The 72,089-nt window shown below is 43.2% G+C and overlaps 1 protein-coding gene across 1 annotated transcript; it reads right to left on the bottom strand.

Annotated features, from left to right (window-relative positions):
• Positions 1 to 19,956: 19,956 nt before the first annotated feature.
• Positions 19,957 to 37,324, bottom strand: CXCL12 (C-X-C motif chemokine ligand 12). Its single transcript, XM_010714485.4, has 5 exons — positions 37,005 to 37,324; positions 33,188 to 33,305; positions 29,438 to 29,524; positions 25,814 to 25,911; positions 19,957 to 23,899 (listed from the first exon to the last, which is right to left on the bottom strand). The coding sequence occupies exons 1-5, from the start codon at positions 37,063 to 37,065 to the stop codon at positions 23,868 to 23,870; spliced, it is 396 nt and encodes a 131-aa protein (XP_010712787.1). The 5' UTR covers positions 37,066 to 37,324; the 3' UTR covers positions 19,957 to 23,867.
• Between the last annotated feature and the right edge of the window lie 34,765 nt (positions 37,325 to 72,089).

Below are 72,089 nucleotides of genomic sequence, written 5' to 3' on the forward strand. Positions count from 1 at the left end.
CTGCTGCTCAGCTATTAATGTCACTGGTAACATGAGAAAATAAATGAATAGAAGTATCCTCAAAAAGGCTAAGAGAACTATAGACACAGATACAAGTCAAGACACGGGTAGATATGACAATATAATTTCGTCTCCTGCTGCTCGGGATTTACGCCCTGGTGTTCATGCACAGAGGCCTGGCTCTGTGGATGGTGTGCACAGAGATGAGGGGGCAGGAGGCTGGAGCAGCCCTTGCTCTCCCAGCATAGCAGCACAGCTCTGGAGGTGGGAGGTTTAGCAGCAGCCAGTGTATGAGAGCTACCTTTCTGGTCCTCAAATAAAAACAGTTGTGAAAAAGAAAAAAATCTCCCTGTGAACTCCAAATTTGATGAGTTTAGTGTTAGAAGCTCACTGAGTTTTCCAACTCAGTATACATTCAGAATACATACAGAAGGGTCCAGATCCCCAGCTATGTGTGCTCTTCAGAAGCCACACTTCCCACTCCCTTTCTCTCCAGCTGCATCTGGTCTGGACCAGGCTGGCTCTGTGAGCCCCCATCTAACACCAGCACAAGCAGAAGCACCAGCTGCCCATGCTCTTGCACACACCAACATCTCTCTGAATCAACTTTGCTTTTCTCTGTGTTATCAGAAAACAGGAATGTTTGTGATTATGTCTGGCAAAAACTAGTGCAATGGGAGTAGTAAGGAGTAAGCAGTCTGGATCTGTGGCAGATAAGTACTAAGGAGCTGTGCTGATTAGTCAGTGTTTATCCAAGTTATTCCATCTTCTACAGTGAGCAAAACTAAGCTGCAAAGCTCTCGAGCCCCCACTTCCTCCTGAGGTTTCCAATTGGTCTGGAAATGCTACAAGAGGAACACAGCCTTGCCTAAAATCAAAAATCCAAATGAAATTATTCTTCGCTGCTCTACAAACTCAGACTTCAGAGTTTATAGACATATAGTGCTGGTTAGAGAACACTGGAGTGTAAACACTGGCCTTGGATGTGTAAATAAGGAACATAGTAATGGATGCTGTGAAAACACATGGGAGGAAAGTCAGAAAGCAGAGCATTTTGAACCTTCACTGACTTATAGGAGTAAAGTCAGAAGGGAAGAATCTCCAGCTTGCCAAATTGCCTGAGACAGCTGGGCCGATATCCCAACTCCAGCTATATTCAGAACCAGGTGCTGCTAAAGAAAAAGAGAAATTGCCCACTGGGGAAGCGCCTTACTAATTTTCTTTATTAGCAGTTGTCTGCCAATATGTTTTATAACTTTCCCTAAACTCTTGTTTTTGAAACTTAATTAATAATGCTGAGAATACTCCCCTTAGCTTTGAGGAACGCCCTGTGAGCCTCACTGATCTCCCCACATCTAAAGCCTCATATTTATTTGCAACAAGCAGAGAAGCCATTCCCCTAGTTACACTCAGATGAAACAACTGAGCCTCAGGATTGTCTGTACATTCAAGGAATTCAAGCACCAGGAGACGCAGCAGCAGAAGCTCCATGGTGATCTGGTCTCTGTATAGCCCTACTAGTTCTGTCTGCTTCTATAACATCCTTTATTTATTTATTTTAAATCTCCCCTGCAAAGCAAGTCCCAGTTTTTGCAGTATCTTTTTGCACAACATCTTCCTGGTCACTAATTGCTTTTCCTGCCTCTAATCACACTACTGATTTCAGAGCTTCCTTTTGAGACCAGTGCTCCCTGACACATGTAGTAGCACGATGCTATTGCCTGGATTATTCTCCATCCTAACACCAGCATGTGCCAGAAAGCCCTCTTTCTGATGCCCTGGTTGTGTCTGCTTGACAGCAGTTCTTGTGCCCTGACCTAAAACTTTACTGGTGTATCTCTGTGAGATAGGAGTGCAAATCCCATGCAGCAGAACACCTGGTACAGATAACATTATAAATACAAAGTTCATCCCCAGCTGCCTGCTGGAATTAAGGTTGCAGTTAAAAAACCACATTTGTAGAGGGAAAATACGTATGGAAATCACTTGAGATCTGTACCGCTTATGTGTTCTCTTACAACAATGCAGTTGTGCACAGACAGATTCTGGGTTAGTAAAAGCTAGGCTTGTTTCTGTGCTTGAAAAGGGAGTGATGGGCAGAGGATCGGTTGCATGATTTTTCACAGTTCAAAGTGGATTTTGGCTTGGACAAAGATGAATGTGAGTCTTCCTCTCCCCTACAGCCTCCTCCTCCTCCCATTTTCATTTCTTCTAGTCTTATTGATCTATTTTTGTTTTGAGAAAACTGAAAGTCAAAACCTGAATATTTTTATTTAGAAGTTTTGTGGTTCTTTAATGCCCACTTTTTTTTTTTTTTTTTCTTTCTCTCTCCATGACTCCTTGGAAAGCTGAAGAGGAGAAAGAAACTGTGAAGTTGTTTTACAAAGCCTGCTATGTTTATGAAACATACTTGTCTTTCTCTCCAGATCCCACAGAATATTTCAAACACAACCAGAGGATCAGAGATGAGAGAGCTCTGAAATCTTTCCTAATCATGCAGCAGAGATGAGCAGATCCCAAATCTCCTTCTCTCAGCACAGACAGCATATTGGTTATCCCTTATCTAAACCTCACCAGGCATGGGGAGCACAGACACTGCCAAAGCTTCATTGTTTTCCCCACAAACCACCACATGACCTAACCTTTGCCTTCTGGGGTGACCTTCTATACACACAGGAATAAGTAAAATGTATTGCAGAGGAAGAAAGAATAGTCTTAAAACCCAGAAGGATTTGCAGTAAGAAAAACTAGCACTTGCAAACTGGGAAAGACATGCTGAAATCAGGCAGAAAGGTTGACATTAGAGGCTGGAAGCACAGCTTGCAATTCAGCTTTGACTGCAGCCTCTGCTTTGGAAGGTGAAGTTCCTGGGAAGGCAGGGGATGCTGCAGGCAGCTGCCTTCTCTCAGGCAGAGCAGTGTCCCCACAGACAGCCTCAAGGGATCAGAAGAGAGAAGGAGTTGCAGAAAATGTGAATCATCCACCAGTGCTTTCTGCTACCCACATCCAGCTCTGGCATGGAATTCTGTCCATGGGCACACAGGGGACTGCTTTAAAGTCCCAGCAAAAGGTAACTGTGTCACCACCTGCTTGATTTCCCCAGGGTGTAAAACGATATGCAGCCTGCACAGATTATTTCCATCTGCTGGGGCTGCAAGGGCAGCAGGCTTGATGTTTTATTTACAAGCCTGTATGCGGAGGGGAACCAAGTGCCTGGAGAAGTTCTCCATGAACAGAGACATTGCATTGAGTTACAGCTTGTTCCCAGACAGGTCGGTGTCTATTCCCACAAAGTGATTTTTTGCCTGAATATTTTTTCCTATCAGAAAATGTGGTTTCAAGTGAAGCAACATACGTTCAGGGGGAGACAAGGGGAATGTGGCCATTGTGACAGATGTTTTCCAATATTCCAGTGAGGGGATATTAAACGAAGCAAAAAGAAAACTTGCCTCCACTTGAGCTTTGGAGCAAAATAAAGCTATTTTGTTTCAAAACATTCATCCAAGATGGAAAAAGCTGTTCTCATCAGTATTGCCATTGTTTTTTTAATCTTTGTTGAGAATGCCTCACAAATACTGTTTCCATGCTCCTAATTCAATTCTCTTGAAATTCTTTGCCTTCAAAATACTTTGGTAATTTGGTTTTCTGGCTTTTTCAAACAGGAAGCCAAGTGTAAAGCAGTTACTACTCTTGCAGCAGAACCAGTCCATCTCTCAGCCACTACCAGCAGAAGGACACAAAGGTAGGTGACTCAGGCCAAGACAGCAGCCCTCGGAAGAGCTTCCACCTCAAGCTCTGCTGCAGAGCTCCTCTCTTCTGCTCTGTCTCCAGCTCTTCTCCCTCAGATTCAGAAGTGCTCCATGTGTTTCATTTGGAGAGTTCAAAGCAGCTTGGTAGCTCTGGCTCCTTTCACAACAGGAACCATGCTGAACTTCAAGCCCAGATTCAGTCTCAAGCTTCATTTCAGACATGTTTGGAGTTTGATTTAGACCTGAATCTGATTTGTAACCTCTGTCTGCTTCATCAGAAATGTTTGCATGTCCCTACAGTCCCGAGTCAGCCCACTACTTTCTGGTGCCTACTGAGAAATCAAACTCAGACCCAGACTTTGTCAGAGGCTCAGGGATAACTAATGGGCTGGTTACGTGAAGCAGAGAAGGATCTGTGTTTATGGAAGCCAACAGCCAGAGCAAAGCAAATTTCTGGAGGATGTTGGCAACAGGAAGAGCTATCACTTGGAGCCCCAAATTGAGAAAGAGAAACTGTTGAAATAGGTTATGGAGAGAGGAGCAGATGATAGCCACTGAAGGGAACTGATATAATCAACCACAAGGAGACTCTAGTTCTATTTACTTGCAAGAGACCCATCTTAACCCCAGCAGGACAAGAAGCCATTTCCACAGGAGACCTGCACTTGAGAGCTGAGGCAGAGCTCATCATGTGCTCTGAGACAGATTTATCCAGCAGCACAGAATTACACCTAGCTTTGCTACTGCTTTCTTGTCAACACAAGCATGAAAGCTCCTTGCACAGTGCAGAACCCTGGTCTTCTACTGGGCATCACAGGATGATGGCGTTAATGACTAGTCACACCACTGTCTGTGATACTGATGGCAAGTGACACTGAAGGTTCCTGCTTTTTGTAGGGCAGGACAGTTGTTCATGCCCCCCAGCTTCCAGGGACTATCTCACCTCTGACATGAATTTGCCCAGACAACACCCTCAAATAGAGACTCCCTAAAATTTGCCTGTAGCTTTTGCATGCATCTTTCCTCCCATGTTCTTTTCCAGTGAGCACCAGTTTAAAAGCCAGTTTTTGCCAGTAGCAATTCCCAGGGCATTTATTTGCTAGCACACCACATGTCAGACAACCACCTGAGCTCCCCGGTAGAAAAAAACTAGTTAATTTTCACCTGCTCCTCCTGTAACCAGAACAAAATGGGAAAGTGATTGTTCTTAAAGAGGCAGGCAGTGAGTACAGCAGAGCTGGAAGTGCTAACTCCTCTGTCAAGTTAATTGTCAGCCTCTCACTGGTTGGTGAAGCTCAGTTTTGAAAGCTTTTATAGAAATCCAATTATGCATTGGCTAAGGAATTTTTATTGATAAATAACTTACCAGAGCAACACAAGCAGAGGAGAAGGGAGGGTGGTGAAGGGGTGTTATTCCTACAGAAATGGGGGAAAAGTAGTCTTAAAGTTCTGATGGATTTCTAGTCTCTTGAAACTACTCCCACGTGAGTTTTGCTAGTAAACCCTGCCCTGGCAAGCAGCCATCAGTAATAAAAGCTAACCTGAGAACAAGAAGGATATGTGCAGATGCAAGTTTTATACAGAGCTTTGAGAAAGAACCTGCTTCCTTCTGCAGCGGGTCTCCCTAACAGGTCCCTGGACACAGAGTTTCTTGATGGAGGGCAGTGTTAGGATAGCAATCACAGCCTGGTACCTAACAGCAAGGAGCCACATGCTCAATGCTTCATTTTGCACACAGTTAAAAGTCAGCCCAGCTTCCAAACAGTACAGCTGAAAGAGCCTCATTTTAATCCTGTACTTTCAGCTTAGCTTCATTAAAGATGCTGATGTCAGTGGTAACTGTGGATGCTTCAGAAATGTGGGATCATAAGCTCAGGCCTGAGCCAATAGTGAAGATGGAAAGAAGTTACACTGAAGTTTCAGTGTAGGAAACACTCAAGTTGCCTGAGAGGAAAAGATAGATATGAAGTGGAATCAGCAACCAGAAGGGAAAAGTGTACCCCTGTGATTTTGTAGCAAATAAAAAGTCTCAGAAGACACATTACAATTATTTTCCTTTTTGAAAGTTGACTATTTGGAAGTGAAACCCTTTGCCAAAATGGGTCATCGAGACCTTTCATATCTAGAAAAACAAATGCATTGGACTGTCTGTCTTTCTCAATAATTTTTCAGAATTTTCCTCCCCAGATCTTCTTTTTATTTTGGCTTTTGATCCATTTCAGAATGAAGGAAAAAAAGAAATATGAGTTACGTGCAAACTACAAAGTCTCACTTCCGCCCACCCGCCCACCTACAGCACGAAAGAAGTTGTGGACCAGCATGAAGCAGTGGCCATCCTGAGCTCATTTCAGAGGCAATATATCAGATAGAAACCACACGTGGATTTCCCTGAGAACCTTCACTTCCATTCTTTGAAAACTCCTGCCTTTCAGATCCAGAAGACACCATTTAGACAGAAAAGATAAGGTGTCCTTTCACACAGAGGGATAGACTTCCATGTGACCTTTATGTACGGAAGACCTAGCAACTTGGGTGATCACCAGGAATCCATCCAGATTTGATGAGCCTGCAGATGAGTCCTGGAAACCTTTCAAACACATCTAGACTTTCTAGCCACTTCCCTTTCTGATCTGACTAGTGGGAGCTGAAGGATGACCCCTTTTGCAGTATTTATGCATTTCTTCTTTCAGATCTGTCATACAGACAGAAACTAAGTAGCGCATGAAAATTTAAAGCAAAAAACCTAACAGTTTTTCAAGTTCAAGGTCTGGATATAGTCTGAGTAAGAAACAGGTCGTGGCCTGGACTATTTGCATCCAGCATTTAGCCTTGAATTCATCTGGCTTTGGGGCAAAGGTCTAAGCCAGTTCTGAGCACTGTATTTGCATTTAGTCTAGTGACATTCTCATCCTCATTATCCTTGTTAATTCTGAGTCTGACGTTGTGTCACCTGTGAGCTGACATAAAACAGGGAAACCCTCTTAAATAGGCAGTAACTCTGAGAAAAGAAGACTTGGATTTCACATGCTGATAGAAAATTGAGTGCCATCATACATGGAACCCCTTCCAAGCCCCTTATTTTTTTCTTCCTCTAGTTTTTAAACCGCTTCCAATGAGCATAAATCCAACTGGAGGGAGGGAACTGATGAGGGGACATCCCACCATTGTGCGTGCTGGGGAGCTGCCAAGACCAACAAGTTCTACAGAGGAGTCCTCTCTCCCGTGTTGCAGATAGCAAGGGTCCCTGAGGACATACCATAACTAGTACTATTTGCTTTGAAGCTTCTTCTCCATAGTATTCCACCTTCCCTCACTATTCTTAGTTCTTTGCCATCCCTTTCTTTAAAGCACAATTGCCAGAAGAAAAAAATTACTTAAAAAGAAAGACTTCACCAAAATGTATATGAGAAACAAGAAAAAAAACTGAAGCACTGTACTGGTCCTTAGAAGCAGTATAACAACTTCTGATAAACACTTTGCAATACCAGGCAAAGTATCAGCAATCATATAGAGAGTTTAAAAGTAAAAAAAATTGACTCACCCAACTGGTGATGATTGTCTTTAGCTGCAAAACATTCCTTCTCAGAAAACAACCTCCATCTAGGAGAGACTCTCCTTTTGGGGGCTAGCTTTTAAACGAGCCTACAGCTCACCCCTTATAGTCATGTGGGAGGCACAGGTGAATTGCTTTCACCTGTGCTTCCTGGGCCAGCCTTCACCAGGTGCTCAATCATCAGTTCAGGCCATGACCTAACAGTTCCCCCTCACACAGTTTTTGTTGTTGTATTTAAAAGAATTACAGAAGTGCCATCTGACTGGAATAATGTTATATTTTGGCTTTAATATTCTCACATTAAGACATTTACCTTCCTACTGCCTTTGTGGTGTGATGACACACTGACATCCTCTTTCTACCCAGGAAGCTAAGAGAAGGCAAGGTCTTTACTGGCCCTAGAGGCATTGTGGCATGTGCCAGGAGCAGTGATCATTGTCTCGGCAAGGTACTTGGTGCTTGTTAGCACTGCTGCACAACACCCAATGAACTCAGCACATGGTGTGTGGCTGCAGAAGGAGGATGAGTCCTCACAGCTCAAGGCTTTATCTCTTTGCTCCTTAAGTGCAGATGTGTGTGTACACTTTTGCTACAATAAGCATCCTCCTTTCCAGAAAGGAACAGCATTTCTGAGCACCAAGGAAACCAGAGAGCCTAAAGCATCATCTCTGATCCTGGAGGCGAGTTGATAGCATTTGTATGAGGGCATTGGTTCCTTGGGTTTATAATGATTCCTGACAGCTCAGCAGTGAAATATTTTCCAGAGTGGGAGTACAAATGTGGATTGATGTGGATCTTATTTCCCATACAGCCCCGATCATGTAAATATGTGGATAGAAATGCACAGCATGATGAAGAGCAGATTATCCAATAAGAGGCTTGTATGAGGGTTGCCTGTAAGGAAAGCAAGTCTAATAAAAATGATAGACATAACAGACTACAACTGACTATACATCAGCCACAGGCAAGGTGACCCTTAGCTCTCCTCCTGTAAAGTATCTCGTGATCTTTCTTGATGAACCATTTCTTCAGAGGAGTGTAAAACACTTTAGACCCACATTGTGGTGTTGGGGATGTGCCAGCTCACAGCACTTGAGAGCTTGGCCATTTTCACGCTCACAAGTAAAATGACCTTTTGTGAATGGTCATTCCTAGGGACATACTCTGTCCTGGAATGCATGAGCCACATGCTTGATGTGCAAATTAGAGAAGAGATACTAAAAAGACCTAAGCCTAAGAAAAAAAATCTTTGGAGGAGACCAAGGAGCATGGTGCGGAAAGGACACATTCTTCAAAAGAGGAATGAAAAGAAGAAATACATCCTGCTGACAAGAAAGGGAAGACGGGAAATACTCAGAGTAATCTAGCTTCCATTACAGTTGAGTCATTCAGCTTCAATAAATATAGGCGAGGAGATCAGGAAGAGACTGTTCATGGAGAATGTGGATGAAGAGGAGCTGGAAAGAGACCGACTTTTTGATAAATTAATAAGGAACTAAGGGAAGGAATAAGATAAATGATTTAGAATTTCTTTAATGGAACAGTTAAAGAAAAAAACGTTTTCACAGGTTGATCAACAGAGAATCTATTGTTTTAGCTCAAATTGTCTTTCTGATAGACATCTTTCTGAAGGGTTCTATAAAAGGAAAAGTCAAACCATTTTAATATTTAAAGGGAAAACTGAAATGCTAAAGAATTTTTGAAGCTTGCTTCATTTTTGACTTATGAAATTGTTGACTGGAATCAGCCAAACATGTGGCTAATTTCAACCCCCTTGAGCTTCGGTTGTGTTTGTTTAATAAAAAAGACAACTGTCACCCAGCAGCACTGAGGGACAGATGTGGAGCAGCTGCTGCCAACCCACAGTCACTCCCAGAGCAGGAGAAGTCATGGATGGCGACTGGGATGGCAGAGCAGCACAGAGCTCTGGCTCCCACTGCTTGAGACAAGGAGCAAGCTACGGAGCACCTGTGGAAACAAACCCTTGCTGAGCTGGGTGTGTTAACACACTGCATGGATTGGGAAGCAAAGAGCTGATGCCTCTAACTACTCCACCCTGTCTCTGGCAGCTTCCCAGACCACAACAAAGTGCATTCATGGAGAAGTGTCAGACAGAAAAAGCAGTTTTTCCTCCCTGGGAATTAAAGCATCCATGTCTTCACTCCTATGGTGAAATGTTGCCCCATTCCACTCAGTTCAGTGCCAGTTCCCACCTGGAGTGGATAGCCCTTGGGACAGCTCTATGGGAAGGTGGTGACGTGTGTGACCTGCAATGTCTAGGTGCCGTAGAAGAGGCATCAGCAAGTTCTTCTGTTTCCACTATTAATATAAATGTAGAAAGGAAAGGAACTGGAGAGAAGATCAGGGAGAAGAAGGGCTGTCAGAGCAGTTGGGGTGAGCCTCAGAGCCTCAACTAACGAGCCCTTCTCACCACTGGGGAACTATTTGCTGTCAGCTGACACACTGCTCCCTGCCTGTCCTGCAGCCTGCCCCAGCTTTACTTGTACTGGATTTGGTCTCCACTGGCCTCCCAGTCTGCAGTGTGACACCCTCCATCACAGCCCTAAGAGAAAACAGGCTCTGTGAGGCACTGGATGACTGGCATGGACAAGACACAGCTGCTGATTCCAAACAAGACATTTTGCTTCGGTTTTCCCAAAGGGGAGGTGCTGCCAAAATCAATCTACTTCCACAAAAGATGTCAGTCTTGACACAGCTCTGATTTCCAATGGGAAAAAGCAGATCCCTAGAACAGCTCTGTCTGGAGTTTACATTCTTCACTACACTCCCACCAGATAGTCTAATATAGATATCATATGTCCCTTCCAAGGACTGAATGTGCTCAAATTTCTCTATGGTGCCATTTCTTAATTAATATTATGGGTAGTGCTAGGTAAGGGTTGATTTACATGCCAAGCTCAATAACAGATATAATAAAATTCCCTTTGCTTCCTAGCTGGAGCACTTGGGGTGAGATTTTATTGGCTTGTTAGATTGCTGGCTGCCTTTTACAGGCATCTCTTACACACACGTAGAACAGACAGTATGTATGACTGCCTCTACATACAAAGATACATACATACACACATTTATGTATGTATGCATAGACATATGACTCTAATACACGCATTTTTCTTAGAAAGAATGCTTGGTACGCTTGTGGCTTCCTGTTTCCTTACAGCTTAGTGATCAGCAGGCGTTGAAGCACTCAGTGATATTGCTTAAATACACATACATAAACGTAAATTTCAGAGCAATAAACTCAGACCTGTTTCTGTAAATGGTAAGGAATTCATTAAAGTTGGAAAACATCAGTAAGATCATCTAGTCCAACCATCAACCCACCCCCATGATGACCTCTAACCATGTCCCTGAGTGCCACATCTCTAATAGCTATTATCTGGAAGAAAACGATGAGCCCCACCTTGCTACAAATTCCTTCCACGGAGTTAAATGACAACAACAAAGTAAATAGTCATAACACTGTTCTTTCTTGCTGTCTGGAAAAAAAAAAAAAAAGTAGTTGCAAATATTGCCTGGATTTCAGTGTTCAGGAAACAGACAGTCCCATGCTGACAGGTTGCGCTGAGTGTGTCAGTTCCTGACTCTTCAAATTCAGCAGCCTCTTCATAACCAGCCCATCTCTCTTCCACCAGAAGCAGACCACTAGAAGTATGTAAAGGAGATTCTGAGAGCTTGATAACAGTGTGGTGAATCAGCAGAGAAAGGAGGCTCCAATAGCATCGGGTAGCTGACAGTCTAGCCATAGTACAACACACCACTGGGATCAACACAGTAAGAAATTTTAAACTTTACCAAAGATTTTGGTGCTTTATCTCTGCAGAGTCGTAAAGATTCAGCAGAAACCTTGCCAAAAGGAGCTGGCCACTCCAACCCTGCTCCGGGCTGGCTTCCAAGAGAAGACATCTCTGAGAGCACAGACTTCTGGTGCCTTGCAACTGGGACTGCTGGTGGCTGAAGGGGTCACACCACACTTCATTTCTGTAGGAATTTTCCTAAATTACTTCCATTAGCAATTATTTCAAGTGAATTGCTCATGCAAGCTCAAGCAATATGTTAGAAAAGCAGATGTGTCTTCTCTAGACACGCTTGTGAGCATAACAAGAAGGGACAATGAGAAAAGGCAACGTAGCGCAGGGGCATTCAGCATCTGGTGGCCATTTTGCTCATTTTTGTGGCTGCATTTCAGCAGCTGCAAACTGGATGGATAGTAGGATATTCAGGTTGGATATTAGGAAACACTTCTTCTTAGGAGTGTTAATGCACTGGCATAGGCTGCCTAAGGAGATAGCATTCAAGAAGTGTGGTGATGAGACACTGAAGAATATGGTTAGTGGGCACGGTATGGGTTGATGGTTGGACTAGATTATCTAAGATTATCTTAGATTATCTTTTCCAACCTTCATGATTCTATGATTCCAAGCCTTCCAGCCCTATCAGCTTGTTTTCCTACCAATGACAATCTCACAGGGTATCAGCATGGATTTTTTCTCAGCCCTCCCTGCTTCTTTCTTTTTAGCAAACAGAGCATGGGCTTGTCCTGAGACAAAGTCCTGACCCTGTGTCTGGGTGGTTAGGGGCCTGGTGTCCCCAGGGCTGATCCTTTATGGGAGGATATTTGCCAAAGTCTGAGCAATCAGGACCACAGGATGAAAGCTGAAGATAATCTAATTTAATTCCTCTGAAAGCAAATGTTTAAAGAACTCAGATCCACAGGTCCTAAGCAACTACTAAAACAAAGCAACTAAAAAGTCTAAAGGGAGCATAATTGGCCAAGTTCTGATACTGGTTATACAGCAAAAAATCCAGAATGAGCCTACAGACTTTGTCTTCCATGTCATTAAATTCACATACCTGAAAATATTTAGGCCATTTTTTTTTTTTTTTTCCAGATGGACAAAATGACTTGCAGTTCTTTGGACTGATTCTCCTTTGCAGAGCCTAGTGCGTATCACAGGTGATAGCAAGTAGTTGTACTAGAAACAAGCTCTATGTGAAAAAGGAATTGAGCATTAGGTCTACTTCTTACACAGATACACTGCTTTGGGAACTGTGGTTTTCACAGATATATTAGATTCAGGAGACAGACAAGGTAAAAAAAAAAAAAAAGGATTTTTCTCAATGTAAATACAATTACATTAAAAACTATTCCTTTGCCTCTTGTTTTGGTGAAATACTGTGCCAACACACATGCTACATGCCAGGGACTATCATGCCCATGTTGTATAGATCCTCTTCTCTGGTGGTCTGGATGCAGGGAGGATGGGTGCAGTTCTCAACACAGACTCCTTTCTGAGCCCCACAGAAGGTGGTTCTGTGATTTTTCAGCAACTTCTGAGACCCCAAATATTGTGCTAATCAGAGCACATCACACCCTTCCTCTACTCACCTGGCTCTCACCAGCTTTTTTTTTCTTGATGACATTGAGGCAGTACTCTGCACCCCACACAGCTGCTAAAATTAAAATAAGATGAAGAAGCAAGCTGCAGAGGTTTAATGCAGAACAGGCAGCGTGACCAAAAATACCACATTTATAGATTCATATCTTTAGCTTAATTCAGATCCGTTGCAGAACAGCCCCTGAAGGGAAATGCACATAAAAGATTCATCCAGGTTGGCTGCTGAATGTACTTCTTCCTGCGGTTTTCAGGTACTGCCACTGCCAAAGCATTACTGCTGGGCACTCTCATGCCTTCTCCTTCCAACCACTGAGGCTCGCTGCTGCTAGAGACAAAACCCAGCAGCACCACAATGACTTGCCCTCAGTGTTTCATAAGGCTTGATGGAAAAATAGGCCTACACCTTAGTCCCTCTTTCCCAAACTATGGTCTGGAGAAACTACTAGAGCCGGATAAAAAAAAAAATAATAATAAATCTCCTTTCCTGAGAACTACTGATGCTTTGCCATTGGATTCCATCATTAACTGACCCAGGGGAAGTTAGAATATTGTATCTTTGCAGGAAACATCTTTCTGCAAAAAGTTACATTTGATTTGAGAGTATGTTCCACTTCAAAAGATAGAAATACCTACTTTTCACAGATGTTGCTATATTTTGTTATATTATTAGATTATATTTGAAGCCAAGAAGTCAAAACAAGCCATTTTACCTTATCGCCACACGTTTCAATTTTCAGAAAGTGAAACATCTGAGCACTGTTGGATGGGACTGAAAGGGTCATTTTGGAGCATTTTTACTTTCCTATTGAAGATTAACCAGCACAGCCATGTTCCCACTGAGTGTTGGGATTCCAAGAACACCAGTGTGACTACAAAAAAAATTTCATCCAGGTCTGATTGCTAAAGAGCAGAAAAATAGACCTCCTTCTTGTCTTTCTGCTACCCTGCATCACACAGGATGAACACTGCTATTTGGGATGAGCCTATGCAGATCCACAGATAAATACATGAAGGTGCCTTGGGACAGAGGTGGAGGAGCAGCACAGAAACCAGGAGTGATTCCTCCATGTGAAAACTGCACTACACAGAAGGGCTAGACAGCGTCCAAGTTAAAATGAAAGTTAATTTTGTTACTATTTCCTTTCAGGGGGAAAAAAAAAAAAAAAAAAAAAAAAAAAACCATAAATGAAAGATGTCAGATGAATTAGGCCTTGCTCAGTACCTGTCCAAACACCCAGATGCTTCTTCATGCTTTTGAACTGTGCACTGTGAATCATAGAATCAAATCAAGGCTGGAAAAGACCAAAAAGATCACCTAGTCCAACTGTAAGAAGAAACTATAAATGGCATAAAGCATCCTTGGCTTTCACATTCTGGTGCCATAGATGGGCCACAACAGCAGCACAGCACAGAAAACCCAGGATGGGATGGACTGCTGGAACTACAATGGTTTTAAGTCACTCTGACACAATTATCTGATAATTTGAAAGAAAAAACAATTTTGTCATTTACTGACAGAATTCTTTCCAAACTCTCCATTCCACAAGAAAACATTACACTTAGACTTCCTCAGTCTTAATTCAGAGTAAAAACAAAAACTAGAGTATTAGGAATCTCCTTTCTCCTAGCTGAAAATCTAGTTCTCAGCAGCTCTGCTGAGCCCTCTGTGGGTTTTTAAGAGAGACAGAAATGGAGCAGAAACATTGTGCCATTTGCTTCTGCATCCTGTGAGGCTTCCTTAAGAGCGTCCAGATTGCTCATTGCAATCAACTACTCTTTATTTACTGAGGCTGAGGGAAACCAGAGATTCTCATGTCATGAGCATCATATCTTTTTCACCTTCTCTTCCAAGGTAGCTTGATTGCTGATGGGCAGATGGCACTCCCAGATTCACAGATGTAAACCAAGAGCATTTCACCAATGTCAAAGTGCAGAATCAGGCCCTCCTACCTAAGACCAGTATTACTGTGGACGTGGCTGTGGACTTCCATCTGTTTGCAGTTAGCTGCTGGCACTAGGAAAGCCCTGAAGTCACCACGGTCTCTGGGCAGCAGATATAACTTTTGTTTTTGCACAGACAAAAGGCAGAGCAGGCCAAACCAACACAACGTATGCAAGCACTGGGGAGCCTGATGAAAAGCAATAAAGAATGTCCAAAGTCAGCAAGAAGTGGTGTGGCAGCAGGAAAGAAAAAACTTAAAGCAGTTAAAAGTGAGGAAGTAGGGAGTGGAAGAGGAAGAGAGGAGGAGCCAGGATGGCCTGGTGCCCAATGCAGTTATATCCAGGGCGAGCTCTGCTGAAGCTCACATGGGAGCAGGCCACATGGACCAAGCTGCACAACACTGAGCCTCACCTTCTGCCTCTTCTGCCTGCAGCCATCCCTCCCCAGGCTTTATCTCTGGTAATGGCATGACCGGGAAACCTTGCTACTCCTTGACACTTCTCTGCCATCTTTTTACACTACTTTAGCCCTCCAAACACTTAAATACTTCCTGTTAACCAAGGCGTGCAGATGGTGTAAAGCAAATGTGATATTAGATGATCTGTATTTCTTTACTTGCTTGACATACCATCCCATGGCTGGTGTAATGCTTCTCCAACACCCAACAAAGAGATAAAGACTTGCACTCCTTGCAGCATATCTGACAGGAGCCCAGCAGAGCAAATCTCCAGCCATGAAACTTATCAGGTAGGGATACTATCATCCTGCATTTGCACAACTCCTGCACAATGGAACCTTACCACAGCTACAAGAAAAACACTCAGACTAGGAAACAGAATACAAGAACAGGAGAATGTAGATTGAGCATAGATTTCTTCACAGGCAATTAGGAGAAAATCTGGAACAGCTAGGCTGAGGACAATGACTGAAAGCGAACATGAGGACTTAAGCCTCAATGTGGACACTGAGCACAATGGTCCAGCTGCCTTTTTGGCAGAAGTTCCAGCATACAGAATTTGATTCCTGTTTGCCTTCATAGCATTCAGATTTTTAAAGAAAGAAAATATTTCCTCTTTCCCTCATGCTTTTCCAAATATTTTGTGCAGAACTATTTTTTCCTTGTGCTCTGCCCTGTGGGAAGACTCTAATTTAGAAAACATGGGCCTGGCCATACAATGGGGCTTGGCATTTGCTCATGTAAGTAGTCTTCCCTCTTCACAGGAATTGTAGTGTGTAATCTGAAGTATTTTATGTGCCCCTGTGGTGCTCAGAAACAAACAGACAGCGTCTGTTGGATATTAAACTTCTATTGATTTTACATATAGCTGTGGCACTGTCTTTGGCACTGTGTCAAAGAGTTTGGCGATCTGGTGACTCGGATTTTGTTACACACTCTAATCATTAGAGAGTCCTTTCTTCAGCTCCTCTGCTTCTACAGTCAATGCACAAACACTTCACCACAGCCAAAATCTTCTTTCAGGCACTGCAATAAGTCACACTGCCCATTAGACAACTGGAAGTGATTACAGATCTTTAGGATAGAAAAAAAATTTTTTTTTGAGGTTTCAGTGAGCTACAGCAGCATTTTAAACCTCTGTCCTGTTCTTAAGTTATGTTATTCCATCATTTGACAGCTTGTGGTAAACTCTGCTCTCAGTTCAAACTGGACACGGACCAAGATAATGAGGTCTGGGTCTACCAAAATCCTCAAGCACCTTCCTGGTTGCACCAACTCATAAGGCCATCATATCAGGGTTACATTGTCTAGTCACTGGCAGGAGGAAGGAAGGAGATCACAACTTTTCCTAGACAGCTTCTGCAAGGAATGGCTGGAGAGAAGAGATGGAAGGAATGTGAACTGGGGACGTGTTGATGTACCAAAGGGTGGTGCTGCTGTGGCAGGCAATGAAAGACAGATCAAACTTTACCAGTGGAACAAGCCCAAAAGCATAAGCTGAACAGTGCAGTAACAATGCTCAGGCTGAAAGGACTCCAAATCCTGCTCTGACAGAGTGGATGAAAAATGACAGAAACAGAGATATCCCACCACCTCTCTCAGGCTGAAAATGGACCAGTAGCCAGAGAGCACCAACAAGGAAGACAAGCAGGTGGGTAGAGACCCACAGATGACTTTGAATCACCAAGACTTGTCACATGAGCTGCAGCAACTGGAGTTGGGAAGCGAGAGAAGGTCCTCAAAGAGGACAGAATGAAGGACCAATAAGAGACAAAGGAAGGAGCTCAAGGATTTGCTACAAGATCACCAGTATGAGCACTTCTGACAGAGAAAATCTTTTGAGCAAGATTTGCTCCCAGATCAGGGGTGCATGGATCAGGACCAGGGCTTCAGCTTTACCTCTCTGCCACAGAAGAAGCCTCTCTGCTTCTTCAACTGGAGGGTAACCATTGTGACAAAAAACCAAAGACATTTTACCCCAAAGCTGTCTCCTGTGTAACAGCAGGAGCTATCCTCAGCCTCAGCTCAAGCAGAGCCGGGATGGCTGTTGTACTGGTGTTATTAATCATACACAAGCTGAGGAATGCTCCCTTGAAGCCAGGGCTTTCTGCAGATGGGTTTCCAAGGCCAGAGGGATCATTAGCTCATCTGGTCTGACCCCATCTATAACAGAGGTAAGAGAATTTCACCCAGTATCCCCTGAGAGCCCATCAAGCTCTATGTGGTGAACACCAGAGCAGTGTTTAGCACTGCTCTGAAGACATAGGAAAAAAGGGAAAAAAAAGTCAGGGCTTTCCCCTTCTCTTGGGGAACTTGATCCAAAGGCTAATTAGTTCCACACTTAGAAGTCTGTTTTCAGTTTGAATGTCTCTGGCTTCTAGACCTAGCTTTTTGTTTTTATTTTTATTATTATTATTAATTTCCATTTCTTTGAAAGTCTCAAAGCTACTTATTTATTTTGTCTGAAATACTCTGGATGAATTAAAAGCAAGTAGCTTTATAAAACAGGAAGATGTTTACCAGAAGCTAGGAGTGACCTTCATCATGTAGCATCACAGCAGCTCTTAGGTAACATCCTCAGCACTTGGGCCATTCCAATAGGAGGAAGTTCTGCTGTTCTTTTAAGAGTTTTCCCACTCCACTCTTGACTTACAACACAACTTGATGCAGAACAGAGGCCTGGGGAAAGAGCTGGGCTTTTCAGCCTCTTAGTCAGCCTTGCTGGGCTCTGTCAAACTCCAATCACTGGGTACATACCTGGTTTTGAATCTCATTGCCCAGTAACAGCAATGCCAGATAAGGCAATGATAGGTGGCAAGTGGGGACCTCTGATAACAGATTCTCAGCACGTAGCATATCTGATTGAGCTAAGGTAGGAAGGAAACAAGAGAAGGGCATGGGAAAAGATGATGCTTCTCTTCTGTAAGTACCTGGAGGAGTTTTGGATCAAAGTTGTTGTTTCCTCTCACTTTTCTGAATCTCTTGAAGGCTCTGATCCTTACAGCAGCCTCCTCCATGTACCTGCTTAGAACTCAGACTGCCAGGCTGCCATCTCCCCCAGCTAACAAGAAATACCTTTGTTCTCCTCCACAGGCTGCTTCCTTGTCCTGGTCTCCTTTGACTCTCCTCTGTTCACTCCTTTGTTCTCCTTTTTTGATTTCTTCTCATGACTGTCACCTCCATCTCTTGCAGCATCCTTCACTTTCTACAAGTCCTCATCTTTCTCCTTTCTTTTCCTGATGTGGGTTCCATGCCTTTTCCTGTTCCCCATGTCTCAAGTCTCCTATATTTCACCCTGTGCATCTACCCCATCTCCATCTTCTTTAGACTTGTCCTCAATCTTGCAGAGATCACTTCTCTAGCTCACTCCTTTTCATGTTATCCATCATAAAGCTCTTACCCTTTTCTCCTTGCTCTGCCCATTTCACCCACAGCATCAAGACAGGGAGAACTGTTTTCCCTTATCATAAGCATTCTTTAATCCTGCAGTATTAAAAAACAGAGGAACTGGTTGTAATGCAACAGAAAGTACAGCAATAACAATAGTGCAGCAAGGTCCCAGGCTACAAGTGAGGATTTGCTCAAATGCAACAGCTGCAGGCACAGAAGTAAAATAAGGAAGCTGCTTACCTTCTAAAGGCCTTAGGCACACAGCAATTCCCAGCAAGACACCCTTGCCTCCACTACCAACCCTTAAATAGGTCTGGGAAGGAGTGAAGCCAGGATCCACCAGGTGTTCCTGTCACTCAGATGTACAGCACACATCTGAGCTCCCTTGGGTTGGCCCTGCCCTCCTTCCAGGTCCTCAATCACTGGTTCAAGCTGTGACTCAGCATTTCAACTGCACCAGTGAAAAAGAAAAGCAGCAATAGCATGAAAGATAAACAAGCAACAAGTTTTCTTACTCAAATCAATCTCCTTGCTTCAAATTTGGAGACAGAAAATCTTATCACACTTTTCTAATGACCATAAATCCCATTCTGCAACCACCTTCCCTGTATCTTATCCTTCAGGCTCTGCTTAAAGAGGATCTGTGAGGATGAGTCTGTATGAAACCTTCCATGTAGCTGCTGACCCTAAGGAAACAGAAGCATTTCCCACGTTGTCTTTTGACCTGTGCTACACCAGGGCCTGATATTATCCTACTCATAATCAGCATCAAGATAGATGAAGCCATGAACACAGCTGATTTCCTTCAGCTTGTTAATATTGGAATGCTGCCTCTGAAGAGAGCCAGATGTGCTAATAAGGTGGGTTCATCACTAATTTTGAGGCATCTCTTTGAATATGCAGTTCACAGATATGTTGCCATAATGCTTTGCCAAGGAAGTGAAAACACCAACATTAACATTCAAGTGAAAAGAAATGATGAAAGACACAGCAAAATATTGCACAGAATATAAGCCTTTCTTTAATATTAATGTGTAATTGTGTACCTAATTACTGCAATCAATTTCCGGGTGGCCTGGGAATTTCTCACTGGCCATCTGCATGCACGATTACCTGCTCAGTTTTTCACAACCACTTACTAAATCACTGCTGGATTTGCAAAGAGATCATCAGTCATCTGAGCTTCCCTTTTCCTTTTTTGCATGTCTTCTGCCTTGCGTCAATTTGGCTAAGTAGTATTTATTGAATATGAAGGTCAGGAAGGCTCAAGCACTGTTTCACTGTCATAGCTATTTAATTATCTACAGCCTTTGCTGCACACAGAGCTGTATGAGGGGCTGGGAATCACTCTTATTGTTGCAGGGGAAGAGCTGAGGTCTGAACAGCTTTCTGATGGGAAATGTTCAGCAGCTCATGTCTGAGGACAAACCATGGGAAGCAAGTAATTGTTTCGTTAAGATAGGCATTTTTATTAAGAAAATTATAAGTGCATACACATTTACTGGAGAAATTACAACAGTATAAAAGTGTTTATTTTCAAAATAATCTATGAAAGGAGTAATTTCAAATGCATAATATAACTCCTCCATAAAAGCTGCCTTACAGAAATGCAAATACAAAACTCTTTTCACATTATTTGGGAGGATTTATTTTTCCTTAATAAAAAGTACAGTATTCACCACATTCTGACTACACTGATCTCTTACAGAGTGGAAGACGGGGGAAGGTTCATGCAGCCTTTTCATCACCACAAACATATTCTTCTCTGTGGCCACCAGAATTCTGGGGCTTTGAGCAACGTGGTCTATAGGCAGGGAGGTGTCCCTGCCTATAGCAGGGTGGTTGAAACTAGATGATCTTAAAGGTCCCTTTCAACCTAAACCATTCTACAATTCTATGAATTTCATGTTTGCAAGCAAGACTCATCTTGGTGGGAAGTTGGCAAATAAAAATATAAGATTTTAGGTAATGAGGTCTCAGATGCCCTTCATTACTATACATCACACAAACAAAACAAACTTCCAGAGAAAAGACAACTCTGGATTCTAAGGAAGGGAAAATATCAACAGAAACTTCTGTAGGAACTGCATTTTCAACAAAAAGTGTCTATTTTAATTGGAACATAGCCTTCATTGCAAAAGACCAACGAACAGTCACCTTTGCTCAAACACACCATTAAAAACATATCAAAAAGTCATCCTTCATACTTTCTCAGGCAGAATATGATATTCATACATACAAGTGTAAAGCTAGTATAAATTAAAAAAAATGGCACAGCAATAAATACCATCTATTCTCTTTCCAAAACAAACAAACAAACAAACAAGAAAACACCTTAGGATTTGACAGCTGCATTTTGAAAATACCACATGTGACAAGACCATTCCACACTTATGGAAGCATCTTTTTTGGCACTAGTTCAGTTTTAACCCTTTTCCTCCTTTCCTTCACGTGTGGTCCCTACATCACTCCCATCTCCCAATTTGGTCCCTGATTCAATCTTTGGTCAACAGTTAAAGGCAGAAAGGGAAATCTAGTGCTCTCCCTGAGTGGGCTTCTGTTAGTGCAGCTTCTTGGCCTGCTAAGTGTGCGCAGGAGGAATAGAGTATGATTCACAGGGTAGCAAGGAAGCTTGATGCAGCCCAGTGATTGATGTCCCTTGTGTGAAGGGCAGAGCTGCTCTTCCTTATGCAATGATTTTCTTGCAAATAACGCCAGGAGAAAAGCAAAGCTTCCCGCTCAAGTTTGACATTAGGACTAAAACAAGACAAAGCTTTGATCAGGTTCTCATGTAAGGAGAAGTGGGAAGTCCCTTTCCTCCCTACTCACATAATTCTCCCAGGAATGCCTTTTCTGTAGCACAGACTGCTCCTGCAATGCCCACAAGTTTGCTCCTATAGGAAAAAGTCATCAAGTGACCCCAATTTTCTACATTTTTGCCAAGGTGTTCCACTGCTCATCTCAGTGTTTTTGCCAGGCTCTGTGTTTGCCCAGGCTCTGATGTGTGAACTGGGACTGCAGCAGAGTGCTCCAAAGTTGTCCAGCCACATCTAGTCACTGGAAAGCCAACATTTCTTCTAGAAACAAAACCTTCATGACCCCTATCTTCATCAACAAGGGATGCTGTTGAATCAAAACGAAGAGGATTATTTACCTCTGGTCTGATTCCAAAGGAAATAGATCAGGCATTAAGCTGCCCTTAGCTAGGAAGAACATGTTAAGACTGTATCTTCATGGGGAAGAAGGACAAGCTTCATGTCTGTGTAAGAACAAAGATTCTTCCACACTTTCCTCAAAATCATACTTAGCTTTGACAACCCAAGCGTCAGCCTCCCGGAAAACCCCTTGTTACTGGAGATGCATGTGCAGGGAGAGGAGGTAGACCCTAGGATATACAGCACAGTCCAGGGAGGATACAGAAAACTTATTTTGTTATATAAGTTCTTCCTGTCTTTACCTTGACAACAGGGTTCTGAACCTATTCACATTGAAATCAACAGCCCAATTCTCATAAAGTACAGTGGTACCAGACCTTCCAAAACAGAGACAAAGTATACTCAAAGCATCAGCTTGGTGATGGCATCAATAGAAGGAATGTCAAAAACACACACACACATTTTAGGCACAGCAGTTGGTTTCTACTTCAAAATAGTTTCATTTAAAGTAAATGAGGTGATGTAGTCCCCGGCCAAAGCACTCTCTGTTATAACACATTTTTGCAGAGAGGAAAGGACTTACAAGATTTTTACCTGAATCCACATGGCAATAAGGTAACCCCAGCTAGCTAAAATGCCTTTTTGGCCTTAAAGCTGCCTGCCATGGAAAGGCATGCTTACCAAAATGGTCCTTTCAGTGTTCCTGACACAGGCTGCAGATAAGAAGGAAGATTCCTTTTGAAGCAACCAGCTCCAAAAAAAAACCAAACATACAATGTTATGACATTTTTGTTTACAATAGACACACAGATACATGTAAACACAAGTATTGTGCTGCACTAATGTGCTTCCCCCCCGGATCTCCATGTGCGGCATAACATAATTATCATAGTATTTTAGGCATTTTTTCCATACACTATTTAGCAAAGATACTTGTTTACACAGGTGAGAACCAGGAGAAGGAAGATTCTGGCTGAGTGAAGGAATTGGTGCAAGAAGTATCCTCAGGTGTGTTTTGCAAAGGATATTCCAGAGGCTGAGCCATTCACCAGCAAACTGAACTGGCGAACAGTGAGTGTTGGCCTTCATCTCCACACTCAAGAAGCGCACAAACTGGGCAAAATTTCCTCACTTGCCCCAATCATCTGTTTTCTCCAAAGACATGGCCAGACGTCCTCTTTTGGATCTACCCAGAACAATCAAAGGTGCTGCTGCCCTCAGATAGGTGTGACTGTTCAGTAACAGAGGGTACAGCACTTAGTGAAGGGATACATTAATGCTCTTCCTCCTGCTTCACCGCAAGGCCAGTCCAGAGAGCTGAAGTCACCTTCTGCAGATGGGTGGGAACAGACACCTGGTGCGTGACAGCACCTCTGACTCCTCCAGCGATTTGCAACATGATTACGCTGCTAGATCTTTAATAATCCATTCCTTTTTGTGCTAAAATTTGTCATCAGAGACAGGAACATAGGAAATGCCAAGTGACATCAGATCAGAGTTGTAACTTCTAACACACTCTTGGCTCCTAACACTTGGCTTCTACAAACTACTGGCACTTTACAGTGCCACATGAGCATTGTCTCAGTAGCTTATAGCTGTCACCAAGATCTCTAATCTAAGAGAATGGCTTTAGCCCTGAAGCCCTGAACTTAATCCCTCAGCCAAAATACATGTAGTCACTGCCCATGATAAAGTTGGTTGCTTTCACTGATGTCTGATGCTTTTTAGCCTTCCTGTGTTCTTGGCCTTAATGACTTTTGGGGCAAGGAACTCTTCTTTTACTTACATAACATCATTGCACTATACAGTTCATGTCCTTCTAGGTTTAAATCTCCAGGAGACTTGCATGAACCAAAAGAAAGTTAAATAAAGCAGGGCCTCTACATAGCAAAGGAAATAAAATATTATATAATAACATAAGGTTAGTTTAAATTCATATCTGCCCTCAGTGCTAAGTAATCAACCAACCTGTATAAAAACATTTTTCTCAAAATCAAATACTTACTACATAAAAATAGCACTGTGAAAGCAAGCCAATTTGTGCAAAAAAAAAAAACAAAAGACAAAAAAATAAAAAAACAACACCTTTGAAAATGCATGAAGCGTTGCTTTTGTGCTGTATGATAACAATGAAATGTATTCCTTCCCTAATACTGGTTATCTGCTTTCTGGGTCCTACAGTAAGAAATCCTGTAGACGGCTTACAATGCTTGCCTCTTACATCTTGAACCTCCTGTTGATGAAGAACAGAGTGAAACACTATTAAGGTTTATTCACTTGCAAAAGTTTTGACATTAGGCCTAGTCAAACAGCAAATCTGCATCTGGACTAACACAAAGGCATTTATTTTCCAGTCCCTCTAATCAGTATGTGCCAAACAGTTTGGGGGGAAATTCTCCACAAGGAGCTACTGGTGGCTGGCAGGGCAAGCCCAGCACTGGGAATCATTTTGGGCAGATTGTGCTCATCATAGTTAGTAAGGTGTTCAGAGCTCACACAGGAGGAAGGCTGGCTAGAAAGCTCGTTCTGGACTTGAAAGCCAGAGCAAATAATTATCAGCGAGCAAAGAGACTCAGCAAAAAAATAGCAGGGAAAGGAGGGATTAATCATACGTGAGCAGCCCCTATAGCGGAGCAAGTGACACTACAAATGCCTCCACTCCTTCCCCCAACCCACAGCTCTGCTGAGAACCTGCGCTGCATCCCTTGTGCTCCACAGGGGCCTGCAGGAGTGCCAGGTATCTGTGTGAAGGAAGGGACAAAGAAGACAGCCCACTCTCTGCTCTTGTTGGTATTCAGCTCCCGTAATGGGGAGGATGGAGAGCAGAGGCCCCAGGCGTGCTGTTCAGCTCTGAAACCATCTCCATGACCTCCATGCTCTGTGACCTCAGAGCTGTGAGTGGGTGGGCAGCACGCCACACCGTATGGTGACCACCTGCCAGTGAAGGGGGTCCCAGGGATGGAGAGCAGCCATAGGCTGCATGGGAGTTGTGTGAGGTGTATATGCAGAGGTAGGAAACATAGGGCAGGAGGCAAAGGAATTGAATCTCACCCAAAACTGGGTGATATCCAAGATTCTTGGGTACCAGTAGTACCCAAGAAGAGCATTGGGTTAGGCATCACAGTACAGTGCAAATGTGCCATGGGTATGGGCAGGGTTCAGTCAAAACAAGGAACCAGGCAGTGCTGCCAGCCTCCAGGTTTTATCTGATCCTTATTCCTGCTCCAGACTGATCAACCTTTTATAATCTAGAAGAGGTCACTAAGGCTGAACTACATGTGTCAGAGGGTAAACATCAGGGATTCAAAAAACCCTGATGCCTCAGCCCGTTTCATCTAGCCAGCAGACTCAGGATGAAGAGCCTTTCCTATGCCTGCTGGGCAAATAAGACTGTGTGACCAGAGCCAGAGATGGATGTGACTACTCTTGGTGAATGTAGCCTCAGAAAATTCATCCAGGCATAAAAAGGGTAACTAAACCATGAGTAAAATTTTCCTGGTTGAAGATATCCTTTCCAGTATCCCATACCAGTAACACCACCTCTTATTGCAGAAAGGCAGGACACATCATTCTGATGGGCCAAAACTAGGGACATCCAGAGAGTTGGCATATGTAATACCAAGCTCTGGAACTTAAAATTTCCCTTAGAAGAAGACTTATCCCATCACCAATGCAGTATTTCAGGCCTTGTGCTGAATTTGTCATTGAAAAACACCAGTGACAAATTCACAGCTGTTACTTATAGCTTAACTCTACCAGTTTGGTATTGGAGGAATAAGACCAGCTAAAATGAATTTTGCATTGACATTAAGACATGACCACTTTGAGAGTGAAATAATTTGGCCAAACCTCCACCATGGTGTAATAAAACTGATATCCCAACAGCCACTACAGATTTACAGTGGGGTTCAAAAGCTCTGTCCCATTTACCCCTCATCTCTGTTGTGGCTGAATTTTTCTAGTGCTTTATGAATTTAATCTGTATAGTACCCCTTTGCAGGGAGAGTACAGTTGTTATCTGCAACAAACAGCAGAGAAAAATAAGAGGCCCGAGCAGGTTGTTTGTCCAGTGTCACACAGGATGGACTGTGTAAGAGCAGGGACTTGAACCTGGGGGTATCCCAGCTCAGAAACTAATGCCTCCTACCATTCTTTCTCCCTGGAGACTTTAGTGGTGTTGCACGGGAAGGGCAGAGTGGGCCCCGTTTCTTCTGTTGCTTTTTTTTATGAGTGCGATGACGTGGTCTAAATTAAAAGAAAAATACAAAGAGACTGCCATAAATTATCCACATACAAAGGCCTTGTACACATTTATCCTACGGCCCCTCCACATTCTGGTAGGGTGCGAATGAAGATAGTATCCCCCCTCACATTCCCACTCCCCCTATCCACGGGGTACCTGCTGAGGTAGAATGGAAGTGAAGGGGACTGGATTTCTGGCTTCCCACACACCATTCCCACTGACATCCACATTAAACAGTGGCTTTTCTCTATGTGATTTATAGGCATTCAGTGCCTTAAAGTTAAGCTGTGAAGACATTTCCCTACATTGTCCCCACTGTGCAGGGCAGACACCCTGCACACGCACCATGGAGTACCAGCAGTCTGATGGTTTGGTGTCTTGTACTCAAGCTGATACTTACAAATCAGACCAGGAACTAGGAAGAGCTGCCACACCTGGATTTACAAGTGGTTTGCTGGAAGGCAGCAGAAGAGCTCACCTCCCATCACAACCAGTCACTAGAATTTGTGAGTTTCCTTTCTCCCAGAGGGATGGGGAAAGACTTTTCCTATTTGACTTCATTATCTTCTCCAGATCCTTCAGCACTCATCTGTGAGAGCATCTGTGCCAGCAGTAACAGCTGAGCTTAATGCACTCCAACATCTTGGGCTGAGGGGAGGTTTTGTGCTGGGACTATGTCAACGTGACAGTTTAGGAGCCAGCATTGTTCTCTGGTTTCTTTATTTTGGGCTCTGTTAACTCTGCAAGAGCCTGATTTTGCAAATCCTTGCAAAGGGAGAAGGGAAAGGCAGTCAAGGAGGGTCTGTAAATGAGGACTGGGATTGTCTAGAAGTGATAAAGGATTTGTTAGCTATTTCAAGAAAGGACTGATTTGCCCCATGTCTATAAAATGGATGAGTGTTGAATGATGTTGGCCACAGCAGTTGCACAATGATTTTTAAAGCCATTTAAGGAATTTGAATTCCTGACAGCTTGAATGCATTTTACTGATGTCTCATAAGTGTGTATATTACATGGAGATGTGATGAATAAAAAGCAATAACAAAGGCTAAGCAGGATTAATGAGCAAAATAATTCCCTACTAAAAATCATCTCTGCTCTCACAGTGACCTGAATTAGACTGCTATGCTCTATGAACTTGTTCTTGCCTTTAGTTGCAGATTATAACACAGAAGATATTCTTGTAGTGAAACACTGGTATTGATTAAGATGTCTTGACAGTTTGGATTTTACTTAATCAATTACAAGAGCCCTTTCTACAAAATGTATTAATTTTATTCCAGAAAAATAAATTCCCATGTACAATTGGGTTTTCATAACATGAAACAATTAGCCATTTTATTGCTAGTGCATATAGGGTAATGTCACATTTCATACAATTTCAGTACAAGTGAAAAAATATAATATATGGCTGATTGAAACTGATAGCTACATTAACATTTATAGATCTATATAGATTCATTTTACAAGCTGTTAGTAGTTCAGAAGGATATCGGTGTTTTAAACTACCAACACTCATATGGCTCCAATTCAAATATATGAATCGCTTGATGTGCTATAAATATATTCCAAATACATTTCATTGAAGAAGTCAAAGCTGTGCACTAAAATATATCAAAAACATGCCTTGTGAAAACACTATAGACAGAGTCCTGACTGTCTATGGAGAGTGAAAATGCCACTGGTGCTAACATTAATAGTTGGAAAATGAAATTAATGCCATGATGACCAGGATTAGGTGATGGAGATATATGCTTTCTGTCATCTTATTTAATGAACTGGGACCGAATTCTCTTCTGTTACTCAATGTGAAGCAGGATGAAACCCACAGAAATTAGCAGAGTTTCTTCTGGATAGCAGCTAAGTAAGTGAAACCCAGAATCTAGTTGAACAGGTGCAGGCTCACTGGTTTCAGTAGAGCTGGCCCCAGATCTTCAGCAGTGGAAATGAGAGCAGAAGGTGCTCCAACCAAATGGTTTCCCTCAGGCAGGCAGGCAGGCAAGATGTGAGCTTATCATCACATCTAGCCAACCCTGCGAATTTCTTAGTGCCTCCTAAGTTTCACATCTTATGAACAGCAGAAAGGGCTTCACTGGGGCTGGCAGAAAACAGAAACTTAGGCAAGGGCTTGAGGATTTTCCCAGGTTGGGAAGAATAGCCGAAGCCCCTGTGATAGTCAGCATGAGCCACATCCTGCTCTTGGCTTCAGCTGTGCCTAAACCCAAAGCCATCCTGGCAGCATTAACTTGGATTACCTCTGCAGAGAATTTGCCCAAGGACGAAAGGGCTGAATGAATGCTGGCAGCAAAGAAGGCATTGAGCATCAGATGAGATGGGGAGAGCTGGCAGGGCTGGAATCACAGTCTGTGTTAGCTGATTTCCCTCTCTCCACTCGTCAACTCTCGGCTCTATCATGGTCCCAGAAACACCAGATGGAAAAATTACATTACTTCTGGTACCACTTTCCCCCCTGCGTACTATAAAACCACAGAGGAACAAGCATTTTTTTTTCCTTGAGACAGCAGAGGGCATTCAGCTACCTGTATGGCCTCAAACCTGCTCTGAGGCCACACCCATCCCCATCTTTCTCCAAGGATCCATTGCTTTTTGCCAGTGACTTGATTCCAACCCTGCCTTTACCTGCAGAGGCAGTGGCAACAAGGTTCAGCATGGTTATGGCATGGTTACGGAGGAGTGGCAATGTGGTAGCGGTGGTGGGAGGGACTCTGAGTGCACAGGTGGGCTTGCTGGCCAAAATGCTGCTGCAAGACCAACCACAGCCCGGGTCTCAGGCCCATCACTTGTCTCATCTTCCACTCCAACAAAGCTGGAATCCACCCCTGCATCTCAGCACAGAAATATTCTCTGTGCTGCTCTTGCTCATTGTAAAATATGACTGAGATAGGCTGGGTCCTCCTCAGGATAGATATGACCAGCCACTTGCAAGGGGAATAAAAATGAATTAAAAGAGTCAGGATTTGCCAAGCATGGCTGGTTTTTCCTGGCCTTGTGGGAGAGCCTTATTCATGGCAGAACATCTTGCCTTGGCTGATGTTATTAGCACTCTGCACTGGCCAGTGGAGAAAAAATTTTTACTGCCAAGACACGCTTAGCCTCATCCGCCTGTGCAAGCAGACCCCCAGTGTGACATGGAGAAGGGGCTCCAAAGAAACTGTAACAATATAGATTCTGAAGTAATTGTACTTTTGTTTGGAGAAGAGGGATTGTAAAGGAAGCATTTTTTCCTTGGGAGAACGGCTGTTTATAAAAGAGGATGGGTTGGGGACCTCAGCACAGATACTTCAGGACAGATTTTGCCTCAAATCCTGGCAAAATTCTTGGTTTAACATTTAGGATATGCTAGAAGCTGTTGTTTTAATACAGACTAGGCCAACTCCAAACCCATCTTCAAAACAATATGTGATTTCACAAATACTTTGTCCACATGGTTAAAGCCAGCCCTTAACGTTCTACCCTTGAATAACTCAGGATGTGTTAGCTTTTAAGTCCATTTGTCTCTTGCCTTACTTGTTTAAAGCTTTTTCCAGATATTCCTGGATCCACTTTAGCTTGGGATCAATGCACACTTGCTTGCTGTTGCTCTTGAGCCTTGCACTGTCAAAGGAGAGAAGTCAGAGTGAGTTCCATACGTGACACCCCTCAGCCCGCACACACCCATACACCTTACTCCACTCATAGGTTTGCAACTGCATTACAGTTAAGCTGTTGTCCTTAGGCATCACTGCTGCTCTGGGTTACCCTATGAAGAGGCTGGGATACCCCTGTGATCTTCCAGATACCTCCATAAATATCTCTGACTTTGGAGCACCAGTACAGTTCGCCTCCTTTGTGCTGATTCCTGTGGTCTGTGCTGGGAAGCATGCAGGGGGGAGGGGAGAGATGCAGAACATGAATCTAATTGCTATCTGGACAGCTACAAACAGAGGGCTGGGAACAGCTAAATTTAATTCAAAATAACAGCGTGGTAAATACAGGTCACTTCTGCACAAAATTAATTAAGAACAGCTTTCAGACTCAACCCAAAATTGAATTTTTGCATGCTTTGGAAACTGATACCAAGCCATAACTCTTGAATGTCCTGAAAAGGTCTGCTCACTCCTTCACTTTTTGTTTTATTCAAGACTGAACCAGCAGGTTGTAGGCAGGAAGATAATTGGAAGTACCAAAGCGCCAGAGGCAAATTTCTCCTTGTACATTCAGTCAGCACTAGAAACAAAAGCAGAAACTTCCTGAGGGGTTTCTCCTGAATGTCTGAGCTGCACTTTCCAAGCCACGCTGTTAGCTAATTTGAATCTGCTAAGAAGCTGCAGAGAAAGAGACAAATTTTGGAAACCTGTCTGAAGCCAATTCCCTGTGGCAGCCAGGAGGATTTGGGTTACCTGCACATGAGCAGTACAAACAGCTCCTCACCCCTATCCACAGGCGTGACCCCCAGCATCTCAGAAGAGTGTTTCAGTTATCCCAAAGCATCTTTGCCCCGCTGCTCAGAAGCCTCCCCTCAAACAGCCTTGCCACACAAGAGTGCCAAGAACAGCAATTTCAGCGAAATGCCCATAGGAGCGAGTTCAGTACTTGCTTAAGCCTTTTGTTGGATGAAAGCCAAAATATTCCCTACTTCATAAAATGAAGCCTGCGGAATATAAAAATGTGGAGTAAGAAGTAACAGGTCAAAAAGTCTTCTCGTCTGAAGTTATGCAACAACACAGTTGTAACATAAACACATTGAAGATCCAGCCTTGCAAGCCCTGTGCCAATAAAGTGATGAATGGGCCTAATTCATATTTCCCATAAAGCAGTGCCAAGCTGGAGAACTTCCAGTGAAGTGATACCTACAGTGCAAATGTATTTGCTGATGTTAGCAGTGCCTGGGAACTATTAAGCTGGCTGTAGGAGCACAGAACCAAAAACACACGTAACCCCACAGCATGCAGAGGGAGAGATGAAGACCAAGGATGAAGACATTGTTTTTTGTAGGCATCTGTTTCAGCCTCCCCTCCCCTTGTACAGTTGCAGTGGGGACCTAGGTTTCTGTAGGGAATGTTCTTCCAGCAGATGTTCTGGTGTCTGCTTAGGAGGCAATTAACTAAAATCAATGCTAAACATGCCTATTTTCTTCTGCTGAAAAGCAGGGGAATTAGGATTGGCTTTGTAGAAGTAGACATTCACAAAGCAGATTTCTGGATTTGGAAAGCTGACTCCCTGTGGATCTGAAGACAAAGCTCTTAGGCTTTTTCTTCAGGTACGATTCCCCTCAACATAAAGGGAAATGTACTAGAGCAAAAAAGCACAAGCCCCTTCATTAAAACCACATGAATTCAGTTACATTCTCTGTTCTTGAAAATAGTTTTGAAGTCACTCACACCTTCACTATATAACAGATTTATTTGCTGAGTTCAGAGTAAAGTTGAATTGAGAAACCATCTCAACCAGCAATAAGAGAAATCAGTTTTGATTGTCAACTCCTCTTCTAATGAAGACCTAAGCTCGAGCTTTTGGGACCATTTGGAGGTAAGTTTCTGGTGTAAGTACTTAGTTAAATAAAAGAAAGATGGTGACCTACAGGTCCATGTGTTGTGTGTGCCACTGAATCTCATTGCAAACAAACTCAGACCAGATATGGGGCAAGAACACGTATTCTCAGTGGTTCTCTATTTCAAGCTTTTAACACTGTCTAATGACTATGATCCCAGAGATAAGTAAGAGAGAAAAGCACACTGTATCCAAGCTTAAATGTCTGTTATCTTCTTGAAACTACTCTCAAAAATTTAAAATCCTCTACAAAGCCTCAGAATTAGGATCCTCATAGCATCTGTTGAGAGTCCCAGAACACAAATCTGTATGCTATTTTCCTTTTGGATGCTTGCCTCCAGAATTGTTTATAGGTACAGATCAGAGTCACAGCTGGTTTTGCCATTTTTCTGAAACAAAATTATTTCTCAAGTAGGTTTACATTTTTTCTCATTGTCCTCCACCAAATCCTAAGGCAGGAGCACAAATTAAAAAATGTGGATGATCCATCCAGAGTGGCTTAAAACAGAAAAAATATCATATGAATAAAAGATTGTACATCCCTGAGAAATATCATGAAACCTCATCAGTTTTTTCAATGCAGAAATGTTCTGGATGACAAAGAATGGATTTTTACAGCAATTAAATTGCAACTGGAAGAGCTCAACATGGATCCACACAGGACCAGCAATGGGAGCCCATGTAGTCACACAGACCCTCTCAGACAGGTCAGAAGAAGCTGATGAAGGTAAGGCTCCTTACACCAGAAAGATCATAGAATCATAGAATGGTCTGGGCTGAAAAGGACCACAATGATAGTCTAGTTTCAACCCCCCTGCCATGGGCAGGATCACCAACTACAAGACCAGGCTGCCCAGAGCCACATCCAGCCTCGTCTTGAATGCATTCAGGGATGGGGCATCCACAACCTCCTTGGGCAACCTGTTCCAGTGCGTCACCACCCTTTGAATGAAAAACTTCCTCCTAATATCTAATCTAAAGCTCCCCTGTCTCAGTTTAAAACCATTTCTCCTTGTCCTAAGATGAATGCTCATTTTTGTCATACTGGAAGAGGGAGTCGTCCATGAAAAAGCCAACCCAAAAGACCTTCTTAAATCCCACCCTCCAAAAAAAACCAAACCCCCCCCCAAAAAAAAACCAAACAACCCACTGCAAAAATAATGATCCCACTTTTCCTGAAAATTGGTGTTTCCTTCTCAGCAAAGATTAAGTGGTTATTTTCCATTGGGAACACAGCATTTCTATCCTGCTATGATCTATGACTTAGTGGAGTCAGACACTGCCTAGTAAGGGTGCCCTTAGGTCAAGCCAGCACATGTTTAGGGGCTGTACATCTGGGGAAGGTTACAGAAAATCTAGAAATTCTTTTTGCCTGTGGAAATACAAATTATTGGAAGAGTCAGGTCTCAGTAAATTTTTTATCTCGAGATGTGAAGGCAATGGGCAAACTGTCCGATGTTCCTTGCCCACATGCCCATGATAGAAGCAGGACACAGGACCACATGGATCAGAGGTGGAAACTTCCACTAGAAACATGTGGGCTCCTGTGTGAGGAGTAAAACATGGTCCGGCCATATCTGATACAAGGAAAGAAGAGGTGAACTGGAAATCAGGGCATGTGAAACAGCCCTAAGTGCAGCAATGGAGAATGCTAGCCAGCTTACAGAGCAGGAACCAACTATGTGGTGCTCCCTTTTGACACCCAGCTGGAAAGAGTAAGAGACTTACACAATCTGAAGTGAGCAGTTGGGGGTGGAGAGGATTTTGAGGTGTTTAATGTTGGCCCTCGCCACGTTGCTCTCGAAGAATCGACAGGGGCATCGGTATGTCAGGCTGACGGGCTTCTCTGTGGGACACGGAGAGAAAGGACACGTTACTCCCTCTGCTCCCGAATGCACAGAGCAGGGCTGCAAAGACCTCCGAACGCGCAGGTGGAAAAAAAAAAAAAAAAAAAGAGAAAAGCCGTGGCTCTATGGGAGCATTTACCCCCAGCTCGCAGCGCAGTCCTTTCACCCCAGACTCCGGCCCTTTAATCCTGGCGCGTGGGATTTGGGAAAGACAAAAGAAGAGGGAGAGAAAATGGAGATAAGAAAAGGAGAGATTAGAATAAGGAGCTCTGCATTGTGCGGGGATGCTCCTGGTAATTAGACAAGATAAAGGCCGAAAGAGGGGGCACTTGTCCTCCGTGTTGTTCTCGCCAAACGACTCTGACCCGAGGCCAAATTAGAAGGTAGCCAGAAGAAAGCGATGAATTCCAAAGGGCTCCGATCAAACTGGCTGGGCTCAGGTGCAGCTTTCAGCGGGGACTTAGCGGCTGCAGAAAAGCCCCGAGTGGTTCCGCCTTTCCCAGGGCCCAGAGCCTGACCTTTCTCCACCGCAGCCCAACTGCTGCCAGAGACGTTCGCACATGGATGCGGCTGCAACCGGGAATGCGAGATTGCAGTGGGTTTGCAGGAGAGAATTGGAATACCGTAGACCCCCTCCAGCCTGTGTCAAAGGAATGGAGCTCAAGGAGACAGCTCTCAACGTTGTGCACCCATACAGGGACCAGGGGCCACCAGGCTGTGTGAGTGCCTTAACACTAGCACCACAAGGACAGAATTAAGTTTACTCCCTAGTTAGAAGTCAGCAGTATATATGCACACAGAATGGAGAAAAGCTGCCTGGCTCTTGCACAGCATTTGATGCAGTTCTACTAGATGGTTTCTCCGTGGAAGAACTTAATTACTGGCAACCAAGCGCATAGAAATTCGGTCTTTTCTCGGTGTGGAAAGTTCAAAGCCCCATACACAATAAAACACAAGCACACTACGCTATCTGGAAGTCAAGACCGAGCTGCCTAAAATTCTAAGTGATATCCCGTTGGAGCAATTTTCAGCCTCTGTGAAGAGCCAAACTGATAGAGGAGGACATAAGCCATCAGCTCTGGCTCATGCTGTTGGTCAGAGCTGTAGTGATAGGGCTTCAGATCCCACAGGGCAATCTGCCCCTCCAGTTTAGACACATGGAGCACTCGACATCTGAGCCCTGCTTTAAGGCTTAAAGGCAGAAGTGAAAATAAAGAGTGGGAAGGGCTGAGAATCCCTAAGCTGCCGAAGGTGAGAAAAAACACAGCTCTTCTAAGTGCAGCTGATGGGCACGCACATTGCACATTTGCCAGTGCCTGACCCTAGCATGCATAACCACAGACAACAGGATGAAATTGCCCTGTCCTCAGGAGGGAAAAGCCTTTTTTTCTGAGCACCTTTTTTTCTGAGTCAGGATCAGGACAAACACAAAGAATTTCATCCGTGGAGCTCCTACAGATTCACACCTGAGTCTAGACTAGAAGTTCATATATTTGGAGTATATTTTCTATCAGTTTCATGGCAATCCATCAGTCTAATATGAGTCAATAAACGGGACGAGAATCTCCCGTCTGTCATGCATAGATGGAAGGAGAGCTTCAGAGTGAGCCCCCGAATGTGAGCTGTGCTGAATGGTGCTAGCAATGGAGAAAGGCATGAGGATCTGTGCCTGATAGTTACATATCAGCACGTTTGTATAGGAAAGGGAGGCTGACATTGCATGCAGCCATACAGCAACTCAGCACAGCTGCACAAGTACCTCTGCAAACTAGTGCTAACAAAGTGAGTGTAAGCTTCACCTCAAACAACATGTGAGAGACAAACTGTTCAGACCTATGATGGAGAATGCAATCCTGTCCTCTGTGAGAGTCAGAGAGGGACTTTCAATCCCATCCCACTCACTTGAAATCAGAAGGAGAGAAATTCTGACTATTACTAACTGGTCAGTAAGTCACAGTACGGCAGCACGGACACTGAGGCTGCTCACAGCACCATTCCCAGTGAGCTGACACCTCCTGTCCAGCGCTCCGGCTCTGAGACCAGCCAGGCTCCTGTTAGGACACCCAGTGCATGTGGCATCCCACAACATGAGGACCCTGTTGTCTTGAAGCAGGAGGCTGGAAGGACAGCCAGGTTCCTACCTTGAGGCTGACACATATCTTACTTATCGCCTTTCAAAATTTGAATCCAATAGTTCCACGCATAGTAGAGCTGATTGAGCTAGTTGTTCTCTGAAATTGCACTGCAGGAACAAAAACTCTGGGGGTCTTCTATGTGTAACAGACACTGAACACAAGCTTAGGCTGCCCTTCTGTATGGCCTATTAATGGTACTGTTACACAAAGATACCAGTTTGCATGGAACTAACTCTGTAGGAAGCTTTTGAGAACTTTGGCATGTTTGGTTGAAATAGTCAGAAGTTACAGCAGAGCCAGACCCTATCCAGCCATCTCACTGCCATCCCATCAGCCTCATTTCTTCACACACAAAGAAAACAGCCCTTTGGACTAGACTAGAAGAATTTCTAGATTGTCTTCCAACTGAAAGTTCTGCTAGCTCTGAACAGCCACCTCTGTGGACAAATGCTTGCTAGTGACAACACGCTCACAGAAATCTCCTATAGAGCAGATGCTGTAGATCTCCCCTACAAGAGTGTTGCTGTGGGCACTTCGATGGCAGCATCGTTTTACTGCTGCTCACCCAGCAGTTCTTATGACTAGAACAGCTACATATCCCTGGGGAGTAAGGCTGCGGTAGGCAGAAACGACTTCACCAGGGTGGCTGAGAAGTGTTGAGAGTTCACCTGCCCTGTAGGACAAGGCAGCCCTGCAACTCTGCAGCAGGGCTGGGAGCACCACAGGACATACGAAAACTCTCTGCAAGTTCACGGTCTCTCCCCTTCCCTAGCTCTTCTCTGGCAGCTTTAAGCCGTTTCCCCGCTCCAGCAGCCACCCCACGATTTCATCTCATCGTGCCACAAAGCCCCGCAGAGGTGCGGCGCCGGCTCGAGACCGAGCTTCGCCTTCGGCATCGCGTTATTAAGATCATCAGGAGCAATTAACTCGCGCCGGTTACACAAAGGGGCATCTTTCCCTGCCCCGGCAAGGGAACACCCAAGTTTCGGTCCCCGAATGGGAAAGGCGTTACCGAGCCGGCGGCTCTCGATGAGGGGACAAAAGGTGGCAGCTTGCAGCCGGGCAGGAAGAAGCTGCCGCGGCTGGGTCCGGGCAGCACGCGTGGACGGGCAGCGCTGTGCCACTGTCCCACCGACAAACGTCGCCGCCGGCCTGGGATACCCCGGGTAGCCCCTGCCCGAAACCTTTGGAGCTGGGAGTCCTGCCCCACTTCGGCTCCGATCGAGGCAAGATACAGCCACGAAAGAGAAAGCGAGCAGCCGCCTGTTTCTCATTTCTGTGACTTTTTTTTTTCCTTTATAGAAATAAAAATGCATATATTAAAAAAAAAAAAAAAAAGAAAAGAAAAGAAAAAGAAGGAAGAAAGAAAAAGCAACAACAACCTCCCTGTGCCCCGAGCGCCTCTGCAAGCTTCCCCAAGCAGCCCGCGGGCCGGGAGAGCAGCACGGAGCAGCCCGCAGCGAGCAGCCCCGGGACAGCAGCGCACCCGCTCCCAGCTCCGTGCCGGGACTCGGCCGCCCCACGCAGTCCCGGCGCGGCGGCGGGGGGAGGCGGCTGACTTACCCTCAGACAGGGAGATGACCGCCAGGGCAAAGGCGAGCAGAGACAGAGCGCGGAGGTCCATGCTGGCGACGGGGCAGGCGGGCAGGCTCAGAGCGGCTCAGCTCGTCCCAGCGGCAGCAGCACTCTGCCGGAGTCCCCTCCTCCCCTTCGTCTATAGAGGGGCCGGGGGAGGGGAGGCGGGGGGAGTAGCCAGCCTATGATTTATTGCCCGTGGCATGTTATTACATCCTTCCTCCGCTCAAAAAATGCTTGGAAAGGGACCAAAAAGAACGAGGGCTCCTCTGCGCTCCGTCAGCCCCGCGGTGCCCCCCCAGGCAGAGTTCCTCCCCGCCCCCCCCACCAAGGACTCTGCACAGCAGCGGAACCGCGGGCATCGCGGGGGGAGAGCTCCTTCCGCGGGCGCTGCCCGCCTGGCACAGGGCAGCCCAGCGCTTCATTGGCAGCTGCATGCCTGGGACGGGTGCGGGAACATCCTGCAGTGTCCCAGCGTTCAAACCAGGAGGAGAAAAATCCCCTTCCACTCCCGTGGGCGCAAATCTAGACTTACACCGGCACCCTGGACATTGCATCCGGCGCCTCATATGAAGCATCTTCATAGTTTTTCTAGGGGATTTTTGGGGGGAAGCCGGGGGGGGGAGGGCTTAAAGAGAAGGAAGCTTTCAGTTTTGCTTCTCCGTACTTAGCCCCAAACACCATCTTTTCGTCTCATTAGCCGAACCTAGCTCTACATCTGCTGCCCCATTTCATCTCCTTTGTGGTGCAGATGCTGCCGGGCTCCCTGGCACTTGGGCTGACAGCCCCGGAGCACCGTCGGGGTAATGGCCCTGAGCTCGTCCTCTGTCTGCAGCCCCAGCACACTGGGCCCTGTTTGTTGCCATTCAGCACTTTAAATAAACATCGAGGCTTTGATTGAACTGGGACCCCCTGGGCTGCATAGAAAGCAGGCGCCCTACGAAGGGCTGGGGAAGAGCGGGAAACGGCGGGGTAAAGCTAATCCTGACCTGGAGGTGGAGGACACGGCCACGGTGCCACGGGACAGCAGCACGGGCAGACTATAACCTGGGTAACTTCGAACCCTCACAGCCTCAGCTCAGGAGGATGGAAACAGCTGTCCGAGGGGGAATGCAGTGCTCTGGGCCATGAATCGGCTCCCTCCCCTGCAGCAGTTGGCAAAAGATTATTACACCCAGCTCCCCTTAACCTATTTCTTGTTCCTTGTTTACCAAGGAGCCCTGAATTTGCTTAGGCTGATCCTGCTCCCCCGCTTTACTTTCGGTAAGCCGGCCCAGTAGCGCAGGAGCCTGCTGCACTGAAAGGGCCGATAATCCCATCCAGTGCCCCCAGCTTTGCTAGGAGATCAGTGACAACTGTGACATTCTGCAGGTGTGGGAGAAGCGAGGCTTAATCCCAGTGCAAACACCGCTGGGAGCAGCGCTGTCCCACCGCTCCGGGTGGCACACACCGGGACGGCCGCACTGTCCCAAACGTGTCGGCTGCTGCTCGGGGAACAGAGAACGACCACCGCACCCGGCGCTGCGCCCCAGCGCTCCTCCATCGCTCCTCTGCTGCGCTGCCGCTGCTGGGAGAGAGAGATGTTAAAATAGCGGAGCTCAATCCAACAGCATGCGGTTCGTTCAAACTGCGGTTTTCCACCAAGAACTAAGTGTTACCTGCGATACAATGATTCTAAGATTCAGATAGCAACAAAGCAAGAAATAGAATTCAAAAAGAAACAAAGAGAGGGAAAAAAAAAAACAACAATCTCAATAGGGGTTTTGTCGTTTGCCTCCCAAATCTAAAATTAGGAACTCAGGGTAATCTGAACAAATTCTACACTCGGAAAGGAAAATCGGATGGCTTAGGAAGCGTTAAATTCCCTGAAAAGCTCGTTTTAACTTCATGTTAACTCCCACAGAATTAACCAGTGGGTTTCTGGATGCCCTGCAGACGTGATGCAGCCCTGGGGGCTGAACCTCCCCCTCCACCACCCAAAAGCCCCCAGAACTTCCCTGTGGCTGCTAAATCCGATCTGTTATCCGAACTTTGGTAAAGAAAGGATGAATTCAGAAACCTTACCAACAGCCTGCTGTGGATTCCAACACAGCTTGAGACAGCCTTTTCTAATAATATAAAATTCCAAATTTTTGCTGTGTTTGAATCAAATTACATTTCCTCTCAAACGAGAAGATAGCACAATTTCTGTTGCTTATAATTTTAGATTGGCATAGCCCAGCACTGAAATCACTGCCATCAGAAGTTGTTTTAAAACTCCACAGATTGTAGGAAGACATTTCTGACCAATAAAGCACAAATTAATATTCTTGAGAAACATTTTTTGTATGTGTGTGTGTGTGTGAGTTAAGAATTAACTAAGTTTGGGAAAAGAGTATGCCTGATTTCATCCTGTTTGAACTAATAGCATCTGACTGTGACATCCCCTAATGCTTCTTGGACTTATTTTCTGTAACCAAACTCACCACGGTTTTTGGATGGCCACAGTGTTCACACAGCATCTCTGTTTAAGTGGAGGTAAGATTTACAGCACATCTCTCAATGGAGTGAAACACACTGCAAACCAAGCACATGAATCCCAGGAAACTCAGTGGTGTAGAGTTAAGGTTAATTACATTTAGAAATCTATATGTATTAGGCTGTGGGGCTGCATAATTAAGATACCAAATCGACCTTATCTCTGCCTTGTTTTAACACCACACAAGAGCCCACATGAAAGTAACTGGATAACAACTATCTCATCCATAGGTGCAGTTTTTTTCAAGACATGATTTTGCAAAAACAAACAAACAGATGCTTAAACTGCTCATTTCCAGACTGCACAATGCTGTGATGGGAGAGAAAGGAAACTAAAATGTTGATTTTAAACTTGCGTGACTGTTGCAGAGTATCTTACAGTGCAGAGCTCAGCTGCTTGGAGATTTATTCTTTTGCAACTTAACACTGAAATTCTCTGCTTTATCACGTTTTCAAAGAAACTAAACAAAACCAACACAACAACAACAAAACAAATAATCCATATAAAGCTTTTCTTTGTTCAGTTAGTGACTATATGCCCTTATATTTATCCCTATCTTACAGTCATTCTTGTTTTACTTAAGAATTAGGGTTTTTTGTTTGTTTATTTGTTTGTTTGTTTTAAATAACCTTATTTTTGCAACACTCCAATGTGTGATGTTTTTGGCTACATTCATAAGTAGGTGACAGCCTGGAGTCTTCACAGTGCTGCTGAGCACCCAACGCAGAGCCAGAAGACAACATCTCAAGAGTGATTGAAGATCATTCTTGGCTTCTGCCTTCGATATTACTGTTTAAAGTGCTTAAAATAAAGATTATTTTCCTTCTTTGTTGTCCTGTCAAGATTCCAACCACCTCCTTTACAAACGTGTTGAGCAGAGCTTTTAGTACTAAGTACTTTCCACAAAGCAGCATAAACCACAAAAAGTGACATGTTGGACTTGTCTGCCCTAACAGAAGGAAAAAAACCTCCCTGAATAATCAGGTTTCAGATAGAACTGCAAGAAGACTGTACTCATTGGAGTAAAACAGCCTCAAACCTTTATGTATGTGGAGATATACATAAAGCGTGTTGGCCCAAAAGATTCCTTAGAGGGCAGAAGGAGAGATCAAATAGAGGTCAAGCGAGTAACTGTTTATAGATGGTTAACTGGAGTGACAGAACAGTGGTAGCTGCTTTTTTAGCAGTTTAAAGGTTTAAGTTTGCTTCCCTCGGAGCTCTGCATGCGATTTCAATGCATGTGAAATTGGCCCTTTAGGGCAGAACTCATCCCCCCTCTCATCCCAGCAGAGCATATCCCAAGATGGTCTAACCTTTCATGAAGAAACTCAAAACGTGATACATTTTGCTTGGTTTTAGGTTTTGTTACAAACATCATATTTTGGCCTCACAGCAAGGAGTTTCCTGAAAGCTTGGGGTAGAGCAGAGCCAAGCTTGGCGTGTTCTGCCTCTCCCCGACGCCGCAGAGGGGATTTTATTCCAAGAACACTTAAAGCTGTGTGGCTTTGCTTGGGTTTCGCTTGGAGCTTTCAGGTTCATTGAGCTTGCAGGCCACTTTGAGGAACCTAGAGCTCAGCAATAAAGACTCCCGGTTCCCAGCAAGAGGAGGCATCTGGGAACCTTGGTAGGACCATGCTCATTGCTGCTTTATGCACGAGAGCATAAGAGCTTAAGACCATAGCATCACAACAGAACAGGTTTGTGTATGAAGGGAAAAGATCCAGCCCAAACACCAGGTCAGAACAGCCAGAGGTCCTATGGCACCCATCTCATTTCTCTGGGGCTTTCCCTTGACTGGCTGAATACGAGTCATCTGTCTCTTGGCAAGCATAGAAAGCCATTACCCAAATATCTTTGCACGATGGGGATTTTCAGACACAAGCTTTCCAGCCGCCTTCTCCCTCAGCAAAGTCTAGGGGCCTCAAGGTTTTGTCTACATTAACAGCTTGTGTGATGAAATGAGAACAGATCTACACAGCAAAGAAGTGTCTCTGGCCCATTACATGGGTTTGCTTCACCACAGGTGCAGTGTGATCCTAAAACCCAAATGCCTCCTCAGTGACTGGCATACATGTCTTCCTGGAGATTGTTTTCTGATTTAGATTTACCCTAAAGCAAAGTATTTCAAACATCTCTGTTACACAAAGTAATTAGGGGTATACTTCAAGAAGCCCACTCCAGGAGCACACCTCTCATCCCATTCTAAGTCCTGAAGTGGATGCAACCCCAGAGCATCACCCACCTGCCAGCCCGGCGTGAAGCTGCAGTCGAGATCCTGTAGCCGAGGGTAAGGGGTCTTTTGGTGCCCTCTAGCGACTGAATTCCGCGCACTGATCCGAAAGCAAATTACACGAAGCCTTGCAGCATTTGGAGACAAACTCAAAACTTTATTCGTATTTCACTTATGGTATTGCAAATGATTTTATTGCAGATAATGTAAACTCAATCTACTTTGTATTTACTGATTTGTTCTCTGGGCTACAGGCAGCTGCATTACTCACACACTGAAGTGAGGTCCAGCAAACAGCTTGTTTATGGCGATGGAAATATTTCATTTGCTGGAATTGGTCTGAGACTTGTCGTCTAGAGTTGCCAGATGGTAAAAATGTTTAGTTTGCAATAAACAATCATTAACATCACTTAACATACATGTCACTCACAGAACAAGGACATGTGCCTTGCAAGACCAGACCTAGCTGTGGTGTGGCTGTGATGTGCCAAATCCCATTGTTTGATTACTCTCTGGAGTTGTGTCCTGCTCAGAATTGTATCAGATCTTATTACCAATAGCCAACTGCATAAACCAGGTTTCCAAAGCCAACTTCTAAGACCTTGCTTCATTTACAGGAAATAATCACCAGAGACAAGTCCCTGAAGTACAAGTCCATAAGCCGCCCTTCTCCCTTTATATTAGCAGAATTATCAGCTACTCAGTTATCTTCTTCTGAGTATGTCTGGGCTTGTGGTCATAGCCATTCGTCCTCAATTCTACGTCAGAATTTGGGTCCAGGTGACTAACACTGCACATCCTGGAACACAGATGCAATGGGAAAAGTTGGTGCTCCTGCACTATCTTTGAACCTAATGGATCCCTAGCTGCTTATAAAACTTCAACCATCCACAAAGAACATCAAAGAGTGACTTGGTTACAAGACCTAGAGAAGTACAGTAAAGCCATCTAGCCAACTTTTCCTCGCAGTGCAGGCTTGATTCTGAAGATTTATTGCCATTGTGTTCAATCTGTTCTTAAAAGCTTTTAGAGATTCAATTTCTATTTCTTCCCTAGGGAGTCTTTTCTATAGCCTAATAGACCTCACCATCAGAAATCATTTTTTTCCCTGATGTCTCTATTTTTCACTCCTCCCTACTGGAGTGTGCAAATTACACTTATACTCATTTATTACTTCACAATATTACTCTTTGGACACGGTTTCTATTTCTTCTTTGACTCACACAACCAAATCATAGCTGTTCATATTACTTCTTTGTACACATGTGTTCCAGCATTTTGTTCTTGCTGTATCTCAGTTCACAGAGACTGACATTTTTTGACATGCAGACAGTTTTAAATGTGTAAGCATCTGTGGCTCTGTCAGCTCATCCAAGGCAGTCAGGTATGCTATTTTCAGCTGAGCAAGGAATATAAAGGAAAGGGACTTGCTCAGTCTGAATTCCACATCAAGAAGTTCACCCATGGTTTTACTTAACCAGACCAGAACACAGTTGTGCAAATAATGAACAGCTGATTAGAGTTTGTAATTTTAGGAGTTGCAGATAGTCAAAAATCACTTACCTCAGAAAAAAAATCAGCACATTCATAACCATACAAGCGCAGGAATTGGTTCCTCAACACTTTCTTCAGTGAAAAACATCAAGATTAAAATAAGAAGGCAGTTTCAGAAGAAAATACTTCAATCTTGCATTCCTACTCATTTACATTGATTGTTTGTGTTTTCAGGAAGGAGACGTAACTGAAAATATTTATACATATGTACACCCTGTACCTTCTCTCTCATGGGAAACATTGGAATTGTCTTATTTCATGACAGATACATTAAGTTTAGCTCAAACATCAGACTCCCACAAGGGAAGAAGCTAGGTATTTCAATTTGATACAGTCACCCTCCTCTCACACCCCCAACAGCTGTATCACAGTTGACTTACCCTTGCTTGGTGTGTGTTAACTGAGCATGTACATGAAGCTCTGCTGGCATATCCCAAGCTGTGGGCCCAATCCCTGGCTCTACTTTGACTCCTCAGAGCAAACACAGCACGAAGGCGAGAGGTGAAAGCATCTGTTTGAGCCCCATAATGGGAAATGCTCCCCATGTAATAAGGAACCTGGCACAAGTCCCCTGGTACGTGAACTCACATCCTGTTGCACATGGGGCAGTGTCTGTTTGGGTCAGGACTGCTGCTAACCCCAAGAGGGGTTGGACAGCAGCCACCAGCCCAGAGAGGGGCTGGATATCAGACATCAGTGACAGCACAACCAGCAACATGCACTACGACAGTTATGGAGGCAAAGGATCCAAAAAAGGACACGTGAGTGCAGTAGAAAGACTCCACTGTTTGAGACCAAAGCAGTACATAGCCCAGAAACCTGTCTCCAGTGGTGGTCAGAAGCAGGTGCTTGAGCTGGAGGGCAAGCAGGGCTGAATCTCTGCAGCATGCCAGTTCGGCACATGGCCAGGAATCTGGGTTCTGCTCCAACAGGAATGTGGGGCTCTGAACTTGCCACTATTATGGCAACTCCAAGCAGGTGTCACATCATGTGATCTCCACAGGGAATAAGAAACATCAGTGGGAACGAAGAACTGTGTGATGCAGACCTTACTTATTACAGAATTTGCCCTGCTGTCTCTGACAAACCAAATACAGCTTTTTCCTTCCATGCCCACCCCTGAATTTAAGGACTTTATCCTGCTCCTGTAATATCTGAAAAAGTACAGAAGAAATATGGTGCAAATAATAAATGTCCTAAAGATAAAGTTAGGAACACATGAAAACAAGAGTGATGTGGAATCTTGCTTTTCTACCAGAAATTGACTGCGGTATCCTTATGCTAAAATACCTATCAATAATCTAATGGAGAAAGCCAAAATGGAAGAGTTGCCAGGACAGCATGCACCAGAGAATCCACAGCAAAGAAAGGCTTTAGGTTTGGTCCTAGAGTACTAAGCCCAAGACATTACAATGGTCTTTCTTCCTACATCCAGCTGACATACTAAAGCTAACCAACTTTTCCTGTGAAGAGCAAACAGAATTTCTGAAGTGCGATCATCTACGTGTGACCATCTGATTTAAATACTATTTCTTGCAAACTCCTTTCCCAGAACAACACAGCAAATGTCCCCTGTAACAGGGGAAAAGGAGCAGAAGGAATGCGTCTGGCCCTAGCGATTCTTCACCAGAGGCCAGTATCTGATGTGCTGGCTTATAAACGACACAGGAAGATTTTCCCTGGATTTATAGCCCTGCTCATTCTGCGGGGGCTGTAGTTTTCCCTTTTACAATTCATGGAGGTGTTGCACGCACTCTCGAACAGCAGATCTCTCTGATGTAGCAGTGGGGAAACAAAAGCCCCTCAGATCTCTTTGCAGAAGGTGGTCTTTCCTCCCAAGCAAATACCCACACCAGGTGGACTGCCTGCAGCTGGGATGCAGGAGTAAGACTGATTTGTTTAAAGGTCATAAAGTCCCTTGGGCCTAGCTTTTATTTGGGGGGGGGGGAGGGGAGGGAGGGGAAGAGAGAAAGGGTAGCAGATGCTTCTCAGCACTCCTCCTATGAATGGCAGTGGGAACAAACTCACCTCAGACTTGTCTACACTGCTGGCGAAGAAGAAACCAGGCAGGCTGGCTGTATAAAATGTACCTTTATGTGGACTTTACTGTGGGGCTGTCTTAGCACTGCATAGACTTTAAGTGAGGGGTTTTGCCCTGTGGGAAGCAGGAAGCAGTGCTGGACCCCAGGCTTTGCTTACTGAAGATGCTGCAGGCTGCTGGTTCCAGTTGACCTCATTTTTGGTCTGAGTGTTCTGGCTTTTTGCAAACAGCTGCTGAAGGAGTGCTATGGCACCAAGAGCTATTTATGGAATTTGAGATTATACAGAATGTCTGTATGGAAGACAAGGCTAAGCCCACGCTCTCAAGCAGTACAGTTTACTGCCACAGCTGCAGTGATCCTTAGCCACAGTGACTCCTTGTGAATGTTGGGAGACTTGCAGACATTGCCAGAGATAATGAATACTCTATGTCTTCCATTTACCTATTACAAATGATAGAACTGACCCCAAGCCCCCACTGTGCTCTTGCACAGTACACTAACTTGCCCTGGACAGGTCTGTGCTACACTGAACTCATATATGCATGCAGCACAGCAAGAATCATTTATTTCTGTGCACCTTCAGCTCTGCCTAAGCCCAATTTCATTTTAATTTCATGCTTGGTCCGGAGAGGAAGGGATATTGCAATGATCCGTGCAGCTTCCATCCAGTGGCCATGGGAAAGTATCTGAGGTGTCTACAGGGAAGCCTAGAGTTTCTGGCATGTACATTAGCAAGGCAGCAGAAACACAAACAAAAACAACCGAAGTACATGGCAGAACATCTTCTGCCTTGATTGACACAAAGGCAATTGCAGAGCATCGATTATGGCTGATCTGCACTGCTCTGCTTTGCCACCTGGGGCCTCTGGACGAAATTGCTGGGAAGAGCTCTGTGTTGAAAAGCAGCAAGCACAGCTCCAGGCACGGAGAGTTCAAGGCTATCAGATCCTTGGTGGCCTGGGACTGCTGCCTCTAGAAGGGTCAATGCAGTGAGGATTAACTCGCTGGCGAAAGGCCCAGTGAGTGTGGGGCTTCCTTCCAAAACCTCCCAGCCTGAAGGGCTTTATTCAGCCCTAACTCCAGATGCTACAGAAGAAGGGGAACAGGAATTTCCCAAACATTTACTCTATCAGGGTTGTGAGGCCGGGAGAGAGTGGGAGGTTCATGCTCAACAGGGGAATCAGCCCACAGCAGTAAGATAGGAGACTGCAGGGGCATAGAGAAGCGAGAAAGATCTACCTGGAACCTGTGCTGGGACCTGACTCAAACACGGTAGCTTACGTTCCACTGCCAGCAAACCCAGAGGATGCTTAGGGCATACTCAGCAGCTGGCCTTTTTGCCCATCCATTTTGGCATCTGCAAACTTCTTCTTCCTTCTCACCCTTTAGCTTGCTTCACACATTTATATTCTGTGGTTTTCTTTCTTTTTATTTTTTCTCTAACTTCTTTGGCCCTCCATTTTTTCCAGATATTTTAGTTAGTCTTTTGGGGAGTTTTTATAGATGTAGCAGTCTCAAATTTGTTGGTGATTCTGTGTCCAGTAGAGTTAGTATAGAAGTCACAAGAAAGACCATCAGCTACAGCCCTGTCATGTAATCTTCAGTGTCCTTCTTCACCTATTTCCAATGAATGGGGTTATCTAACTGGTGCCATCTTGCTCTGGAAGGTTACACTTCATTTAGATGTATTCAGTAAATTCTCAGCTCCACTGATACTCCATCTTCTAACAGCGAGGCTAAAAGTGCACAGGAATGTTTACATTGCTTTCAGGCTCAGTCTTAACGTAGGGTTTTGTCTGAGTGGAAGTGCAAAATTGGAGCAGCTGGCAGAAGCCAGGAAAATAATAGGATTCCCCTCAGATCAAAGGCAGGCACTTTCTTCTTCACTCCCACAACAAACGTAAGGAGTTCTGATGTGTGCTTCATGTACATCAACAACAAAAGTCATGTTTTCCTCCCCATTTCTTCCCTTTTTTAACTGGGTTTGATGGAAAATTTTCCATCAAACTTTTTCAGTGGACATTTGGGCTCTTGATGAACTTAAAAAAAAAAAAAAAAAGGGGGGGGACCGGGGAGGAGTCTCAGCGTTGCTGGAAACATTCAATTTTTCACTGAGTAAACAAACCAAATTATTTTTAGAGAAGAAGAGCAGAGTCAGGGGAGAAGAGTGGGAGGATACTGAGTCTCAGTGTAAAGGCAGTATACTTTGTTCAAAACAGAGTATTTTCCAACTTGTAGATCATAACATGTTCCTTAATTCCAACTTCTTAAAATCTCTGATGTCAATCCCAAGTAATGTTGACAACTAACAACTGGTGGTTGGTTTGTTGACTCTGTTGCTGTTATTCACAGCACAGGCTTCTGAGCGGAGCCTTGTGTCCATGTCTGAAGCTGTGTTCCAAACTGGAAATTCTCTTTCAAGTATTCCCAATTTGATCACACTCTTTGAAATCCCATGGGACTTCAGGAAATGGTTAGAGTGCCATTTGTTTATTCCCTACAAGTGCAGGCACATGTAATATCAGAAGAAAGCTCCCTTCTCTTCCAAAACTCCTAATCCAAGGAAAAACTTCCCTCTTCTCATGGAAAACTGACAGCAAAATATTGCAACGTGAAGATGAGATACAATGTTGTACACAAACCGTGCCTCCTCTTTGTGCGCCTGGAAGCTCTCTGGGATCTGGATAACCTTATTTCAGAAATAAGAAGTTTTGAGCCCTTATGAACAGAGACAGAAGTGTTCCTGGAGCAGAAGCAAGAGTGTGGTTGAGCAGATCCAGCCGAGAAGACACTTGAACATGCCTAAGCAGTTCTGATATTCTCCAGCCGGCAGTGCTTGTGTTCAGAATCTCAGATACTGAAGACACAAGCACATATATCCCACAGGCTACAGGAGCACAGCTAAATCAAAAGCAGGGCATTTTTATAAAAGCCATCCAGACAACATGCCGGTGGACACTAAATGCCAGTGACCTGAAGTTCATCATAATTCACCTTTCCACCTTGGAATAGGCTTGATATGGTTGGTGAAGATACGAATACTATGGAAAACAAAACCAGGTGAAGTTTGTACAAAATAGTGATGAAAGCCTGGTGTGTGAGCAGGAGCACTTGCGGAGCAGAACTCCTGGAGGAGTTTCATCTTGATGTCAAGCTGCTCTCCTTCACAAGAGCCGGTGATGAATTTTGCCCCAGTGAATTATGCTGTCCTATGTGACTGTAGATCTGTTTATTTAGAAATCTTTCTGTGGTGGAGGGAATTTACGAGCCAGCGATATTTCTGCTTTATGGCACTTCCTTCATCCACATTCCTTCGTCTGGTCATTTCCATGAGCTGGGCCCACAAAGAGAGGTCAGGGGGGCACCCAAGTGGTATCTAGAGGCTCCAAATGGAAACATGTTTTCTCACGCAAAAATAAATAAGGGAGAAATGTTTCCATTGCAGAAGAGAAACAAAAGCTGGGATCACAGCAGAAAGCAACCAGAGAACAGCAGGCTGACCAGCCAAGGCAATTAACTGCATTTAACATCAGCCATGCTCTGTACATAACACGTCTGTTCCAGTGACTCCCTCTTTGTCTTTGGTGTATTTTAAGTTTGTTTGCTTTAAATAGCAGTTGAAATGCAACATAAAGTGGCAGTTACATCTGAATCTGGATGAACAATCATGGAATAACCTGAGGTGTAAGCATGTATCTCTTTCAGACTGCATTTGAACGCAAAATGGCAACTCTCGCTGTACAGCAGAAAGGGATTTTATGTATGAAGTTTCAGTAGACCAAGAAAAATTCTCTGTTGATCCCCTGTTTCTGCCCTTCTCAGAAACTGCATGAGCATCCCAGCTGGGAATACAAGTAGAGCTGCCTGAAAAATACATATTTTGTATTTTTGTATATCTGATTTCCTCATTAAAAGTCTGCAGCAAAATGAGAATTTTAAGTTTACAAACCCCCAGACAGTCTCACCAAAAGATCAAACAATGACTCAAGCCTAAGGGGTCTACAAGATCAGCACAGTCTCACTGAAATGCAACAAGCACCCAAAAGAGCCCTAGGATTGATATCATACCTGAGATAGTTCCAATTAAGCCCCCGTTTCCTGGTGGGTCAGCAAGGTGCCATGCAGTGGGGTAGGCCTAGGGAAGTCCCATCACCATTGTGGCCATGTATGTCTGCTCATGCATACCTTAACACTTTCCATTTATTCGTTAGGAGTCCTGTTGGTCTTGCTTCTGCTTTCCCACCACTGGATGGCTATATTTCTGCTTTAGATTAAACAAGTAATTCCCACACAGGCAGTTTGTTCAAAGTCCTACAGTGACAGACAGTACCTTAGAAAGGCACAACGTGTTGATTTATCTTAAGTTACCAGCTACAGCACGTGGTTTAAATCAGATTCAGATCCATGACAGTGATATAAGAGAGAACCCTGTTTAATGGTAGTGAGGGGAGCACATCTCCCTTAATCACACACAGATTTACAGTTGGGTAGAGGCTGGGCTGCCTATTTGTCCTTCAGTGTATGAAACATAAACACACATTCAGACACACAGAGCTCATCTACTCTAAACATCTACTAAGAATTCCAGATTCCTCCACTGCAATCTAAATACCTTTATTATCACATCTATTCCTGAAAATATATGCAAACTAATTTCTGTTCTCACCAAATTCTCATCTTTCCATGAGAAATGGAAATACCAGCTTCCCAAAGAAGTTGGTTTTGAGGTTTCATGTAGACATTGCCATTTGGGTAAGTACAGCTGTGTAACATGTGGAGATCTTAACATTTATCAAGCTTGATTCTGAGTATGTTTTCCAAAACAGAAAAGATGTAGCATCCCCTGCTTTTCTACTGCTACAACATGAATGCTCCTCATAAGCTCCAAAGAAAAACCATTTAGGTCAGCATATGCCACCTCCAAGCAGCAATTTGGTATTGTACTGAGAGGCACAAGGAGTGCTCATCTAAATCTGTTTCACAGCTGGATTGCTGTGAGATAATCTCTTCTCAGCAGAAGCAGTTCAATGACAAGTTGTCAGACAACTGTGTATCTTAAACTGCCATGCCATTTTAACAGCTCTATCAAAATCTAAATCAGATGGGTCATTTCAAAAGGCACAAAGCAGGACTAAGAGCCTGTTTCTTAGCGGCTCTTGAGAGGAGTGAGACACCTCATAGATATGTGTGGCTTTGAAGAGAGAATCCAAATACAGGTCATTTGGGTCTTGCCTGAAATATGTTGGACAGTTTTTTCTTGGCAAATTCAGTTCTACCAGAAAGTTTCAGAGAAAACTTTTAAAATTACATTTACCATTGGATATAACTCAGACACGACATTTGTAATGTCATCAGAGCAAGATTGCTGACGTGAGTAACAGTGCTGGCAGTGACTTACATGGGACCAAGATCGGGTCCAATATTCACATTTCCTAGGCATTCTTTGCTAAACATTATTTTACATAAAGAAGCATTTGTTTGGACTCCAGATGTTCAAGTAACCTTCTGTCATATTCTGTCTGCATCCCAGCTCTCCCATCTGTGATCTGAAGTGTTTCAAGGAAAAAGTGGAAGGATTTATTTTGATCTCACTTCCATCTGTTTTACACTTCACTGACTCTCCTCTTGTTATGCACTAGTGTTTGAGAACAGGGCTAAATCACAGCACTACTCATACCAGTGTAAATTCAGAAGACGGGCATTTACTCTGAACTGACCCTGGGCAATTACTTGCAGAGTTATTTCGGATAAACTGTTGTGATATGGGAAATCAGCAAACCCTGTGTGGGCAGTTGTTCAGGGAGAAGAACATCTGCTATGAAACACTTCAATTGTTACCAGTGCTTAACAGATGAGCACTGCTACAGCTAATGACTGTGAAATACAAACTTTACCACTTTTCTGACCAACACATAACAGAGTTTCTACAGAATGTCTAGTGCTGATATCTCTATTTACTCACAATGGCCTGAAGGCAGCCCTGACTTGAAAGCCTGGGGGCTTCAGGATCAGTGCCAGCCTTCATTAAAGGATAGGAAACTTTTTCAACCTGAGCAATTCTATGACTGTATGAGCACTCCCCTTAATATCTGTGTTTATAATTGATCTCATAAAATAATCTGATTTGGGTGAGAGTCATAACCGGTCATTGATGGCAGGATGTTCCTGATGAGCGTCAAAATGACTCTGTGTGCTGGGGATCCTCCCCCTCCAGTTCCTAAGAAATGCTCTTCTATCCTAGGGCTTACCCACACCAGAATTCAAGGTGGCTGAGGCTGACAAGGCAGAAAAACATTCTCACTAGTTTGAAAACATTCAAATATTAGCATCAGGGGCTCTGTGTGGGCACCTAAAAGGAACCTACAATTTACACCAGCTCCTGTAGTTCAGGTATCTAAAGTGGGTAAAGATGTTTCTGGAGGCAGTTAAAGACTTCTGGTTCTACACTTAATTCTGTAAGCTTCCTGCATGCAGAATCCTAGCTGGAGCTAGTGGGATTATCCAGCATGGGAAACCTGCATTCCAAATGGGTAAAAGGTATCCACAAACCATATGGGAGAAAGCAAAGCAAAACAAAAAAACACTGTCCAAGAAATTTGGAATGACACAAACCTTCTGCTTCCATCTTCCCTCTAGCTCAGCAAAAATGGGCAGCTGATCTAAGGCAGCAGGAGTGGGTTTGTATCACTTTATACAGCAAGAAAAACTTCTCTGAGCACTTTGTCGGAAAAAAACTATTAACACAGGAAAGAAGAATTAACAGAGACTGCAGTAATCCTTGCTACAAATGAGATGGACCCAGTTTCTCGCCCAGCTGCATTGTTGGAAATCCACCGAGGGAACTTTTTTGGAAACAAAGATTCGATTCTCAAGGGCCTGATGCACAAACCATGTCACACAGATTACAGGAAGTCGTCTAAAGTGTAGCATTAGCTTTTTTTTTTTTTTTTTTTTTTTTTTTTTTTTTTTTTTTTTACAGGAGAGCTGAAAATTTCCATGCCTAGTCCAGAACAGAATCCCCTGATGCTCAGCTATCCTGTTCCTCCCCAGGCCTGGCTGCTGAACCAATCCTAGCACAGCCAGCAGCCCTAGGTGATATCACTTGCTAACTATGAAGTTTGAGATTGAAATGCCTTGTTCTTTCTCATTTCGCTTGCCAGCACTATCCCCAAGCTCTAGTCAGGGCCTCTTATTTTCCTGAGAACTGAATTTAACTGAAATAGTAATAAAGATGCTTTACATGCTTATCTAACACCAAGAAGAATTGCTGTGCGGATTATTGGCATGTGGAATGATCTCCTTTCAGACATTCCATAATAGTGTGACTATTAGCTAAAAGATCATTAATAGTGTGCCATTTAGCTTGCTTTTGAGTGGTGAAGGAAGGAATAAGAATATAAGGTTGAAGAAATGGAGGGGAAGAAGCTGGAACCTCTACATGCTCCTGGCAGCAGGCAGGGAGACAAACCCCAGCTGTGCCTGCAGCACACTTTGATGTATCTGTAAGACACTGCAATAGCACATTCATTTCCAAATGTATTTACTCACGGTGATAGCCCAGCCAGCTGGTGTGTGTGTATCAGATATACAGGATGGAAAGATCCCTGCTCAGCAAAAGATGATGATACCGGTGAAGAAACATGGCTGCTTTCCCTGTTACTGCACTTTTCTTGTATTTTCTAGTGAAAATAGGAGCTATTGCTTTTAAATTTTGCTTTTCTGAGAGGTAAATCTTGTACAGATTAGAGGGATGTAGCATTTGGTGCTTCTTTTCCTTGCACTAAGGGAGAGAGCTGAGACACTCTAGGCTTATTTAAAAACAAAATGCCCACCTCAGATTGTTCTTTTTCTCTCTGTGATCTTTCTTGGCTTAAGAAAGATGTTTCCTCACCTCTGGAGTTGTCTATCAAAGGGAAGAGATGTGCAGTAACAGCAAACATGAGGTAGAATTTGGGCTTCTTCATTCCCACTAAAACTAGAACTCATTCTGGGAAGGCACATCACAAGGCCTTCCAAATCTTCTAGCACTGTCCAAACATGCAATACTGGTCTCAGAGATCTGATGAAGGCTATGCAAAATCTGTGTTTTTAACATCATGCCACATTGCAATCCTACAGCATTCCTCCAGTGCCCTAATGCAGTACCCGTGAGTTGGGGCAGGCCTGGCACAGAGACCCAACAGCCATATGGTATGAAGGGAAACCCTTGCTCTGATTGCAGAACCATGATGGCACCCATGAACTTACTACCACATGAAAGTACTCCTTTATAGAATCACAGAATCATTAAGGTTAGAAAAGACTACTAAGACCATGTAGTCCAACCATCAAACCATCCCATACTGTGCCCACTAATGATGTCCCTCAGTGCTACATCTCCACGTTTCTTGAACACCTCCAGTGACAGTGACTCCACTGCCTCCCTGGGCAGCCTGTGTCAGTGCATTTTCACTTTTTATGAGAATATTTTTTTCCTAACATCCAACCTGAATCTCCCTTGGTACAACTTGATGTCATTACCTCTCATCCTATCTGTTAGCCGGGAAAAGAGACCGAGACCATCCTCCACCTCTCCACAGCCCTTCCTGATTCACTTGGCAAGCTCACACCCAGCTGACAGCATCAGAAGGACTTGTTAATTATCCCCCAAAGCATCAAGGCCTCAGCGAGTGCCACCTGCCATGGCAAGCACTACTGCTTTCAAGACAGGCCACCTTGATCCCCATCAGTTTCAATGTTCCTTTCATATTCCAGAATAAACTCTTAGATAAAGCAATCACCCTCACCATATGTTGGATGAGGAGAGTTCTGCAGTGGGAATAGATGCTGCTATATCCATTCTATGAAAGATTCTACAAGGGAAGTTTTGCGTTTGGCTCAAGATCCCTTGTGCTTGGACAAATCATCTCAGCAGACAGAGTGCCCTGAAATAGAAATAGTGGAAACACTGACACTGCCTTCGTCTAGCAGGCGGGACCAACACTGCCAGGCTCTTCCCTGCAGCATGAGAACACGGCTCGTATCATGGGAAACCACAGACCTGTAACCCTGATGTGCGAGAGCTCGGCCTTATGATGGGTTGTGACTGATTGACACAGCTTAACAGTTTCTCCCCTGACTGCTGTGCTTTCATAGCTCATTATTCATGTTTATTCTGAGGTATACATTTTGTCTGGGTGGGAGAATACTGTTTTTCTTTTATTTTTTTTTCCCTAGCCGGTGATCAGAGAGCCTATTCCTCCTGCAGGCCAAACTGAAAGACTTATACATGAGATAGTGTAAGATGGACTTTTCATACATTCTTATAATATATCTACAGCCTAAGGCGGGTATGCCAAACACTCCAATTACCATAGAATCACAGAACCACAAAGGTTGGAAAAGACATCATGTCCAACCATCCACTAACCCCCACCATGCCCACTAACCATGACCCTCAGTGTCACATCTCCACACTTCATTAACATCTCCAGGGACAGGGACTCCACCACCTCCCTGGCCAGCTTGGGCCAATGCCTGATCACTATTTCTGTGAATGGGTTTTTCCTAATATTCAACCTGAAATTATGTACTTAGAACAGATACAAGCACAATTTCAATTAGAAAACTTGTCTCTGGCTGGCATCTTTTCGCATATTCAACTTCATTTTTTTCCTCTTCTCTGGGACACTCAGGAAGGAATTACAATAAGCTATGAATGGATACCACTCTGACATATCCTTAACTTCAGAAATATTTCAAAACAAACTCAGAGATGATATAACGGAGCCGAAATGGAAGGAGTAATAATAGAATAGTCCATATCAATCTTCTCCCATGCTGCATTCTGTGAGAGACCTGGAAGACTGTATGACTGATGAAAATTTGGTCTCTATGATCTGGCCTTCCTTTACCAATGCATTTTTGTGATGCTTTTTGATTGACAAAGCCAAGAAAACACTTCGTCATACAAAGGATTTGCAGTATTTTCACTTCTGCCATATACTATTGATGAAATTATTCTGAATGGAAATACTTGATTTACTCCTTCAGTTACATAAAAAATAAATACCCTGACAGTGAAGCATCATTGTCAACCCTGCCCACAGCAGGGGGTTGGAACTCAAAGGTCCCTTCCAACCTAAGCCATTCCATGGTTATCATGCAGGAAAAAGTAATAAGACAGCACTCTCATCATGGCAATTAGCATGGCTGTATCATATCTTTTGCTGATTTTTGCCTGCAGATTTCCAGAACGAGCCTGGAAAACCTTGAGGTCCACACCTATACAAAGAACTATCCATCTCCTAACTCTATAAGACTTTCAAATTTAGGTCAATTTTAATTTCTGCTGCTCTTCCTCATTCCACCCAGAAGAATCCCTGTTGCTCATCAGTCAAATATTCTATTTTTAATATGCTGCAGAGATCTGAGAGCAGTAATGTTGTTTATAGCTGTCTAGGTAAGAGAGGGTTAAACAAGTTTTATGTTCAGAGCACCTAAAAGGGTCAGGGGGTCATTTCCTTCACGTGGAACCAGTTGACCAGGTGCAACTGTGGAATTTTCCCTTCCTCAAAAGCCTCAAGGTATAGGCTATTTCCCAGAGGTAGATAATTAGATTTAATGGGCCAATATTCTTAGGATATGTCAAAACCTAAAAATATTAAATGCACAGTGGCTAGAGAAGAGCAAGGAGATTTCTCTGACAAATGTTGCTGTCAGTTGCGAACCTATGAATCACCATTTAGGATAAGAGAGGAAACAGACAGGGAAATGTTCCATTTGAATGCAACTGAAGTGTGTGTGTGTGTGTGTGTGTGTGTGTGTGTGTGTGTGTGTGTGTGTGTGTGTGTGTGTGTGTGTGTGTGTGTGTGTTTTCAGCACTGATGAGTGAGTTATTTCTGTAATACTCTTTTTAAGCAGCTGCTCTTTCCTTTAGGACTTCAGTGATCTGGGGCCCAAGAGAACACTGTAAAAGCTCCTCAGCTTTCAGCGTCCTGGAAGCCAACTCTTTTATCTGAAGCAGGTAATATCTCTAAAACACATTAGCAAATCTCATTGCTTGGGGATAACTTGAAAAAAAAAAAAAACCACACGCTATATGATATATGTATTATTTTGTTGTTGTTCTTTACTACATATAGAGTAGATCTGAAACGTCTATTGACTTAAAATGATATTTCTCCATTTTGGTTCTATAAAAGAAACGATATAAACACCTTGCTAAAGCCAGAGGGAAATATTATCTTGTTTTCCCCACAAGAGAATCAGGTCTATATTCCAGAAATACAAATTCTGAATAAGAGTTTGAATACCATACAAGTAGAGACCACAAATCCAGATTCTGAAAAGCTGCACTAGACACCGCAAGGCCTCAAGATATTTTTTGCAAGTGGACATTTTATAGATCCTGAGACAGAGCAGGAAGGCAACATTTCCTGAACTCTATTAAACTGATTAGATTCAAAGCTCCAGTGCAAGTTAGCTGTTCATGAATGAAAGACCAACTCCACCCTCAGCTTGAGATTCATCCTGCCAAAATTTGGTTGAGGATTAAGACAATCAGATTGGATAAGAGCTTGACTGCTACCTGCCTGGTTGTATAAAAGTGATCCCTGTTCTACTATCTGTGAAAACATTTCCCCTTTCTCATCTTTCAGAACTGGTGGAATTATGGTATCAGAAGACGCTGGCCCTCATACTCGCACTGAAATTAGGGCAAGTATAGGTTTTGATACATGTATTTTTATCTTGTGTTCAGGTTTTTTGTTTTGTGTTTTGTTTTTGCTTTTTATTAGCAGTGGTTTAACTCAACATCTGAAAAATCCTACATGAAAAGAAGGTCTTCATTAAAATTTCAGCACTCCAACTGCTTTGGTGGAATGCTCGGTGAGCTCCCACTATGCATGTAATTTTTTTTCCATAGTAAAATGCTCTTTACTGAAGGATAATTGATATGAGCCTTAAAATTCTAGCACTGACATACAAAAAAAAGTTATTAACTTCTCCAACTATTTGTATGGGCCCCTGTTTCTGTCCTCTAGAGTCCCATCATGTTCTTCAAGGGTGGGCTAGTAAATTGTCTTCTTGGCTGCCTCATTGGCCAAGCTCACCCACACGCATCTCATGTTCCAAGGAGTCTGATTCCTTATGTCTGTGTAACATAACCAGCTTCTCCCTTGCAAATATGCAATGAGAACTTCATTCTGTTTTGTTTCTGATATCAGATCACAGACATAAGCAATTGACTGGCCTCTGAACTGATGGGGAAGAGTAATAAGGAGCACAGAGTGCAACTGTTGTCAATTAAAAGGTGAAAAAATGCAAAGGCATGAAAAGATCACCTATCAGCAATATCAGCTGAAAATGTGCATGAATGCACAACTTTGACAGTTATTAAAATTTGCCTTTTGATTTGGTGGAAATAGAAGAGGGATGCCTTCTACTCACCAGTCCACTGAGCAGTGTCTCCACCTTGCTCACAAATTAAGTGATGCATGCTGAGAGAGCACTGGGCATCCTTTAGTCTCCAAACTGCTTGTCATGTTGTCCTTAGAACATGCTTAAATTCCTACTTCTTACATCGTTCTGTACCATACGGATCACATTGCAGACATATCAGCTATTTGCAAGGATACAATCACTTTCTAGCCCAGAAAGTCCTACAAGCAGCACAGCTCTACTGTGTTTTAACTTAGACGTCCAGGTTAAATACTAAATGCCTTACTCCTGCAACAGAGACCTCCCAGATAAGTCCGGTGATGCCAGGAATGAGTGCTGTGTATTGACAGTTCCTCAGACACCCTTGATCCCTTTACAGTGTTCGCAGCTAAGGAAAGTTCAGTGGAATAATATAGCAAATCTTCTATTAGGGGAAAGCAAAGATGATATTAAATAATACCAAGTTTCACACAGGCTACAAGACTGTGGATTCCATGCAGATATTTTTCTGCTTACTCCTGATTCAAAGTAATGTTAGGTGAGCTCTTTCTTCCTGCAATAGTCTCTTCACCCTACTGAACATCAGCAGTGTGGCAGGGTCAGCGGTGGGAAAATTCCTCAGAACTCTGCTGCCTCCCAAGTCTGCTGTAAAGGGTTTTAGATCTGGGATCATTTCATGCAGTCCATTCAAAAGTGTGAGAGCACAATAGATGTATGGTTACAAACACTTCAGTACATACAATCAAAGTTTTCCTCCAAAAGATAGACGTGGATTTCAAGAAGAGTAATCAAGAAATAGAAGAAATGATACATATCAACTAGTAAAGTAACTATCTTGCAATCTTTAGAGGGGTTGGCTTATAGTAGAACCATAAAATGCTGCAATGTTGATGTGCAGAAGTGTTTTGTTTGGGGCCACTTAGCTTGACAAAGTGATCTAGGGAAGGTGTGGAATTATTGCACTTGTTTACAGATATTGAAAGTCTACAGTGTGATCATTAAAGAGGACAGAAAATTGCAATGAAGTGGTAGAAGAGTGGATAAGAAAGGATAGAGAAAGGAAATTAACAAAACAGCATGGCTATCAGGAAGAATTTACTGATGTTACTCAAAGGAATAATCTCATCCTGCTTCAATCACATAAAACTAGACTGATAAAAAGTTACTATATACCACACACACACACACACACACACACACACGAGAAAAGGCAAACTGGACTCAGCTTGTACAAAAGGATTCAGAAATGACCCAGGAAGCTTTTGTTGTCTATCATCTCCAGGTTTTTCTGAAATTCAGGTTCTCCTGGGAACACTCATTCAAATTTATGCAAAGTTGAATTTGATAACATTTATCTACTACTGTTTATTCAACTACAAATTGTGCTCAGAAAAAAAAAAAAAAAAAAAAAAAAAGGATATTTCTGAAGACCTGTAAGGTCTTGTTAAATGAACAATACCAAGAGGGATTTCCTGCCTGGATGTCTTTGGTTTGAGATTATCCAAAAGCTCTTTCTTGACAGAGATTCCCCAGATTATTATTATTATCATTGTTGTTTCCTGTAATAAAAAAATTCCTCAAAGTTTAGTTTGAATGAATGCTGAATCTGTGCTTCTCCAGCCAGGGAGCCCATCCCCAATATTGCTGGAGGCTGTTTACGGCTGTTTTATGTTAGCCTGTCACTGATAGATTGACTGAATGCCCAACTGTGTCTGCCTGCCAGAGATCAATGGCTTCCTCCAGAAAGAAGTAGCCCGGGGGGGCGGGGGGGGGGGGAAGGAATGCCAGGACCAAACAGCTTCCTGGTCTCCCATGCAGTTTATGGGTCTGATATTCTTCTTGCTTATCTCAGGACAACACCAGGGTTCATCTCCATCCAGATTGAAGAGAGATATGCAAGGCAATGTTGCTATCAGTGCAGATGTTGTTGGTAGCTTAAAGATCACATAGATCTCACTCTTTTAGGTTTCCTCAATATTATCAGGAGAACATAAGGTAAAAGATGACAAAGAAGAAAGCAACCTATGCAGCAAGTGATGGGTGAACTTAAAAAAAAAAAAAAAAAAAAAGGGATATCACTTGGCCTAGACCAATACATGAAATACAATAAAGTTCACTTTAGGAGAGAGATGCTGACAACTAGTAGAGATCCAAGGAATACAGTGAAGATAGCAAAGGGTCTATAGCACAAAGTGTGAGGAGAGGCTAAAGGAAATGACATTTTCTAGTCTGGGGAAGAGAAGGCTAGAGAGAGGAGGAACTGACTGCATCTTTTACTTGAAGGGGCTTGTAGTGACAATGAAGCCTAAACTTCTCAAGGGTACACAGTGAACTTATATAACACAATGGAAACAGACTGCAACAAGATTAATTCCAAAACAATAGATGAAAAACATCCTTTACACTTAAGCATCAGAACAAGTTCTAAGAAGATGACAGAGTATCCATTCTTGGAGATTTTTCAGAACTTCCTCTCGTGAGACCCTGAGCAACCTTCTCTAACATTGAAGTTGGGCCTTATTTGAGAAAAAGACTATAAGAACCTCAGAGGTACCTGCTGATAGAAAATTTGTTTGGGATTCTATGATTGTATTCATATACTTCTTGTTCCTATTGCACTCAGAGTGCAAAATAGAATGTTACTCAATAGTTTCAATAGCATCTTGCTAGCATGGTTTCTGAGTAAGTGGAAGAATAGAGTTTGAGCTGGATTTCAGAAAATGACAAGCTTTGTACGTGCCTATGTCTGTGTTCAACACATGAGATCAAGTGAGCTTTCTTAGCATTTTACTCTTCACTGAGTTAAGAACACCTGATGAAGCAGCAAATCATCATCCAAGTTCCCTAGCAAAAACCTTGGTAGGCCTCAGAAAACATTGAGCTGTATTTCCAATTTTAGATTAAGGGTCAGATTGGAACTTGTTTCTTTTTAGGAAAAAGTTTGGAATTGGAGTACTGGCCTTTTATTTTGCTTCTCCCATACTAATTTTAACCGAGTACTATTTCACTGAATTTTATTACTTATAAACTGAGTTTAAGCACTGAGGAGCACTTACCAACCCCTGTAAGAACAACAGAGATTATTATGGCTTCTTAGTGCTGCTCCACCCTACTGACACATCCCTAAGCTAATAGAGCTCTATCATTTCCCACAGTGGACATCTGTATTCTTCTCTTCTTCCTCCAGAAGGAGAGAGAGGAGGAGATACAAAGGAAGAAACAGTGGGAGAGTTGTTCACTTACTGTGGGACCCACTCCTATGTCAAAGCCTGTGCTGTGTGTCCATCTGTGGTTAATTACAAAATCACAGAAACTAGGAGAAAGAAAAAAAACATCTAAGAATTGGTAGCCTTTCACAACAATAGAGTAGATTGTTCCTATCACCCATTGCCCCTTATGTCTTCTCTTATGCACATTGTGTTTCTCCATTCTTTTATTCAAGGAAAACCTTTATACTCCCCACTGGTGAGTCTAACACATGCAAAAGGAAAGAAAACCAACTTGGATAAAAGACTAGATGCACTGCAGGGCAGAAAGAAGCAATTGCCTTCAACACAGCAGTAAACTGAGTCCCTTGCTTTTAACTAAAACCAAACCACTAGCTACATTGAGGATTGTCTGTAATTGGATTTGAGCTTCTATTTCTTAGCTAGATCCCAGTACAGAAGACTACTTTTTGCCTCAACAAATCACTCTATTTTAGCTACCTATAGGATCTTCCTTCTTCCTGAATTGTACCAGGCACAGGAAAAAGTCAGTGACCTGCCTGAGAGATGACTACTACTTCCAGTCACATAAGTGACTCCTGCTCCACACAGAGTGCTAGTATCTTGCTGCTTCAAGATGAAAAAGGAGATCAAAGAGCAGCAGGTCATATAACTTGTTGGGTAAAACTCCTAGAATGAGTTTGGACTTTTATTTCTAAATACCATATTTACACATGACCTTATCAACTACACTCTAAGGAGCCGTATCTTTGAATGGCACTACAAAATGAAGAGTCAGGCATTTCTGACCTACAAACTCCAAATTGCTTGGATTGACTTCAATGGAGTGATGTTGGATAACACCAGACGAGGATACAATATTTGACATCTGCCCCTCAACGAAGGCAAAGGATTTCTTGGCACATCTCCTACCTTCAATATTTTAAAAATGAAAATAGCCTTTATTGCTTTTTAATTGGGATGAAGGAGGGAGTATGTTTTCTTTGGATCTCGCTTCAAAACATACGATCAGAGTTGCCGAAAATAAAGAGCCTTGTTTAGGCCTCTTCTGATCTTACCCGCTAAGCAAAATAAACTCAGATGGAAGAGTCCCCCACCACTTGTACTCTCAAGAGTAGGTCATTTCCCTTGAAGGTTTATTTGAAGAATAAGAAACTGATAGCTTCAGTTAGCAGTGGGCAGTTGCCTGTCCTTAAAAGATATAGATACTAGTAGTCCTCTCCTACTACTGCTTTTGTCTCCATACTATCCAAACAAAGTAAAAATTCAAGTTATCTTGCCTTTGAGTTGTTCCTTCTGCACTTCCATGAGTTTAAAAAAAAAAAAATTACGCTGAAAAGATACTGGCTGAACATAGGCAACCTCTCATATAAATCCTGTTCCCTGTATCTGTGTTACTCCTGCTTAAGGCAAGTCAATTGAAGATGGGAAATAATATTGCCTTGCAATACTGAGTAAGAACAAATGTGGAAGTTTCATATCACTTTTTTTTTTCTTAATAGAAATACAGCATTCAAGCTAAGATGACTACTTCCTGCCCTTTTTCCCCTCGCTTGAATAAGGAAAAAAGGATCCTCCAGGGTCTGCTTCGCCTAGCTCAGTTAAAATCAGGACAAAAAAACTGTCCTAAAGGCACTATGCCATCTAGACACTGGCTAACAGAAGTAAATACAATGACCAGAATTTTCATTGTACATCTAAAGAGAAATTCAATTGTTTGCTGGGCAGCATGTGCTGTCCAACAACATTCCCTGTAATGTACAGTTATAGAAGTGTATAGCTTTCATTTTTTCAGTGCAAAAGTCTTTGAGTCTCAAATGAATTAATGATATGTGGACACGAAGGACTTAATAAATTTTAAAATAACAGTCCACTGTGAGTTTGGGATTTTGTGTCCTAGACACAGACAAATCACTAGAAACAACGTGGACATTAGCAGATTCACAGAGTAGAAGAAGTTGGAAATACCCCTATCATTGACTTCTTCTGTTACAATGCATCTAAGCTCTCAGTATAATTTTTTTCCCCACTAATATGTTCCTTTACTAGACACCAAAGACCAAACATAACAGAGAGTACTAATCAACTTCTCAGTCTAGAACGTGGCTTGTTACATGTATGTGTTGGTCCTGGGTGTGCATTTCAGACATTTAGAAAACTTTCCTTATGCACTCTTTTTATTTAATGGTACCATTTGAAAACCTTAAAAATATTTGGCTGGAAACCATAACAGCTCTATCATGGAGACACTGCAGGACTTCCTGGGAGCTATATTTCACCTGCCTTATACTCTTACTTCTCCCCTGGACATGTTCCTAGTTTGGGCTACATCTCTTGCGATGCATGATATTCTCCCCTCAGGCCTTATGGTAAAGCAAGTAACAACAGATAACGTATCCTGACTTCAGTAAGGTTTATGACACTATCTCACGTGACATTTTCATAAACGATGAGAGAAACAAAGGCTAAATGAAACTTCAAGACTCAATGCCAAAATGATTTAAAAAAAAAAAAAAGAAATCAACCAATTTCTCAGACTCATCCTGGAAAGATATATTGATTGAGATTATTCAAGAGATGGTTCTGGCTCTGGTACAATTCATTTTTGCTAATGATAGAATGTGGATCACCATTTTCAAGCCTGAAAATGATACAAAAATAGCAAGATGGAGCAAGGCTCAGTGCTGCAGCAGCAGCTTGTCTGTAAAACCAACAGCTTTGGCAGACAGTGCCATAGTTAAAAGATACACCAAAGTCTCAGAGGAGTTTGCATTCTTTAGATGTGCTGATTCTAATGGGCAACAAGTCCCTGATGGCCACATAGGTAACGTATTTCAGAAATGTAACTCACACTGTATCTCAGAGGCTTTGTGCCATTGAGGAGTTAAATCCAAGTTCTTTTGTCCATGAAAAAAGGATAGCTAATGTAGTTGCATGGTATGGGCCCATTTATGCCTTCCTCGTGTACCCCTGAGCTGCCCATAAATAAAATTCTCCAATTCTATTTCGTTTCTGATTTCAACTTATTTTTGTATCATCTTCCCAGAACACATATTTCTTAAGTGTAAGAGTTTAGTTCACAACCAAACCAACCTTCCTCATACTGAGCTCCCAAGACGATAATGAACCTGAGACACACTTGAGGTGGGCTAAAGCTACAGGCATTTATTGCTTAAATCATTACACAGGGTGTTACTTGTAACTACCAGCAGAGCCCATAGCGGGTGAGTGGCAGCTTACAGGTCGGTGTAAAATGGCAGACCCTTGCTTCAGAGATCTAATTAGCAATTGGGTGTAGAGCAGAAGGGAAAACAGGCTGCTGGGGGGGGAGGGGGAAGGCGGGGGCTGGGGGAGGGAGGACAGCATGCTGGTGGGAAAAGAGTCCTTGCTTTTCCTGTCTGATCCTAGCAACTCAGCCTTGGCCATGCAGCCCTATCAGCCCCATTACGTATCTCTTTACCACCTCCAGGATTGATTTTTTTTTTTTTTTTAAAGAAAAAAAGGGCCATATGCAATTGTTTTTACACATGCTACAAAAAGTTTGAGGTTTATAAACAGTGCAAATCCAGGGTTATTCTCTCATCAACTGAGTTTTTCTGGTGTTACCAAAATCCAAGCCTGGGCCACTGGTTACAGGGAATACAATGGAATTTGAAGCCTAATTAACAAAAGAAATCCCTCCACCTGCCTTTAACCAACACACATGTTTCCAATTGGGCTCACAGCCACAAGTGGCTAAAATTTTACTAAACAACTCTATTCAAGAGCACGCAGCAGAAAAAATACCCCCTTGAGTCATGAGCCAGAACCAGATGCTCAAGGGAGCAAAACAATCAAAATAAGGCCACATTCAGGGTTGCGAGCAAGGGGAAGAAGATGATAATTTTACAAAGAGAAAACTTTAATGCTCATCAGCCTCATTAGCTGTAAGTGGCAGAGAGTACTGAGCTTGCGGGAAGATGCCCATACTGGTGATAACATCAGCATGAAGGAGTCAGGGGAACAAACTTCTCCTTCCATAATCACTCATCCCCCTGCTGTATGCAGGAAGGACTCTCACACAACCTCTTATTTAAAACTCTGTAGTCCCTAGTGGTGTGGCTGATTTCTCATTTTCAAAGAAAAACCTACAGCAAATGACTAGAAAAACTAACAGAGCCAAATCAGTGACAGTTTGCTCCTCAAAATGAAAAGGTGTTTGAAAGCAAAAAGTTAAAGAAATCCACCAGCCAGCTGCTTTAATCCTTTGGTTGTGGCTTGCTTTTTAGCACTGTATGTCTAGCTCTTTAGAAAGGCAGGTGACAGACCTAACAGCCTACTGATACCTACTGTAACCCTGAATCAAAGAGCTGGAAGGAATTACTGCTGGGCTGGAGTTGCTCCACTTCTGTAGTTGAAATGCAAATGTAAGCAGCCAATTACAAACTTCTTTTCATTCTTAAACAAGAATTTTTAAGCTTCTCTCTGCTAGTCATCAGCAAGCTGCTGCTTGCATTTTTTTCTTATCTAGGAGGGCAGCAATGGTAGCATCACATGAAATAAACAGAAAGAACAACAGCCACGAAACATACACAAACACAAGCAAAAAGTTCAGATAGAAGTATATGGAGTTGCTGCATACCCAAACCCCAGCCCTAAGCCCACAATGAGCTGCTGGCAGTAGTGATGCCCAATGACATTTTGTCAAAGTACACTTATCAAATCAGGTATGCTTTCACTGAAATGCCTTACACTGAATCTTCTGGAGTTTTCCAACATGTTATTGACTAACTGGAAATTTTTCAGTTGGTTCTGGCTCTCTGCTTTCTCCACATGACAAAGACAAATGTGAGCTGGAGCCTCAACCACCTTCTGGGAGGCTCTGAATGCATACCAGTCCTCTCTCTTCCTCACACATGCACCATGGCTGCTGAGGTTCAGCCCTGACTTTGAACTGCACTTCATTTGACAGCACATTCCCAGCCCCATACCTGTCACCCCTAGCACTTAACGATGTGACACCTCTATGTCAGTCACAGCAGATGCCTGCTTGCAGCCTGCGTGGACAGGAAGCAAGATGGAATGCAGTGCACCACGGGTCGGACTGCATGTTCAGAAGCCTCATATACCATGCTTTCAGCCTGAGCGGTGCCACATAGCTGTGGTGTGGGAGAAGGACATATGCCAGAGCATAACGCTACCCTGACAGAGGTTTTTGAGCTACTCCTAGCCAGGGCCTGGTACTCAGTGCTGTCAAGTATTATTTCATAGGGGAGAAATAGGCAGCCTGATGGGCTGTTCCCACACATCCCGTGCCCAGGACAGATGTTTGGTGTCAGCCCCTCAGGTGGCTGCTGAGGACCTCTCCAGGCACAGAAAGGCTCTGGTTCAAGAGGCTCTGCATTGCTGAGCTGTGAAGAGAAATGCAATAGGCATCTGGGATGAAAAATGAGAAACTGGGGTTGTAAAGGACTTTGCTGTACTCCCCAGCTGACCACCACTGGTGTGATCAAAGCTCTGCTAAGGACCTGCTCTTCCTGATAATCAGCCTGCAAGGTAATGCCAGCCCTATGCTGAAGATGTGTGTTAGAGTCAGAACAGTGCATCTCTGTACTTTCCAATTCCTACTGTCAAAATAAAGCAGACTAAGTTTGTTGCAAGTCTCCCAGATTTAGATACATATTTCACATGCTATCAATAGCCAAAAACCAATTTAAAAGAAGTAGCAGCTTCTGATACCCAGTCACACATCTTTGAAATAACAGAATTTGATTACTGTAGAGAAATACACTCCATCCTGCCTCAAACACTGTGAGTACATACATGGGTGGGGAGACAGCCAACTCGCTAAGCAAATCACTGCAAAGCCAGCACAAGGGAGCTGGGGTGGGCTTTGCCTGCTAAATACTTGAAAGTGACACTGGCTACATGATCTGCCAATTATGCTGGGGGCAAGCTTGGGATGCAGCCCAGCTTCTCAATAACCTCTGCTGTGCCAAGGAATCTGTTGTATGTTGTGCTGCTAATCAGCAACCATAGGTCCTGTGGCTGCTCAGTCCCTACCCTCACCCCTAGCTGAGGAGGAGAACTAGGGTGCCTGGAACACCAAGCTGGTACAAACCACAATTACTTCCAGAACAGATCAGCAACTCTCACTTTCTCCCCACAAAAGCCGCCTTCACTGACAGGCTGGTGAACCCCCCCATGCTTCCTGTAGCAAAAGGAAAGCATGCTGCATGGCACTGCAAAAGGAAAGACATTAGTAATGCATCTGCCTTGGTCTCTTCCAAAATTTTTCTAGAAGTAAAGCTTGTCCCTTGTAATCAACTTGAGTTTCTTTTTTCTAACTATACTGGGTTCATAGCCTTCCCTCCCTTTCCAAAAACAGAAAGTAGACTATCTGAATCACTTTCTCTTTGTTTCAAACTATGTCAGGAAAATAATATAGGTATCACAAGCCTTCATGCTTAGTGTTAACTGAAGTCTTCTATGCAGACTGTGAAGTACAAGGGGATAAATCACAAGAAAATTAGTTTCATTGCCAAATCTTTCTTAAAAAGCTGCAGAGATTGAAGCGTTAGGCCAGAAGCAAAGCACTGAACCTAAAGAGACGACTTTTCTTCGTGTACAAGTCATGTTTGAGCACAGGTCATCTATGATTGGCAAGAAGGAGAAACAAATGACACCTGTAGATAAAGAAGGGAATGCTTTTGAAAATGTTAGGGTGGGATTTTCAGGGGTATGGTGGGGACTTTGGTGCACCATTCCATTAATTTCAATGGACATCTGAATTCCCTAGTAGGCTTTGAATAACCTCAAAGTTAAATCCTTATTATTTTTAGGTATTTCCTTCCCTTGACCCACACTTGTCCTTTCATAGTGAAAAGAAAGAGGTGAAAAGAGTGCTCTGCACTTTTTGTTCAAAAAGAGCTGTGTGAAGACTTCCCAGTGGAAGCTTGCATTGGTCATTGTCACCACTGCCTTCTCTCCCAAACACTCATCTCAAGCCCCCTGGATGCTATTTTCTTGCCATGTTGCTGACAGAGATTGTACAGATCACTTGAGAGAGGACAGTAAATCATAACTATATGACAAGCTGCTTCTGACAGCAGGTCCCTCTTGTCCCGTTCCTGCAGCCTTTTGGACTTTGTTTTATATGTTTTTGTGGTCTGAGATATTCTATAAATCTCTTTGAACCTTTCAGAGCCTCCCTTTGTATCTCACTCACACAGTTCTGCAATTACCTATTGGACTGGGAAGGTCTGGAGCTGACAATTTCCTTTTAGCCCGGCTGCAGTTTCCACACTGGTTCATTATGCAACAACCTCCTCATTAGTTTTCTGTACTAAAGTTCTATGGGGAAAAAATGTGTATATTTGAACAGCTATATAAGATGTAGAGATGACACACAAAACCTCAAGCTAACACCTTTCTGTCTGTAAAAACATTTCTATGCTTCTGGTTATTTAAACAAAAGAGTTCTTCCCCAAAGAAAAGTAAACATGCCAAAATGTGCGAGTTCCGTGAGGCAAAGCAGTTCACCTCACAGAGGGAGGGACCTAGGAGTTCAGGTTTTTGTTTTCTTTTTTCCTGGAATTCATCCTCTTCTTGCCCCCGCTTTCTTCTCTGGGATATTGGTATAGTAGCAGGACTCACCTCCCTTGATAAAAATATCCCTTTCTTACAGGTTTGTTTCTCCATGAAGGACAACATTTACTGTTTGAGAAGTGAAAAAGGCTGCACACTGGAAGGTGGGTTGGTTTGAGCTGTTCCACAGATAAAATTAGAAATGAAGAAAGTCCTTTCTCTGCTCTGCTGTCAACACCCATGAGTGTTCTGCACTTCATCATTTAATGATAATTTGTACACGTCACTGCAAGCTCTTGGCTTAACATTAATATAAGTTCATCTCAAGATTATTAGCATGCAAATAAGATGTATGCTAGAGTGAGAGGCAGCTGAAATGGATGAGTCACCACAAAGCCAAAAGCCCACCAGGCAGTAAGAAGCTGAGTTCGAATCAGGCTGGTAACACTGTGCCCCTGCCACAAGTAGGAAGAAGGTGTGGGGCAGGAGACCCTATTATAGTCTGGGCACACAGCATTTAGCACAACCAGCCTCAATTCCCATCTCTACTCTTGAATAAGCCCTTTCCCCATCTTTGCATTGGTTTACGTCTGCAACTCCTACAGACTGGTCTTGCCCAGCTGCATCTCACACAATGCAGTGTAGCTCTGTGCTCAGCTGAGACATTTGGGAAAGTGTAGAACTCCAAGCAAGCTCATCCAAATAAAGTGTTAATTTGACTAGTCAAGATTACTTTTTTTATTAACTGTGAGAGTGAAGAGACAAAACTAAGGATGAATTTCTGTATTCATGTTACTCAAACAGTAAAATCACTCACTACCCTAAAAATAAAACCCATATCTATCCTCATTTCCATCTAAAGAGCATCTGAGATATGCTGTTACCCATACTTTCATACACATTTCAGAGCTAATGTTGTAAGCTAATTTCATCACATTGTTTACTCCTTAACAATTACTTTAATCACCTTTGAAATGACTGAAACATATGGCTAACATGTGGTTCATGCACATCCTTGAAGGACACAAGCAATGTCAGAGAATAATTGTAGCCTTATCTGATACTGAGCAGTACATTAGTAACATGTGTTTCAAAATTTTCACTTCTTTATTAATGATGTCAGGAAATGCATGAACATAAAAATCATGAGAAACAGAATGAAAGCCTTATGAGTTTAAAAAGGCAAGGTAACCATGGAGCAATGACTCTCAACAGTGGCAAAGCACTTCCAGGCCTGAAGAAGTGAAACTGACTAGCTGTAAAGTGCTTTCACCTTGGAGACAAGGAAAAAGATTTTATTCCAGAGTAAATACAGGCAGACACAGTCACAGTATCCTTCCTTATAAAGAGTTTCATTCTGAAATCATTCTATAATAATACCCTAATTTAAATCTTTGAAGCTCCATGAAGGTTGTACTATTTATTTCAAAATGTACTACTATGCAGCTGAGTTTCCCTGGAAACAAATTCTTTTTCCAGTCAGATCCTTCATCAGGGCAAACACTTGGCTTAGCTGTGCAGACATCTAATATACTGGTAGGTCAAACTCTAACAGGACTACCTGTATAGCTATTAAGAGTCCTCTACATAACTGTGAGTCATCTTACTAGTAACTCAGCTGCACATGCCTATAGTTCCTTACCTCATATGAAGAAAGTAAATTCTTAAATCCTGCTTATACCGATAACAGATTGTAGTCACACTGTATACCTATATCTTTATAATTATGCAATACACTTCAGGAAGGAAAAGAAAAAAAAAAAACAAACAGAAAACCCTCCAATGAAAGCAGACCCTAAAATCCAATTCCATAGACCAGCCAGTTTTCAGATGCAATATTTTCCAAAACAAATCTTTTCCCTCCCCATGCAATAAGTAATCCAAAGTTGTCACCCCTGTACACTCTGTCCGCTTATCTCAGAAGCTTTAAATATACAAAAAAACCCACTATTTTAAGTAAATTAATGCAATGATGCCATTTGGACTACAACTTTACTACCCTTGCTGATAAAACACGGGCTTCAATGGGTTGGTTTTTAGGACTTCGTGAATTGCAAGAACTTTGCATTTTGCTCAGGAGTGGCTTTGCAAGAGCTTGCCCTCTCAGAGAAGTAAATTTCTTCAGTTGTTTATGAGCAGAGCTGAGCCCATGGCTACTGCTAAGTGCATCACTTATGTCAGAGAGCATCAACACTTAGGCTATTAAAATAGCTCTAAGAACAGGTCATGCTTCTAGCACAGGGTTTTGAAGGAGAAATACTACCAGGATGAAACTAATTACTTTCATGATCTTAGCCCAAAACTTGCTATGTCATTTTCAAAACATGAAGGTGTACATTCACTTTGCTCTTGCACACTTTCAGCCAGAGATACCCATTTCCAATGCTGATATGACCTTCTCCTCCTAAAGCACTGCTGAGTCCCAGGTCTGTACACAATTGCTATCATAACTGGTAAGACAGCAAAGTGTAAGCACTGCTCTTCTACAGCAGTATCTTTCCACAGTATGTGTTGTGGATGTCATGGCAAAGTGAAAACAGCTGAGAAAGCTCCTGTTTCACAGAACAGCAGTGTAAAGTTTTTGCTGCTAATTATTGTTTCTTAAATGGAATGGTGTTGACTGAAAATCCCCTGAACCTCTGTGTCAGAAACATGCCCAAATACCTCCTACTCATCCCAGGAGCGGCCTGGGGTTACATCATACAAATAAAAGGAAAACAGCCATAATAACCCTCTCTAGTTGCTAAAAGCTTGATCTTCTAGCAGGAGACCTGAAAATACTCAAATCCAAGTCAGGGTGCGTGCAAATTCCACTCTAAGTAATGTGAGAGCTGTAACAGGATCACATTCTTAACATCACTATTCCCCAACTCTGGCCAGCAAAAGGGAAAAGAGAAAAAAAATAATATATATGTATATAATATATATAATGTTTATATGTTGAGTACTAAGAGCAGTTTGCAGTCATGCAAAGCTGGCATCTGATTGCCACCACCACCAACTCCCTGCAACTTTATTCTTGTACTAGTTCTTCATTCTGCACCATTTTACACAGCAGTAAATCAAGGAAATTCAAGTCCCATATTTCTCATGCTCCAGGACCCGCTGACCCAGCAGTACCTCAGTGTTTAACAAGCTGCCGCCTTCTTTGACAGGCAAGTCTCCAGGCAGGACAGTTTTGACTGGAACAAATGTATTCCACATGTTTCTGATCAGGATCCACCCTGTTGTCCCAATATATTGCCTGTATTGCTTTATATAATGTTATATAGGGTCAGCTTCCCGATATGACATAATCATCAATGACAGGGTGAAAGCCCCAGGGCAGCAGAGAAAGAAAGGCCCATGCTGGTCAGAGCAGATGTCCACAGACAGCTGTGCACCTGTCAACTAGGTGATACTCAAATAAAACATTCTATCAGGTTTAGGCAGGATACCAAACAGAATAACATTCTTAACCAGCTAAATTGATTTTTCTTCTATTAATAAACATCACAACCAGAAGGCCAGGATGGC

Source organism: Meleagris gallopavo, chromosome 8 (assembly GCF_905368555.1).
Source record: "Meleagris gallopavo chromosome 8, MGAL_WU_HG_1.1, whole genome shotgun sequence".
NCBI lineage: Eukaryota > Metazoa > Chordata > Aves > Galliformes > Phasianidae > Meleagris > Meleagris gallopavo.

Bases quoted from the DNA above. Each gene is read 5' to 3' on its own strand.
- CXCL12 (XM_010714485.4), bottom strand. From the start codon at position 37,065: ATGGACCTCCGCGCTCTGTCTCTGCTCGCCTTTGCCCTGGCGGTCATC. The intron at 29,525-33,187 runs GTAAGTCTCTTA...CTCCTTTGACAG, and splicing joins AACTGCTCACTTCAGATTGT to TGCAAGGCTCAAGAGCAACA. The intron at 23,900-25,813 runs GTAGGAGGCATT...CTTCATCAACAG, and splicing joins GTCTCCAGGGAGAAAGAATG to GAGGTTCAAGATGTAAGAGG.